General features: G+C 38.9%; 2 protein-coding genes across 3 annotated transcripts in view; one reads left to right on the forward strand and one right to left on the reverse strand.

Annotated features, from left to right (window-relative positions):
- The first annotated feature begins 2507 nt into the window (after positions 1-2507).
- LOC149778411 (uncharacterized) lies at positions 2508-58685 on the forward strand. 2 transcript variants are annotated; one of them, XM_089938475.1, is made up of 5 exons: positions 2508-2676; positions 32945-33129; positions 42553-42779; positions 54539-54642; positions 56008-58685. In XM_089938475.1, the coding sequence occupies exons 1-5, from the start codon at positions 2624-2626 to the stop codon at positions 56291-56293; spliced, it is 855 nt and encodes a 284-aa protein (XP_089794601.1). In that variant the 5' UTR covers positions 2508-2623; the 3' UTR covers positions 56294-58685. The 2 variants fall into 2 exon arrangements, with proteins under 2 accessions (XP_089794601.1, XP_089794602.1); XM_089938476.1 differs by having other exon boundaries at positions 2521-2687.
- A 7570-nt stretch (positions 58686-66255) lies between these two features.
- LOC149778412 (guanylate-binding protein 1-like) overlaps positions 66256-72089 on the reverse strand; it is a 17718-nt gene continuing 11884 nt past the window's right edge. Inside the window, exons 6-8 of the mRNA XM_089939229.1 lie at positions 72015-72089; positions 71652-71754; positions 66256-71135 (exon numbers count right to left, since the gene is read on the reverse strand). The exon at positions 72015-72089 is cut by the window's right edge and continues 138 nt beyond it. Of these exons, the coding sequence (XP_089795355.1) occupies positions 70816-71135; positions 71652-71754; positions 72015-72089 (498 nt within the window). The 3' untranslated portion in view covers positions 66256-70815. The remainder of the gene's footprint in view (positions 71136-71651; positions 71755-72014) is intronic.

Consider the following 72089-nt stretch of genomic DNA (forward strand, 5'->3'; position numbering starts at 1 on the left):
AAAAAGTTGTGATAATAAAATTGGTTAAATGTTTTGAAAATATCTTCAACCCTTTTGGGTGTTCATTAGGTCTTTTTTGGATGCCAGTCGACCCTTGTGTGATTGAAATTGAAAAAAAATGAGCATTTATTAGCTATCTTAATGAATTGATATCAGGCTTATGATTGCATACCACGTGGTTTACTATTACTTGAACTGAAGGCTTATGATTGCCTACCACATGATTTACCATTACTTGAACTGAAGGCTTATGATTGTCTACCACATGATTTACTATTACTTGAACTGAAGGCTTATGATTGCCTACCACATGATTTACTATTACTTGAACTGAAGGCTTATGATTGCCTACCACATGATTTATTATTGCTTGAACTGAAACCTTGTGGTATCTACAAGAAGACAGTTAATGCTTAATTAGACTTGGCACAATACAAATGCAATCGAGAGATTTCAAGAACGAGCACTCCGTTTCACTTATGGTGACTACAACAGTTCCTAAGACTAATTATTGGAAAAATATAAATTACCGTCGCTTAAAACTCGGAGTTATTATTAAAAAAATATTCCATATAACTTCAGATATGTAAACACTGCTTATATTCCCAGGCCAAAGATATCAAAATAGGGTAGGAATTCCTTCAGACATGAGGCGTCTAGACTGTGGAACTGTGCCAAATGAGGGTTGGAATATGGTCACATTAACTAGTTTAAAACTTATATTAATAGCTAGTGTAGTAGGCAAAAATGTTCATGAAAAGCTTGTAAATTCCAGATGGTGAAGGCACGTGGCAGAGGGTAGATATATGTATGTATGTATGTATGTATGTATGTATGTATGTGTGTGTGTGTGTGTGTGTGTGTGTGTGTGTGTGTGTGTACGTACGTACGTACATGTGTGTGTGTATGTATGTATGTATGGATGCATGCATGTATGCATGTATGTATGTATGTATGTATGTATGTATGTATGTATGCATGTATGTGTATGTGTGTGTGTATGTACGTATGTATGTATATATGTATGTATGTGTTTATATGTATGTATGTATGTATGTGTATGTATGTATGTATTTATGTACGTATGTATGTATATATGTATGTATGTGTGTGTGTATTTATGTCTGTATGTATGTATGTGTGTGTATGTATGTATGTATGTACGTATGTATGTATATATGTATGTATGTGTGTGTGTGTATGTATGTATGTATGTATGTGTGTGTGTGTGTGTATGTATGTATGTATGTATGTATGTATGTATGTATTCTTGATGTACTACGAGATATATAAATTTTTCATTCAAAGGTAACGAGGACTGTCGAATTTCATTCAATCATAACATTTATACGAGTGATATATCAAGCATACAGCGTATTTACTATACATACTATATTGTGGCGGCGGGGTTGGATAGACTTACCGTGAACGCATTCATTCATTGCTTGTTGCTATATTTCTTTATTGATAGATTAGTCTGATGTCTTAGCAACTCCACACAATGATATAGAAAGGTCGAAGGAGTGTAGAGAGGGCTTACGGACATTTTCATATTAAATAATACGTTTTAGACCTTATTATGGATTTTATAAAACATGAAGAAAGAAATAAAAATAAACAAAGCATTACAATATGTGTATACCTCCTTCACATACAAATTTACCGTACAAATCTTGACATTTACCGTACCTTATAAATTTACCGTACAAATCTTAACATGCTATTTGATCGTTGTATCATTGGTATTGTGAACACTGAATTAAAACTACATGGAACGTATATATCCAACCGTTACGATGTCTCAGGTTTTTGCAGGTTACATGGTGCAAGTTCAGTATTCATTTTTTCTCTCAGTCAACATCCCTGTAGAGACAGAGAGAGAGAGGGGGGGATTCCATGAAATTCTGCACCATGTTTAATTCATTTTGAAGACGGGGATTATATTTGTATCGCTATTATATTGTATCCAACGCTAATGTATCATCAGTGGAAATTTATGATAGATGTAAAGAATATATACTACTGGAGAAATATAGCCTAATGCTGAAACAATATTTATATATAAGTTTAAATAAGCCATGCTTATACATACATACATTATGCTGTCCCTGCTAGAATAACAAGAATAATACATTTTTAGTGGGCATGCATGAAAGTATGCTATTCAATAATTATATCACACTTTAGATCACTACCGGAACTTTGTCACGTGACTAATCACATCGAATCTTGGTATCGTTTACAACGTCGCATCTTTTAAAAAGAAAATTATTGTGTAAATAGTATATATTTATATATATATATATATATATATATATATATATATATATATATATATATATATATATATATATATATATATATGCTATCATAGTTTTGCAATGTAAATGGTACATTCCTCAATCAATATCTAAATCATTCGTTCGTAACTTCTCGCTAAAATAAATATGACGTCATTCAATTACGGTGTCCACAGCGACGCAGACGATGTGGTACAAGCGTCATCATAGTCCAATCAACGCGATTCCCATTTCTCATGGTGGGTAAATCTTTTCTGAATGATGAATGATGTAATGGTTATGCAGTGAAGTAGTCCCTCAAAAAGGTCAGTGATAAACAATCAATGAAGAAAGCAACAACAGAGGACACAGTGACCCAACTTGATGGACCAGTAAGGTAAGAAAAATGTGAGTGTGTGTCCCAAATCCTTCAAAGAAGCGACGTGATATCATGTCTTTCTGCTTGACTTTTATAATGTAAATTTATACTTGAGATGTATATTTTACTCTGCGTCACCATTGTTTGTTCTTGCAATGGTCGCATTTAGCTAGGGTTTATGAGGAGCAATTACAATACGCGAAAGAGGATCATATGTACAATTTCTTATGAACTTTTGGTGTCTTTTTCATAAATAATAAGACGGATATATGTACCGTGATGAGCTTGCTGTGTATAAATGCTAAATAAAGAGAGTGATGTATGTACCGTGATAAGCTTGCAGTGTATAAATGCCAAATAAAGAGACTGATGTATGTACCGTGATGAGCTTGCAGTGTATAAATGCTAAATAAAGAGACGGATATATGTACCGTGATGAGCTTGCTGTGTATAAATGCTAAATAAAGAGACGGATATATGTACCGTGATGAGCTTGCTGTGTATAAATGCTAAATAAAGAGACGGATATATGTACCGTGATGAGCTTGCAGTGTATAAATGCTAAATAAAGAGACGGATATATGTACCGTGATGAGCTTGCAGTGTATAAATGCTAAATAAAGAGACGGATATATGTACCGTGATGAGCTTGCTGTGTATAAATGCTAAATAAAGAGACTGATGTATGTACCATGATGAGCTTGCTGTGTATAAATGCTAAATAAAGAGACGGATATATGTACCGTGATGAGCTTGCTGTGTATAAATGCTAAATAAAGAGACTGATGTATGTACCGTGATGAGCTTGCTGTGTATAAATGCTAAATAAAGAGACGGATATATGTACCGTGATGAGCTTGCTGTGTATAAATGCTAAATAAAGATGCTGATATATGTACCGTGACGAGATTCCATGGTATAATGCTTGCAAAACATAAAGCATTGCGAACAGAAAACAAAATTCTCTCTCTCTCTCACACACACACACATACACCTTTTGTCACCAAAATATGATGTTACTCAATCGGTATTGCTTGTTTTAAAATATTATTCTGCCTGCAATTATCAAGCATTCTTTGATAGGAATCCAGTGGTAGCACTTTCCATTCTGTCTGGTGTATGTTTAGAGAGAGAGAGAGAGAGAAAGAGAGAGACAGACAGACAGACAGACAGACAGAGACAGACAGAGAGAGAGACAGAGAGAGACTATTTAGGTTTTAGGCCTTTATGGCTTTAACTAAGCAACAGACAAAAGAGAAAACCACTAAGTTTTGTAAAATTCACCAAACAATCATATACACTCATGTAGTAAATGCTTTACATTTTGGTTGTATTGAAGAATCTTCGGTTTTGTATTTATTTTGGAATACAGCATAAATGCAATTACTTTGTTTGTTGTACTGTATCTTTTATAATTAGGCATTATGTAGAAAAAGAAAACGAGTATATCATGAAAAGGTTACGGCATTTGTATGGAAAAGTATGAACTCGTTTTCTCCGATTAATACTGGCACTCCCACTGTCGTGCATTATTAATCCGAAAAAAACTAGTTCATATTTTCCCATACAAATGCAGTACCCTATAATTATTATATACTCCTTTAAGTCTCCGTTAACTTCCATTGTCAGAATCGTGCAGTATTCTATGATACCGAACACCTTGATATTGCACGAACGTTCACGAATTGTGTGCCTAAAAATACTATGTCATGGGTTCTAAAGCTTGATCAAACATTTCAAAATTGTACTGTAATTTCAACAACATTCTAAGTGCAATAACATTATTCTTACTGCACTCAAAATGAAATGTACGTGATATTCCATAGCGTCTTTTTGATAATTGTAATTGAAAGAGTTCAGTTTTTTTTTCTCAAATTATGATTCCATGCAATGAATGTCAGAACAGAAACACACATGCACCTGAGTCAATACACGTCCCTACCTTTTCAAATTACATGTACTTCAAGTGGAATTGACACAGACAGATCCAGTCCATATCAGCGGAATTGAGTACAATCGACCAAAAAAAAAAATTCATAAATTCATGTCAGAACAACTTGAAAAGTTGTTGCACTGCGCATTCAGCATTCATTCACAATATGCCTCTAAATTTCAGTTTTATGTAGGCCAAAACGAAAATTCTTTTTGAGAGTGATGTCCAACGCGCGACTAATCGCAAGGCGGAGTTATGTGCGCATTAATAGTGTTGCTGTGTTTTGATGAAACTGCGGTTGTGTAAGTAGTAATAGGGGACGATTCAGCCTTCAATGGGAATTAGCATTACAGACCCACCCACCCCCGGGACTGTTTAGCGTCAATGGAAATTTAACATGGAGAAAAACCCTGGGACTGTTTAGCGTCAAGGGAAATTAACATGGGAAATAGATTTTGGGACTGTTGAGCGTCAAGGGGAATTGAACATGGGAATATGGGACTGTATAGCGTCAAGGGAATTTAAACAGGGTGGGACTGTATAGCGTCAAGGGAAATTTAACATAATATCTTTAAAAAAAAAAAAATAAAAAATAAAAAAAAAAAAAAAGGGTAGGCAATTGAAAGTCAATCTCTTTTCGAAACCTATGAGTGGCCCTAAAAAGGGCCTTTGGTTTCATCATCATCTTCTTCTTTTATTTCCTCCACTTCTTAGCCATCCCCTTATTTTTTCCATCATTCCTTTCTTCTTCTTTTCTGTTTCCGGTATCCAGTCCGGGTGACCCATGGCTCGGAACTTCTGTTGGATTTTCATCCAGTTAGCGTTTAGTTTCTCTAGTTCTTCCTTTTTCTTTCTATTTTCTTCTTCTTTTCTTTCCTTTGACCACTTTTCTTTGATGTTCTTGACCTCTTCGGTCAGCACTTTCCTCATTACTTCTTCCGCTTTCTTAAGCTTGTCTAAGCCCCACTTCACAAAAGACCAATCTGTCCATTCTACAATGTCTTCTAAAAAACACCTTACACTAGTCACATAAACTATGGCTTCTTTCAACTTGCCCACTTTCACATACGGTGGGTTAATGAAACCTCTGATTCTCTTCTCGTCATCCTCTATCATTTCTTTCATAATATCGATTGCTAAGTGGAGGCTGGTTACTTGTCTTGAGACGAAGTCTTTTGTCACTGCATGCCTCCATTCCTGTTCAAGCCTTTCTGCTACATTCAATCCATCCACCATCCAATACCAACTTCCCATAAGATTTTTATACAAAGCTGAAGCTGCTAGCATCTTCTTGTTTGCTTATTCCGTGGAACGGGCTCCAATGGCAAACACTGTATGTTTTATAGTTAAAGCGCGGACGTGAAGGAAAACATCCCCTAAGACATAAAATTGATATTACCTAGATCATAAAATAACAACACGCGGACGTGAAGGAAAACGTCCCCTACTTTTCTCATTTCATATGATCTACTACCCACACAATCGTACGTGAGCGGTTACAAAACCCTAACTATACTCTCCACATACGCTAAGAAACAATAAACAAACCCATAATCTACTATTCACACAAACGTACGTGAGCGTTTACAAACACAAACACACAAACACATACCCTCAAACTAGGAAAAAAAGAGTCAGTGTTTATATTCACACTACTCTACATACACACATTGGCAAATCGATTGTTATTTCTTTTCTTGAGTATTTGGTAGCCCTGAAAAGGGTTGTTTGTTTTTTTGAACTCCATGACACCTGGTTAATGATGGCACCTTCCAGGCCTGGCACCACACACACATCTTCTTCCCCAGTCTCTTTTCACTCGTTTTGGGTGAAGAGCAGAGGCGGGATAAGTGGCTTCAGAATCCCAATTTTCTGTCTCTGGGATTCTGAAATTTCCTCTCTCCTCTTCTTTGTTTCTTCTCTCCTCCTCTTCTTTGTTTCTTCTCTCCTCCTCTTTCATCCTTCCCTCTTCTACTAGGGCCTCTGCAGCCAGCTCATTCACTATACGCCTGGCATATTCCAGGTGTACATGAAGTTCAAGCAGTTTTACTAGTCTGGTGTTCATTCTCTTGATCAATCAAAAAGGGTAGCTAGACTGCTGAATGAGTTTCAATTTATACTGAAAGCGCGGACGTGATGGAAAACATCCCCTAAAACAAAATTGATCTTACCTAGATCATGACCAAACAACGCGCGGACCTAAAAGAAACACTCACTCACTTTTTTATACTACCCATTACTAATTTAAAAATTTTCATTAATCACTTCAATATACTATCCACATACGCAAAGCAATCAAACCCCAAATCTACTCTCCCCACACGTCAAACAGCAAAAAAAAAAAAACATGATCTTAATCTACTATCCACACAAACGTACGTGAGCACTTACAAACAACTAACCCCCAGTAATAAAAATTACCACATCATGACCCCAAACAAACCAGCAACTGAAGCAACCACAGCCAAAACACCCAACCTACCAAGGTCAAACAAGGTCAAACAAGATCAAACAAGATTAAATAAACAAGATACATTCTTAATCAAATCCCACAAAGACTCACAACTCCACCCCGAAGAATCAGATAACACTAACACCAAAAACAAATCACTGTCAAACCCGACAATAGAAAAGTTACTCACAGAGATCAAAGCCGAACTTATCAACAACCACCACTACATCGTGGATAAAATAACACAGATAATAAGCATAATAAGCAAAATCGAATCAAATTTGAAGTTAACATAATAACCCTCAACACAAAAGAATCAATAAATGACCACCCCAATAATGGATTATACAACAAACCGGAACATTATAATATGGCAATGGAATGCTAGAGGCTTAATAAGTAATATCAGTGAACTCAAAGCCAAATTACAAAGCTTAGAACACAAACCAGATATTATATGCATTCAAGAAACAAAAATAACAAGTAGAACCAAACAAATACCCAAACTCCCAGGATATGCCCCAGGTCACTTCAAAAATCGAACCACGGGACAAGGAGGTGGGGGTTTAGCCATCTATATAGCAGATAACATCCCGAATGTAACAACAATAACCATAACACCAACCCCAGGTAGCAACGAAGCATTCGAAATTCAGTCCCTCATAATTCATACAGGCAAGGGTCAAATACAAATATTCAATATTTATGACCCAGGGGGAACATCAGGCACAGCTAACTTAATTACTTACAAACAAATAAATGATCACAAACGAGTAAATCAGATCGTCATCTGTGGAGATTTCAATGCCCATAACGAGCTATGGGGGGGCGGTGTGACGGACAAAAGAGGCAAATTGATTGAAGAATGGACCGCAGAATCTAACTTAGCCATTTTAAATGACGGTACAAAAACACGCCTTAACCCAGAAAACGGTCTCATGTCCGCCATCGACCTCACCATTTGCTCGCCATCAATAACCCAGGTGGCGGACTGGAGAGTGGATCAAACTGACCCCTTGGGCAGTGACCACTTTCCAGTAATAGTCACCCTGCAGATGACGGTCCAATACAACTCGCTAAAAAGAACCCCTAGATGGATATATTCAAAAGCAGATTGGACCTCATTTAATGAAACACTAAGCAAAATAGACACCAAAAACATAGAAAATGATAATATTAATAAATATTACGAAGACCTGATTGATACCATACTAAAGGCAGCCACCACTAACATACCCAAAACCAGTGGTAACCCACATAAACAAGGAGTCCCATGGTGGAATGATGAATGCAAACAAGCCATCAGTGATAAGAAAAAAGCCCTCAATAAATTCAAACGCACTAAAAACTCTATTGATTTCACTATATATAAACAAAAGGAGAAAAACCTTAAAAACATAATTAAACAGGCAAAGGAATCAACTTGGCATAATTACTGCACGAATATCAATATCACAACTAGTACCAAACAAGTCTGGGATAAGATTAGATCAATTAGAGGAAAGACAACTAACACCACTCCAAAAATAGCTGGAGCCATTACTAATAAAGAAAAGGCTGACCGACTAGCTCAGCATTTCTCAGATATGAGTAGCAACACCAACCACACCCCAGCATTTCAATTACATAGGGACAAAGTAGAAAGAACCCATAGTAATCTCTTTAAAGACCTCGGTCCCAAAGTCTCGAACCTAAATAAAGACATTACAACTTACGAATGGGACCTAGCATTGAAAACCAAAAACGAAACTAGCCCAGGGGAAGATCAAATAGGATACACAATATACAAAAATATCCCAAATAACATTAAACAAACAATTATTAAATTACTAAACCAAATATGGACCTCAGGCAAACTACCCGATAAATGGAAACACGCAATAGTAATTCCAATACCCAAGCAAGGAAAAGACCCTAACGATATTAGCTCCTACAGACCCATTTCCCTAACAAACAACATTTGTAAGATCATGGAAACCATAGTCACCAACCGACTCAAACACCACCTAGAGAGCAATAATTTAATCTCCGATAATCAATGCGGATTTAGAAACAAAAGATCCACCACGGATCAACTAATACGATTAGAAACCGCAATTAAATTGGCGTTTAACTCCAAACGCAAAGCTGATAGGAATTTAATTGCAGTATTTATTGACCTCGAAAAGGCATTCGACCTTGTATGGACCAAAGGCTTATTAGCCAAACTCAACCACTACGCCATCACAGGTCGAATGTTTAAATTCATTGAAAACTTCCTCGCTGACCGTAAAATATCAACCAGAGTCGGCGACACCTACTCTGAACCACACACACTTGAAAACGGTACACCACAAGGGAGCGTACTCAGCCCAACCCTTTTCAACATCATGATTAATGACTTGGACACCAACTTAACATCAAAACTAATTGAACTCTCACAATTTGCTGATGATAGTGGATTATGGAGAGCAGGAAACCCTTCCAACCACAAAGTAATCAGCGATATTCAAACAAGTTTAAACAAAATAGGGAAATGGGCTGATAAATGGGGTTTCAAAATATCCCATGAAAAAACCATAGCAGTATTATTCACCACCAAACGTAAATTACAAAATCAGTTTCCCAAACTCACCATCCAAAATCAAGAAATTAAATTCGTAAATGTAGCACGATTTTTAGGAATGCATTATGACTCCAAGCTAAACTGGGGACACCACATAAACGAACTAGTCAAAAGGTGTAATAAAGACCTTAACCTCCTTACAACCCTTAAAGGAACCACCTGGGGATCCAATCAAGAAACCTTACTAGCTTTATATAAATCGTTAATTAGATCTAAACTAGATTACGGATGCCAAATTTACAACTCGGCACCGCAAAATAACCTCAAAAAACTAGATAGCATACAAAGAAAGGCCCTAATTATTTGCACTGGTGCACTACCATCCACATCACTAGTGGAACTTCAAATCTTAACTGGAGAACTGCCGCTCCACCTTAGAAGACAAGAACTCACCCTCAGATATGCAGCCAGGCTAACAACACACCCCGACACACACCCCACCCGGCTAGCTATAAATAAATGCAACATACCTTTTAGAACTAAATTATCACAAAACATACCAGCAGGGAAATTAGTCCATCAATTAGTTGAACAACTTCCTATAGACAAACTCCAAGCAGAAATTGCAAATCACTATGACAAAGAACCATGGATAAATATCAACCCCACAGTTAACACCCTCATTACGAAATATGGCAATAAAAACGAACAGGAACTCAAACTAAACACAATCTGTACAGAAGAAATCAACTCAAAATATTGCAACTACATTAAGATTTACACTGATGGATCCAAAATTACAGAACCACCCAGAACAGCAGCAGCTTACGTAATCCCCGAACTTAACATTAAAGTAGGAAGAAGACTACCTAACCTCTGCTCTATATACACAGCTGAATTCTGGGCCATACTTGAAGCACTCAAATGGATCAAAGAGAACAAAATACCCCAAGCGGTAATAATAAGTGACTCGCTAAGCGTCATAAACTCAATACTTAATAACAACACCAAATCAAGAGAAAACTATCTTAGGCAAACCAATTTATTGTTAAAAATACTGAACAATAATAACTTACAAGTAGAATTTATGTGGATACCATCCCATATTAACATACCAGGTAACGATATGGCAGATATAACAGCTAAACAAAAACTAAACGAAACCACTCACATCAACCTAGATTATAGCATATGCGAACTCAATAGCATATCTAAAACCCTCATTGATAATAAATGGCAGGAATTATGGAACACAAGCACTCAAGGCAGGAAACTAAAAACCATCATTAAAGAAGTATGTAGAAATAGGAAACCACCCAAAACAAAAGGCAGTGAACAAAAATTCATAAATAGAATACTCACGGGCAAAACCAGGCTGGCTAACAGCTTCGGACAGTACATAGGACCACAACCACATAACCCTAACTGCTACCACTGCAGGGTCCCAGAAGACATAGAGCATATTTTTAACAACTGCCATACACTTGAAAAAGAAAGGGCTAAGTTTAAAGTTAAACAGCATAAAATTGGATCCCCTACAACATACCCAGAATTCTTGATGAACACAAACCCCAATATTAATCTAACATTCAAAAATATCATAAGTTTTATACACGAATCCAATCTACTCAAAAAAATCTAAGAAAGTAAATCAAAGACCAGTTAAAAATATAACAAATCACTGTTTGGGAATTATGACGGCCGGCTCGGTCTCGTGGGTTCACAGACTGACACAGCCGTTCATAGCCCGAATAATAAAAACCAGTTAAGGACGAATATTACAAAATCACTGTTTGGGAATTATGACGGCCTGCTAGGTCTCGTAGGTTCACAAACTGACACAGCCGTTCATACCCCGAATAATAAAAACCAATTAAGGCCACAAAAAATTAAAATAGGAAAATAGGAATTAATTAAAACAGGACTCCATAATAACATACAAACAACCATAAAAACAAGTTTTCATTCCAAACCAATAAGATAGGGAATCAAAATAAATAAGGAATTGATGAATAAAAAAAAAAAAGAAAACAAAAAAAAAAAACAAAAAAAAAAACAAAAAACAAAAAAAAAATACTCCTAACCGTCTCCTTGTCTCTTAAACAACATCTGGCTGAACTTTTAAATCAAGCTTCCACAGCTATTTCTACTAACATACTCAGCCAAATCCAGGCAATGTTGGCAGACGACACTGAAGAATTTGAAACTTCCACGCTGGCAGCGGCCCTGGAAGTATCATCATCCAGCGGCGATGAAGCTGATGAACCTGCACCACCTAAACAGAGTGGAAAAAAGGAAGGCTCTGTCTACCGGAATATCGGACTGGGAAAGGCAATTGATGATATCAAAAAAGCGGGCCACTTCGTCAATGCCACAAGACCGGGTGTCCTAATGTGACCTCATCGCTGCCGACCAATCGTGGCGGGAGTCACATACTGCTTGGTTTGACACCTGGGGCATTTCAATCCAACTAAGAAACACGAGTGTGTGGTGTGACTATTCCCACTCATGTCTATTAGCCTTTCAGTCAGGTTGTTAAGGACTAGTTAGTCCTACACCTGAGTGGCTAAATTAAAAAGTACTCTTTGAGTACATAAAAGCCTGGGGGATGAGGCTCCTTTTCCTTCCCCCAGGAGTAATTAAAAATCACGCAGTGCGTGAATAAAAAAGTGGTACATGTTCAAAAGAACGAAAACCACTATAATCCAACTAACTAACTAACTTACAAACACACAATCCTATACACAAACACATACACTCACACTATAAAAAAGAGTTAGTGTTTATATTCACACTACTCTACCTACACACATTGGCAAATGGATTGTTATTTCTTTTCTAGAGTTTGGGGTAGTCCTGAAAAGGGCTGATTTTTTTTTTTTTTTTTTTTTTTTTTTGTTTGCTATGGAATCTTTTAGTTTCTAAGAATGCGACGTCCTCTGAGGATAGACTTTCTGACGATAGGTCTGCTTCTTCGGAAAGAGAAGAAGAACTCTTTGGTGTCGATACGACAATCGACAAAGCCTCTGTCAGGTTCAGGTTCCTGCTGCTGCTGCTGCTGCTGTTGCTGCTGCTGTTGTTGTTGCTGTTGCTGCTGTCTCTGAAGTCTGTACTTCTCTGTCCATTCTTCTTTCTCCCTGTTCACTTCTTCTCTGAAGAGCTCTTCTATTAGGTCTTCAGTGACTTTTAACATTCTCACATTCTCTATCTCTTCAGCTTTTGGTATCAGACTGTGTCTGACCCTATGCAAATTCACGTAGGCTTCGTTTAGCTTAGCTAGTTTGGAGCACATCTTCGTAGGAGGATGAGTCGACAATGGATGGTTTGACTGGAAACTGCCCCGGTTCTTAAAGTCAAAGCGCGGACGTTAAGGAAAACATCCCTCTACGGTTTTCGATCCGCAACGTTCAATGAGTGTCATGAGAGGGATAGTAAGAAGTCAAAGAGTATGAATCAACATTCTTATAACCAAACAAAAGACAAAGGCACTTTTTTTTCAAAGCACAACATTTTTTATTCAAAATCACTTAACACTAACAAACAACTCTAACATTTTTAACAATAATCCAACAATATAACATCAAACATTTTTTCAAATCACAAACATTTTTTCAATTCACACTCTACTTTAAACAGGGCTGACAACGTTGTGAATGAAATTGTGATTTCCACTGTTGGAAGTCACTAGGCCATTGATGGACACTACGTTTCCTAGCTTGAGACAAAAGATAAGCATAATGGTCACAAAACCATCCATCTACTTTCACATCGTTTCTAGAAGAAGAACGAGGATCAAAATGAGTCACTAAATGTTTTAAGGAATAGCCCAGGATGCGATGATGCAGAAAATACACACAGTACTGTCCGCACACAAAGGAATCTGTGCCTTGTAATTTCACATTTTTGAATCGGGTGGTCTGAGCATTTCTTCTCATAAAGTCAATGATATCGTCTTCCAAAGGGGGCAATCCGTACGAATCAAAATATTCCACACATCCTTCTTGAGGAAAGTAGACGTCTACCCAGTGGGTTCCTGGGAGACGACTGTCGTCCGTGTTGATCACATAAGCTAGATGGTCTTGAGGTTTGCGATGAGGGAGTTCATCTTTAGCACAGACAACAGGATTCCAAGAAGCCGTATACGAACTGTGGTTCAAAAGGTAATAAAGTTCTCAGGTATCCATGTCTTTTTTTCTTCTTCACAGGTAATAATAAGTCACCAATTCGATCCTGACTTTTTGCTTGAAAATGTCTGACAAATAACCGTTTCCTCGCTTCTTCTCCCCACTCTGATTCAGGAGAGCTTCGATACGATGGATCTCTTGAGTGGTTAATGGTGGACAAGAATGTTCACGCAAGTCTTTATACCACTGATGCAACACGACCTCGTCCGAGATGAGACTCCAAGCTTCGTCCAGATACTCGTCCAATTTTTCTTCTTGACTCAACATCAGGCATTTATCGTGTTGAATTTGACTGGGATGATCGTTTTGACATCCATAGCAATTTTTCTTGATCAATTCCGTCATTTTTTCGACCAAGTGTTTGGCAAAACAGGAGACTAAATGGGCTTCTTGTTCTGGCCATCTTGACTTCATCATGACAACTTCTTCGTCTTTGTCTTGGGATTCTTCTTCTTCCACGATCTCCTTACATTCCATCTCCAAAGTTTCTCCACTTTGTAAAGAAGGATAACAGTCTTCCATGGCTTCTAATAATCTAGAATGACTTCTCTCAAACTATTGATTTCTATCGTATTATCGAATTCTGCATACAGGATGACGTTCAACGTTACATCAGGGTCTCGTTTTGCAAACTGAATTTCCACACGAATCTGGCCGGATTTTATAGGGTGGAAATGTCCCTCGTCGCTGCCTTGGTCTGGAGTGAAATCAAAAGCCCACAAAGCATAGCCTCCTGCATAATCGTCGTACGTAATCCCGTGACTGGTGTTGGTTCCTAACTGTCCGGTAGCTTCGTACAGGGACAAGTACGATCTCAAGTAATTCTTCTTGTCAAAGTCGGGTTCGAAAGGTCGGGTACACAAGGTCTTGCCATCGCGACTGACTTCGATCTTGGACACGTTGAAGTGTCGAAAGTAGAAAGGATTTTTAGCGATAGCTCCGTTGAAGGCTTCATTCTCGACCATACCAACGATTAAACGTTTGGGTAGCTGTCCTTGGAACAGATGATCTTCGATCATGGATCGTTGCCCCTTGGGAATAGTGAAAGTTTTCACTTCCACGCGTCGGATCGGATACTTGGCGGTCGTTCTGCTCAACGTCTGACTGATGTCGTTTCCCACTTTCGGTAACACTTCCACACGGCGTACGTAGAGTCTGGCTTCTTGGATTTTCGTTTTGTAACTATCGTCACTATCAGCCATTAAATGGAAAGCGGTACTGCTACGATTCAGTCTCAGGCGAACATCCACTCCGTTCAACAAATACTTTTCTTGCAACCACATGTCCAAATGCAAACGATCCATCAGTTCTAAACTCTGTCCGTCTTTGATTTTGTCTCTTCGTTCTAGAAATCCATCATTTTTTGGTTTAGTTTTATCGTTTGTATCAGTTTCGAATGTTTCAAATTCGCCCGCATGGTCAGCTTCCCATACCACACAGGCATTGAGATGAGTGTTCTTGGCGTCTATTCCGTACGTCAAGAGATTTTCCAGGTACGCTCGATAAGGGTAAGTATCCATGCTGCTACTGACTAGTTTGTTATTCAAGTACAAGTCCACTCCGCTAAACAAGGAATGCATGAAATTGTTGACGGGAGCTACTGGCTCAGTGTCTATAGTATTTCCATCCTTATCTTGAATTTTGACTTTCAGGTACAAGTAACTGCTATTCAGATCGATGTAATCTTCGGGTTGTCCTTTGATTTCAAACTCGATGGGAGCGGAATCCGTCAAAGAGGAGACGGGGTGAAATTCCATCCATTGGGATTCTTGCATGGTCATCATGGTGGGTGGCATGGCAAACAGATCCAGTTCCGTCTTGGAACAGGCGCAAGACTCTCGGTACATCATTTTTTTCTCTGTGTCTCAATAATCGAAAACGTCTAAGTCTCGAACGGTTCTTCTTTTCTTTGTCTTTCTAGCTTTAGACGTGTGAAGTCTGGTGAAAGGGTGTTTTCTTCGTCGTCTCTTTCTGCCTTGTCCTTTCTGAATGCCTGACTCGGTAGCGTGCAGGGCATTTATAGGTGTTTCTCGTCGACCCAAAAGGTCTTTGCCCGTTTGCAGTAAGACATTTTTGCCTGCCCTCATGAAGGCTTCTTTGGGATTTTGTTTGTCGATGATGACATTTTGGAGAAATTCTTTGCCTTGCGTCAGTGCCGCATCTTTCAAGGCGTGCAATCCGCGTGTCACCATCGTTTTCAAGACTGGGGCCACCGAACGAAAGGCCGATTTCAGCATATCTCCTAAACCGTGTCCTCGCTGTCGAGCAACCCCTCGGTACACTGGATACATGACTTAGGAGTCGTGAGAGAATCTTTTTCGAAAATGGAGTTTCACCGTGACTTTCCCTTTGGTGAATGGAATATTTTGTCCCAGATCTCCTTTTATAGCAATGTTGACCGTGTCCAAATACGACTTACTGACAGGCAAATAGTGAGGATGTACAAATTCGCGGTGGGGGCCCCGAGTGGCCGAGTGGTCTAAAGCGCTCTTCGTTACGGATCACTGCCATCTCACCTCTGTCTGCGGCGGTTCGAGTCTAAGATTCAGCCAATGTGGGCATGTGAGAAAGCTTGCCAGTAGCTTCTCGTGGGTCGGTGGTTCTTTCCGGGGTTTTCCGGGTTCTTCCTCCACCATTAATACTGGCCGCCATGTATAGCCCATCGTGCTGAAAAATGGCGTTAAACCCCACAACAACAACAACAACAACAACAAATTCGCGGTGAACGTGGTAAGTGTTTCCACCTTCCTCGTCACTGGTCGTGGTACTATCCACTTTGAAAGGAATGACACGCAGTAACGGCACGGAGGTGTGTCCCACCACGTTATATTCCACCACATCGGAGTACACAAAGATCAAATTCAGTCCTTGGTTCAGTTCTACAGGGAATCGAAAAAACTTGTAAAATTCCATATTGCTGTTGATCCTCGGTTTAAAATTTGGAGCCATTTTTGTGTCTCCACCTAAAATATCAAACAAGTCACGATTAAAACTGATGGACAACGTTTGGGTATCCTGAAATTTCATCAGTAAGCGACGAGCAACTTTATGGTACTCCAGGGTGACACTTTTTTTGATTCTGTTCAGGGCTTTACCAAAGCCTAACTCGAACCTGGAAGCAATGGTATCCACCAAATGTTGACCACTAAAATAAAACCCTGAAGGAAGTTTCAAGGTGTAGATACTGAAGGCTGGATTGCTGGCTGGTCTTGTGTCCCCTGAAAACACGATGTCATTCATGGCTTGTTGCAATTGTTCGTTCAGGATTTCGACCTCAAAAGTGTTTTGCTTTTCGGTGATGTTTTGGATTTGTGTAGGGTGAATCATTTCCACTAAAGCCACTTCCCAATGGGCTTCGTGATCTAACTGGATGGCCTGAGATAATTTGACCGTGTAACAGCACAACAGGTTGGAAAACACCTCCATGGAACTGTCGCTGGGTAAGGTCAAGTAAAATTGGTTTTGGTGACTCATAATTCCAGAGTTCTGTAGCTGTCCGAGGGGTTACTGGACGTGAGAGGCGTGTCTCCGCCCAAAATGGGGTTCTGGTTGTTGTTGTTGGAGTGGTGACTGGCACTGGCACTGGACACAAGGTTTCCGTGGTTCCCGTTCGAGGAGAATTTCAGGGAGGGATTGGGAAGCAGGTAACCGATGCAACTGCTCAATAAAATGGTCCACAATTGTTTGTCTCCTTGTTGCAAACTCAAATTGGCAATGGCTGCCCCGATGACACAATACACCACGAAGATTTGGCAGAAAAAGACGATTTGCGTTTTTGGCACACGTTCTCCGCACCACACCCAGAAAGGTTGTTTTTGTAAATCTTGCACAGAAGAACTAGGTGAAGGAGTGGTCGACGTAGCTGCGTCTATCTGAAAGGGCATGATGGTCACTTCTTTTTATAGTCGATGACTTGCGAAGCGTCGATCCAAGAATCAAAACTGGGTGGATATCCTTTCCAACGTACTTTGACTTCTTTGACACGTCGTTTGCCCACTTTACGGGTTCTGCGTTCGAGAATGCTTTCGATGTCGTACACGTCGTCTTCTTTTTTGGTGACACGTTGTAACTCGGGCAAATAAAACGTTCCTTTGAGCACTTCTCCGTTCATGTCTTCCAATTTATAGACGGCAGGATGACGGCCATGCACTCGTCCAGTGACACGAAACAATTCGGTCGTCCAGTTAGGTAAGTAACCTTTGTCGAAAGTGCGTTTGGTTTTGCCAATGCGCACCCAATCTCCTACGGCCAACACTCCACTTTTCTTGGGGACAGCCCTCGTCGGGGACGTACCAAATAGGCGCTCAAACACCAGCACTTCGTTGTCGGGAGTCACTTCTTGCGGGGCACGTCCAATGCTTCGATGGTAAGATTGGTTGTACGCTTGTACCAGGTGCGGTAAGATGTCGATGTACTTCAGAGTGTGGTGATGCGTAAAATATTTCCACATGCGTTCTTTCAAAGTGCGTTGAAAACGTTCCACGATGCTGGCTTTGGTTTCGGGATTCTCGGTGGTAAAAAAATGAATGTCACGTTTCTTTAATTCTTTTTGGAAAGCTTGGTTCAGAAATTCGGTGCCTTTGTCGGTTTGCCACCGAAGAGGGTGACGACCGCTTTGTTTCAACACCCGTTGCAGGGCTCGCACTAACACGCTGCTCGATTTGGAAGTCAAGGGCACGACCCAGGCAAATTTGGAAAAGACGTCGATGACACAAAACAAATATTTGTACCCGCGATTGTAGCTGGCCAAATGAGAGACATCGGCTAAATCGGCTTGCCATTGATGATCGATGCCTTCCACTCGGGTGCGACTTCTGGCAAACTTGCGTCGAATGGGTTTGTGTAAAGTGTAGGTAGCTTGTTCTTGTAACCATCGTTGCACTTGAGGTAAACGGAGACTTTTCAGTCGTGTTTTGGCAGCACGATACAATTTTTGAACTCCTGCGTAACCTGCAGGATGAGAGGGATCGTAGTAAATGCTGGCTAAGACTTTTTCCATATTTGTGTTTGTTTGTGTGTTAATAAGTCACCCACTCTTCGGTGATGCTACTTTGGGTGGGTCGAAAGGGTGGTTTAGAAACGGATTTACGTGTCCGATGGGCTACGGGAGTAGAAGTCGAAGGTATTGGTGGTGGAGGTGGCAATGGAATGGCTTTGGTCTTCTTTTCTTTTTTCACTTCTGGTTTCCCTTCTTTCTTTTTCACTTCTGTTGAAGGAGGAGTGGACATCATCTTTTTAACCCAAGCTTTCATTTCTTCTCGTTGGGGTGTGGAGGACGGGGTCAACAAGGATGCTGCAATCTTACTTGAAATGGGAGCTGCTGACGATGTTTGAAACACTTCTCGCATCTCTTCTTCCTCAGGGGTAGCATCTCTGGTGACCCTGGGGATGGTAGTAGTGGTGGTGGTGGTGGTGGTAGTGATGATGGTGCTGGACTTTTCATTAAGATCTTAAAATCTTTCAGAGTGGGTAGAGCTGTTTCGTCTAAAGCTTTCTGGTGAAAGAGTTGCAGTCGTTGCAAGAGTTGACCGTACTTTTGCGATTTTTCTGTTTCGGAAAAATCTTGGCGATCCATCAAGGACTGCAATTCGTGTTGTAACTGGGACATCACGCTCAAATTGGGATTGGGAGGTAAATGCGGGGTGCGTTGTTCTTGCCAACGATGGTATTCCATCCATCGTTTGTAAGGCACTAAAACCAGTTTTCGTCCTTCCATGGGGTTGTCAGGGGTCGATTCTGAGATCTTGGGACTTCCGAGGGCCTTTTCATCTTGCTCCCACCAGTCCTCCCAACATGGTTCCCAAGACTCCTTTCAGTAAGGGACCTAACAAGAGGGGTAAAATGCCTCCACGTTGGACCAACATCTTCTTCTTTTGACGAATGGGAATTTTCTTTTGAACCATTTGGCGATGAACGTGACGATGTTTGCCTAAGCATTGTTTCTGATGGTTGGACAAAGGGATCGTGCCTTTCAAGACGTTCAAACAACATTCTCACACGGTATCGATGACCTCTTTGGAGGCTGATTGAATGAGTTTTTTTCGTAGAGGTGGAGAAGCTTTGGATAGGACAGATAACATGTCCCCATGTTTGACTAAACGAGGAGGCAGTCCTTTTCTTTTCTTTCCTTGGGGCTGTTTAGAAGAGGGATGTTTTCTGGAGGGTGACATCTTTGAGCCTTCAGGAGCACCAAAAACACTGATACCCCGACTTGGTCACAGGCCTGTTTATACTGGAACGCGTCGCCACTGATTGTCTTTACGTCGTATCAGTTTAAGGACAGGCATGACACGTCGTGCAGGGGTACGCAACCGACTAAATCGAGCCAGTTCTTGCTTGGACAAATCCAGTAAACTTTGTAACATGCCCGATCTTTCTTGGACTTTGATTTTGGGAGAAGGTACTTTGTGAGCAGCAGCCACTGCCACTAAATTGGAGGGTCCTGCCACTGGGGAAGTTCTTTTTGGGGTCATCAACGGAGAAGTTCTTGGTGTGATCAACGTCTCCAAGTACTCTTCAGTTCTTGGTGTCATCAACAGAGAAGTGGATGAACGTGAGGCTGCCGGAGACGCAGTCACCGCCGTGGCAGGTCGTGGTTTGCAAGTGTAAGGTTGCGTCCTGGCCGAAGAAGTGCCTCTCTTGCGACTAGTTTTCTTCTGTGGACTTTTCTTTTTCTGGGGACTTTTTCTCTGTTTCTTTTTCTGGGGGGCTTCTTTTCTTTCTCCGGGGTGGTGTCTGGTAAGAGGAGGGTCCCGCCACTGGAGAAGTTCTCCTTGGGGACCTGGTCTTTTTCTTCTTCTTGGGGCTTCGTTTGACTTTTTTCTTGGGGAGAAGTTTGGGGGCATTAGGATCCCATCTTAAGAGAGAGCGAATGATGACCCCTCCTAGAGTACCGCTCCCTCCAGGTTTCAAAATGATTTGATTTTTGGTTTGAGTGTCGTTGCGGGTATCGGCCAGTTGGGTCAAAGCGACTTTGTTTCGATCAAAAAAGCGTTTGGTTTGATGAGGAATCTGAATGATTCCTTGGAGTAATTGACGTGCCGTCACCGTGAACCATCGTAAGACTTCTCTGAGATTAGCTTCTAAGACACGAGCTCGTATTTGTGGATTTTTTTCTCGACTGATGCCATACAAGGCACGAATCAATTTGACGCGAAGATGCGACTGAAGGGACGTCATGTTGACATTGTGTGAGACAGACGAAAAGGGTCTGAGGTTTTTATAGATTTTTTTGTGGAATGAGGTTAAGTCGAGGACGGAGACATGTACAGGACAGGTCCTCCGTCTTGGCACCAGTGGTGAAACAAGTGGGTACGAAATCGCAAATCATCGGGGGTCGTAGGTTTCAAATCGACGAGTAAATAGGCGTGTGGAGTTTGAGTGGCATCGTCGTACGCCTGAGTCAGCCAAGGCGTTCCTAATTGTTTGGCTAAGACTTGCACTTGCGATTTATCTCGAGGGCTTTTAATCAAGACCACGTAATGCGCATTGAGACTGATGGTGCGATGGGCTTTACTTTGTTGAAACAAATTTTGGGTGATGTAAACGACACTGGCATTACGGTGATGCCCTTTGCGCGTGAACCACAGTTTAATTTCTTCTTCGTCTTCTCCTAACATGTCGTCGAAAATGACCAAATGGGTTTGACGGGAGTCATAGACGATTCCGTCGTCTTCTTTAGGAATGCCTTCCACAAACACGATGGAATCGCCTTGACTTTCTCGCAAGAGGCTGTACGCCGATTGCCACTCTTTGTAACACCACACGATCCGCTGAGGTGGACGATCGATCAAATGATGTTTATGTTCGATCAATCGTTTGACGAATTCGGTTTTGCCTGAACCGCTAGGTCCAGCAATGAGCATGTTAAAGGGATGGCGAAGATACAAAGCCTCCCAACTGGCACGATCTAAGTGTTCGTCGATGACTTTGACAGTGGAGGAAGAGGGAGCAGAGACAGCAGAGGTAGCCATAGTGTCAGGAATGTCACTTGTGACACGAAAACAAACAAGACGAGAGTTTATATACTTTTTTTTCAGAACACGTTTATTGTATGTTTTAAACATGAATACGAAAGACAAAAATACATAAAAGCCAAAGGCTTAAGTACAACGATAAAAGGCACATGAAAATCATTAACGTGGAATAAAAACAAGTGTCTGTACAACATGTTTTGGGTAAAGTTCTGACCAGTTCTATAGGGGGTAAGGTCACAAAAGTGTCCTCCCGAAAGGGTCTTTCAGGCCTGTCCACGACAGTCCTGTCCTGGGTGACGGGTTCTTCTGGTACCGTCACTAACACAGGTTGAAAAGTGACTTTTTTCCTTGAACAACTCTCGTGCATACTGGGCCACTTCGTGGGTCCAAGCCTCAAAATCCCATTCTTTCCAGGCACGGACATCTGTCCAATGGGGATATAAGTCACAAGCTACACACACATCGTGATACACGTCTTGGGTAGCTAAAAGTTGACGAATCTTTTTTTCCCGTAGAGGTCCAGAAGTATCCAGATGAAAACGCAAGGCTTTGAGCAAAAGTAGTCTCTCGTGAACATTTAAAGGCACCACTTTCATGTTGAATGGGTGGTAAATACTGTTCGTAAAGAGTCCACAAGGAATCGGCTGGTAAACGAAATCCCAGAAAACAAGTCACTAAGACACACATCACTTGTCGACCCAAATTGAATGGATACAGTTCTTGTAATAATCGATGGTAATGATCCACGGTTTGAATATGGTCATTGAGTTCCTTCCACGGAATCTGTTGGATTACATGCGATAAAAGTCGTGGCATGGCAGCCTGTTTTTATAGTCTCTTTGTTTCGGAAACAATACACGTACTTTCTAGCCAGAGATCTTCGTTCTCCAGTGGGGAATTTAAATGTTGCATACTGTAACCGAAACGTCAGACTTTGTTTAGAAGTTTCCTCTTCCGCTAAGTAGATTCCACGTAAAATATGTCGGTAATCCTTTACCTGTCTTCCTCAATGTGTTGTACTAGGTGAATCTCGAAGTAACCAAAATGATCAACACGTGGATCATCGGGGGCCTGGAAGTATTGAACAAGGTCTGACCACTCAAACAATTTCTGACGAATCAGTTCTCTTATACCATTCAGGTACCAGTGGTTAAAGATCTGGTGACGTAACGGATGCAACTGTTCTTTACGTTTGACTTGTATTTTGACCAGCTCTCGGTAAATGCGTTCTCTCAACTCCACAGGCAAAGCACGAATGTTCTCGTGCAAAGTATCCATGAACAGATTATGGTAAGTTACTTCAATGTCTCGGTCCCACTAAGGGTAAGTAATGACAATTCGGTGACCATCGAGCATGTTCTACGTAGGCCGAATCTTGCGGTTCCCAGTGGTGAAGTGACACACCGCAACTGAAGCACTTGACTTTATCTCTTTCGCCCAAGTAGAAAAATCCGGCTCTGGCTAATTCTTCAGGGGTCGGGCCTCCTAGATACTTAGGTCATTTTCCTTTGAACGATTGAAGACGATTTTCAAAGTCGCAGTATTCCGACAAACGCACAGGAAACGTATATTCGCCTTTCACAGGTTCGTTTCGATGAGGGTTGAGTGACATGGGCAGGAGTTTGCTCAGAGCTGGATGACATCCGTAGGGGGGTAGACGTGAAGGTGAACATTCCCCTTTAAAACGAAACCCAGTAAAATGTCCAAGAGGACGAGTGGCATCGCTTTCGCATCCCTCAGGTTTGACACGCACAGCATCACTTTCCATGATAGGGGTAGTGAGAACAAAGTTCCCACGATGCTTTACGGCATCGCTAAGGTCACAACGTACAGCATCGTACCCATCGCAAGGCTCACAATCGCATTCCACTTCCGAAGCCCCACACTTGAATTGTGCCTGACTAAACTTGTTTTGTGTTTCTCTGAAAGTATTCATCTTGTTCGCTCGGTCTTGGTAGTCCCAGTGAACTATCGATCTTGACCATAGCCCCTTTTTATACTAGTCGCAATGCAGTCTCATGCTTGTACATCGTTCCTTTTTTATGTTTTTTATGTCTTGTTTTGGAAGGTACCGTCTCTAAGGTACCGTCATCATTGTACCGTAATGTCATGGGTGGAAATACCATAGAAAGGTAAGGGCAGTGCGGAGACCACCGAGTATGTTCCAGAATAGCTGAATCTTTGTAGATACATAGATCCATTCGTAATTTCAGTCCGCAAGCGAAACACTGTACTTCGTATCCCAATCCTGACTCAGGTCCCAAGTAGACAAATCCTGTTCTAGCTAAAACATGCGAAGAAGGTAATCCTTTCCTATCCGTAGGCCATTTCTGAAACGTGTCCAATCGACGGGCACAATCACAATAGGCAGGTAAGAAAACCGGAAAATGGTAGGGTTTGAACTTGGAGTTCTCATCGGGTTTCTCACTCGATTCTTGCTGTGGCGAAGTCATCCTTATGGTGGGTGGCTATCCGCTTACAACCAATGTTTTATACCAACATGTCTATACGGCAAAGTGAAATGATTGGGAAGTCGCACTCGCTTCTGGTACACGATTTGATAGACTTTTTTCCAAGGGTCGACTGACGATGTGGTGAGTGGGTAAGCGTACAATCTTGTTCGGTTGATAGGGGGTCACTTTAAAGCGTTCATCCTCTCCGGATTGCAAGGCTTCTTTCAATACCCCAAAGTTGACCACTCGACTGGTACGATAATTCAGAGTCAATCGTTTCACTTTACACGTCGTGTGCACTTCTCCTTGTGGGTCCCGGTATTCGTAGCCGTAATTTTTGGGACCGCCACTGACGAAACTTAGAATCTTGTCGTCGGGATGCTCGTCTGTCCAGGCTCCTAAACGGTCTCCTTCGATGTCAGGGTGCTGTTGACTCGGGTGATGGATGTAAATGCAACTGTCCGTGTCAAAGTACAGGACGCGTTCCCCTAACAGTTCTAAAGCTTCGTACAATTTTAAGCGAGCATGAGCTGTCACATAAGCCGCAATGATGACATTTCCAAAAGGGTCGTCTTGTACAAAGTCCAGATCTTCTTCGTAATTGACCAAGATCAAATCCTCGCGAACGACATCCACGTGTTTCATGTATTTGGTTTTGTCGTGAATCATGTGGAAGTAGCGGGAAGGTTCTGTCAAATATTCCGTCTTGGGTAAACACGGTCGTTGTGCCATTTTACCCCACAAGCAATTTAACAACACTTTGGCAAACGATCGCCTGCCTTCGTTTTTCTCGATGTGATCTAAAGAGATGCCTTCTTGTTCATAGTATTTCTCTTTGAATTTTATTTGGTCTTCGGGAGTGTGACACCAGGACGGATAGCCGCTGGCTTCTTGCTTCAGTTTCAAAAAGGCATCCACGTAGTCGGCGAAAATGCCTTTCTGAGTGGGGTCACCCTTGTGGTATTGTTGTGTCTTGGGAAAGTGACAAATTTCGTACACTTCTAACAGTTGGCATCCCATGTCCAGAGCTTTGAACAATTCTACGCTGACCCACGTCCCCGTCAAGGCTCGTTCTTCCTGGGTGTGCTGACAAGGCTGATCTTGGTTGCACGTTTCGGCACAAGTACGGCACAAAGGAAACATCAGTTTGCCTTGGCAATGGTGAGGTAACACGGGATGGTACAAGTCCGTGGGAGGCAAGACTTTGCACTTGATCAAGCCTTCGTATTGTCGAATGTTTTTTCAGGTCGATGTGTTCCGTCAACAATTGTGGGTGCCCTACAGGAAAGCGACAATATTTGCACACGTAAGGATCCAGCGAACACACGTCCAAGTATTTGATTTCTTCTCCTTTCTCTTCGTCGGCTTGGTACAGCAAACAGGTGGCATTGGTCCTTCCTCCGTACAAACTATCCCTCTGGTTCAGGGGGTCCATGAACTGGTAACTTTCCACGAGGCGTTTAAACTCGGGATCGGTTTTCAAACGGTGATCGTACTCGTGTTCCCACATTTCCACCACTTGGTATCCTTCCTGTTCTAACTTTAGGCGTCGCTGACAAGTGGCCTGGTACAAGTCTTCCATGGTTCGTTGTAAAAACTGATTTTTAGTGTCGCGGTCAGGGTAACAGACGGGACATCGGTGAAATAAGCAACCGTTAAACTCGTACACGATCTTTAGGTTTTCTAAGTCTCAGCCATCGACCGAATGCGTTCCGATGGTCTTTTCACCTCCTCCGTTGCGGGCATGCTGAATCCATTTGTCTTCCTTGTCGCACAAGTAATGTAACCAGCGTAGGGCTTTGACCGAGTATTGACGTTTGACATAGTTGGTCGTTTGAGGACTGATGACAGCCACGGTGTTTTCAGGCATGAATCGTTGCCGGTACACTAAGGAACACGCTTTGGCAATGGTGCAAGCTTCTTTCAAAGGATAGACCCCTCCGTGTTCCATGAACAGTTCTCGAAATTTTCCACAGCATCGCCTTAAAATGTCCACGTCAGAACGACAATACTTTAGCATTTCTTCCTGAAAGTCGAAAGGGTCCGAGGCGTGAGCCTGGTACCAAGCGTAGAAAGCTTCTCGTTGTTCGGTACGCATGTTGTCGGGGTCGTAATAGTGAGCCTCAGGTAAATGGGGTAGAACGGCGTGTTGATTGGCTTCCGTATTGAAAAAGTGTGGAAAGTACCCTTTAGCCATTTCTGTCATTCCAAACGTTTTAGGCATTCGGCTCAAAGGCATGGCCAAGTAACTCATCGAATCTTTAAACTGTACTTGTCCCACTTGCATGAAAATGATTTTGGCTCCGTTCAAAGGGACTTTAGGACGCTCGGTGCCATATTCCGTATAGTACCTAAAAAGAAACTGTCCATCGTATCCGGAAAAATTTTGAGCCATCACCGTGGCATGACGATGACAATCTCCGTAACGTTCGATGTCCTCTTGGCTCCACGTCTTGTCGATGGGGTCTAAGACCCATTGGGCGAAATCGGCTAGCGTGTTCGGTCCTCGAAAGCTTTTTTCACGCCCTCCAGGAATCTTGCTGCAATGAGGGCAATGACTGAAGATAGGTTCTTGAATGCACGTCTCGCACGCTCGATGAGCCACGCAGAAATTAGGAATGTGAATGCCAGTCTCTTGCATGCATTCGAAATCAAAAAAGATGAAATTGCCTTTCTTCTTGTGACCGTCCTCTTTCTTTAGTGGGGGTTGGTATTTTTGCACGTAGCACTGGTGTTTCAAGTCCACGATGTGATGACAAATGTGACATTTTTTTCTTTCCTTGACATACGTGTGCCTTGACATTATTGGCACGTAGGCCTTGTCCACAGGTAGGGCACAATCTCAGGAGTTGACAAGCACATTTCTGCTGTGAACATTGCGTCTTCAGATGTTGTTGGTAACAGGCAGGGCTGACAAACGTGCGCAGACAAGCAGGGCAATGTACTCTTTCTTGTTCTTCGCTCAGACAGGGTGGAGAGGCCAAACATCCTGGGCATTTCAATCCGCAATGTTTGTGTTGCTCTCGATTGCTATAACCATAGTCACATTTCTCACAGTAATAACCGTATCCCAGGAATGCAGTGATACTGGTAATGGTATCGAAATGTTCATCGTGATAATAGACATGAATGTATTTTCCGTCCTTAAAGTCTTGGCCTCGAAACAACAGAGGCCCACGCACTTCTTGAGGGTGCACTTTCAAGGTGTAGCGTGGAGCTAGGACATCTTGCAATTTTTGCATTTCAGGAATGCCACAGGGTGTGTCTTTGGATAGGTCAGCTTGTTGCAACAGGAGTTCTGCTTCGTTTCGTTGTTTGGCTCGGTCCGATTGTTGAATAGTTTTCCAGGCTCTTTTCCATTCTGTCGTGTCGTTCTTGTTGGCATAGGTTCGTCCCACCACGATGGCTCGGGCTAAACACATCTGGTCTTGAGAATTGTGAATTTGGACGAGACTCTTTTTGGTGCTGCGAAGGTCTTTCACCAGCAACACCTTATTGCGTTGTCCGGTCCCTTGAGGAGGAGAGACGTGGGTCATGTCCAGTGTGGCTTTTCCATCGGTGATGTCAAACTGGTCATTAGATTGTTGCACGTGTTGAATCTTGTCCATGACTTTGGAAGCAGTTAGTTCTGCGTGTCTGCGGGTCTGCTCAACTCGATCCAAACAGGGGATTTCAAACCATCGTGTTGTATGGAAAGTCTCAAGCGATCGTCTTCTTTGGGTTGACATTGTCGCTTGAGTGCGGTGAGCAAGGAATCCCACACCCCAGTGATGAACCCTTCTGCTTTCTCTAACGGTACTTCAGCCTTGAAATCTTTAAACTTCACTGTGTATTTGTAAGCCGTGGTTCTAAATTTTCTAGAGGAGCGCTTTTCCGTCTCTCGAATGGAATAGTACTTTTCAGGGTTGACTAAGGGTGTTGAACTTTGTTTAGAAAGTTCGGATTCTGGTTCACTCATGTCCTCTTCAAAATCACTGGCATGAATTTGTGCCAAGACTTCAGCCCTGGTACGAGGCGATAGATCACGTTTCTGCCTCTTACTTTCTTCTTCCTCTTTCTTCTCGAATGAATAGGATCGTTTCATCTTGAGTGAAAAACGTCAAATGACTCAAGTTTAAACACCATGGACTAATTTATAGTCATGGCAGACCAGCGTATATAAAAGGGTGTGTGTCTTGTCCTTTCACTATTCATTTCACTCTCAAGCCGAGCACAACGATGGAAGAGACTAGCCAAATCGAACGTTTCATCAGAGCTTTACGAGGGGTCATTAGAAAATTCTCTTCAGACCAGCCCAGGGACTACTCTCCTTCTTTTCAAGATAAAAGTCAAGATACTTGCTATATCTGTCAAAAGAAAGGGCATTGGTCTTCAGAGTGTACAGACCGTCAAAAAAGAAAAAAAAAACAGGGGCTAGAAAAGACAAAAGTCAAGATACCTGTCATTATTGTAAAGAAAAAGGACATCGGTCTCCAGATTGCCTAAAAAAGAAACAAGAGGAGTCAGAAGAAAAGAAGGATTCTTCAGAAGAAGAGAGGGATTCTTCAGAGGAAGAAAGCAGCCAGGTGAAGAAAAAGAAACAGGAGAAGAAAAGAAGAAGGGAAGAAAGTGAGGAGGAAGAAGAAGGAAAGACTGTGACGGTGAAGAAATTTAAAAAACAGAGAGACTAAACAATGAGAGAGAAGAAGTGTATGAACTTTTTAAAGTGCTCTGTTGTGAATTGGATTGTAACTATTGATAAAAGAATAAATTAATTATATAAGGTAAGTGTCTTTGGGTTTTGATTTTAAAATAAGAACGTACACTCACGCACTCATACACAGACACGTACTATAGGGGTAAAATGTTTTTGGTTTTTTTTTTAGTTATTGTCAAATTGAAAGTGTATCTCTTTTCGAGAGACGTGGGTGGCCCTGAAAAGGGCCTTTTTGGTGTAGGGGTGAGTTTAAGCAATCAACTTTAACTGCCTTAAGCCTTTGCCACGGCCAAGGCCTACTTCTGGACTGCGTACTGTTGATGATGATGATTTGGTTGAAATCACTAAGGGTGGTACGGTAGGCTTAGTCACAGGGTTAACGTGTTTAGCTCGGGAAGGTCGTATTCTCTTCGGTCGTGATAAGGAAGTCTGATACATTTGTTTCAGACTTCTTAACTCCGCTAAAATGTCCAACAGTACCATGACCGTTTGATTTTCACCCTCTTGTTTCTTTGCTGCTACTTCTTCTTGTTGTTGTTTTTTTCTTACCTCTTCTTCTTGCTGCTGTTGCTGTAGGAGAAAAGCTTGTTCCGCTTCCTTTTGTCGTTGTATAAATTTCTCCAATTCTTCTTTCTGTCTCTGTCTAAAATTCTCCACTTGCGGTAATGAAGAAGGTAACGAAGGTTCCGGAACAAATTCTTGCGAGGTAAGAAAATCCACAAAATCCCAATTTACCTCTTCTGAAAGTAAGTCCGGGTTCCCTTGGGCGGTCTCCACTGCTGGTGCACCCCAATGGATCGTTTTCTGAGTTTCCGTCATGTTGAATCACTGTCGCATAGATTGACTGCACACAGGCGCTAGCGAATCTATATAGACCACGTGACGTCACAGACTGCTCTCTTCGGATTGGATGCGGGCTGACTGAATTTTGTAACGCGTGTTTGGATTGGTCAACGAACTCAATCCGTTTCAATCCTACCTCTACCTATAAATAAGTGCAGTTCACTGCATTGATTCACCTGTTCTCGGTGCCTCAAGATGTGGACCGATGTGCAATCTTCTACGCTTGTGTCTTCAATGATGTTCCGGACGGACATACCCATGTATGTCCGATCCAAGTGGACAGTTGTCCACAGGACAGACACCAGTCTGTGGATACGTAGGATCTACGTAGAAAGACAAGGATGCCTCAAAAGAGTCCTGATTTACGGTCCTACAGTGAGACGCAGCCTAACGACAAGAAGAAGACCAATGTGGTGCCCTTTATGTTAATGGATACATTAACATAAACCCAAAGGCCCTTTTCAGAGCCACTCATAGGTCTCGAAAAGAGATTGACTTTCAATTGCCTACCCTTTTTTTGTGTTTTTTTATTTTTTTTTTTTAAAAAAGATCCCATGTTAAATTTCCCTTGACGCTATACAGTCCCACCCTGTTTAAATTCCCTTGACGCTATACAGTCCCATATTCCCATGTTCAATTCCCCTTGACGCTCAACAGTCCCAAAATCTATTTCCCATGTTAATTTCCCTTGACGCTAAACAGTCCCAGGGTTTATCTCCATGTTAAATTTCCATTGACGCTAAACAGTCCCGGGGGTGTGTGTGTCTGTAATGCTAATTCCCATTGACGCTGAATCGTCCCTTATTACTACTTGTGTATTTATTTTGGAATACAGCATACATTAAATTACTTTGTTTCTTGTAGTATATTTTTACATAATTAAGCCTATGGTTTCATAATACAATGGTCGTGCAGTATCCTTCCAAAAACAACTTGTTCATATTTCCCCCATACAAATGCAGTAACCTACAAATATTGAATGTGTTGATGTTCCTGTTGTCTCCAGCAAGCTAATACATAAATAAAGGGCCTGAAATGTGCCGATATGTTGACAGTCTTTATATAATATATAATCCAAAATGCCCTTAACTATGTTCACTATAATTCCAAATTTTTGCTTTAGTCCAGTAAATATTAATGAGCGTTTATAACTCCAGTGAATAATTTAAATAAATAAATCCGCCTAAACTAAAACTTGAACACAACAATAAGACTGACTCCACTTCAGATGTTGTGGTAAGAATAAATAACTTGTGACGTAAACAACTTTAATATAAAAAGTTAAGACACAATAATAGAGCTATGATATAGATCCGTTTCCTTTATAAAACATTCAGTGTTATCAAAACGTTTAGGGATTTCCAAGTGGGAAAACATCTCCTTGATTCAGATTCAAATAAACATGTTTACCTCCAATAATATTGATCTGAATTTTTAATCTATAATCGTAGGTAAATATCACGTATATTATGTTGTTCGCAAATTAATGTCACTAGTCAGGTAGACCATTAGCTTGATTATGGACAAAGGTCAACTATAAAATACAGATATACATGTCATAATCGTGGCAAAAATCCCATAAACTGGGGACAATATTTGTTATTCTAATTTCATCGTGCTATTTAAATAATAGTACTAATTCTGATTCATTTTGTTAGCAAAATAATTGGACAAGAAGCGATTCTTTCTAAATTTCTTCGTTCGATATCTTTACAAAATTAGTAACAACATCAGAGTGTAGTAAACGTCAAGGTTGGATCTGACATCTCTTGTTTTTATTCTTTTTATGGATAATATGGTTATTTACTGAAAGTGCAGAGCGATTGCAACTGTCAAAGACTCCGTAACGATCTTGTACACGTTGGGGCTATGGAGTAAATGTACATAAAACAAACGCTAGTGCCTTTTAGGAAAGAGGGAGCTTATTGTTTAATAATAAGCGTGGTATAATTGGGAAAATTTTGTGGATTGTAACAATTTTTTTTCATTGGACATGTTGTTACAAGCAACAATACAATTCTCAAAACCTGAGCGACACTTACAGAAAAGATGTTATGATTAATTATTGTTTTTTTATATCTTGAATTGACAAAACTCGTTTGATAGATGTGTTATCCTACTATGCATTAGTTTGATACATGTATGATCCTACTATGGACTAGTCTGATACATATATAATCCTACTATGGACTAGTCTGATACATATATAATCCTATGTTTGACTAGTTTGATACATGGATAATCCTTTATGGAGTATTTTGATAAATGTGTAATCCTTTATGGAGTAGTTTGATAAATGTGTAATCCTATATGGAGTAGTTTGATACATGTGTAATCCTTTATTCAGTAGTTTTATACTAGTGTAATCCTTTATGGAGAAGATTGATAAATGTATAATCCTTTATGGAGTAGTTTGATACACGTATAATCCTTTATGGAGTAGTTTGATACATGTACAATCCTTTATGGAGTAGTTTGATACACGTATAATCCTTTATGGAGTAGTTTGAAACATGCCTAATCCTTTATGGAGTAGTTTGATACATGCGTTATCCTTTATTGATTAGTTTGAAACATGCATAATCCTTTATGGAGTGGTTTGATACATGTATAATCCTTTATGGAGTAGTTTGACACTAGTGTAATCCTTTATGGAGTATTTTGATAGATGTATAATCCTGTATGGAGTAGTTTGATACATGTATAATCCTTTATGGAGTAGTTTGATACATGTATAATCCTTTATGGAGTAGTTTGGTACACGTATAATCCTTTATGCAGTAGTTTGATACATGTGTAATCCTTTATCGAATAGTTTGATACATGTGTAATCCTATTTTGTCATATATTGGTGTAGTATGTGGATTCCACAATGCACATGCTATTAACCGTATGCATCAAAATTTATTCAGTATGTACTGAATGTAAATATTACTACTTCGAATGTCACCGCGTTTGGTGAACTTATTTGTTTGCCACTTAAAATTAGACTTGTTGGTATATTCAAGTATTGATCTGTAATAGGTGACAGTAGTATCATATTTAGAACTTTTCTACAGTACGTTTCTGTGAGCATATTTCACGACATCAGTATTAGGGTTGCTTTGTTTAAACTGATGGCAAATTAAACCTTGAAAATGTTCAGAACGTCCCAGATTTCATTTCCAGTATCCTCTTCAAAAGCTTAAATTCACCCCTTTTCAGGCCTATCACAAAGTCTTCCAATTATGTCAAGGCTGGTTCCAGAACACTGTACGTCGAGAAATCTCAGCAAAAGAATATGCGTCGACTCCGGGAATTGAATGCTATGTACAAACAGCCCATCACCTCCGCAACCAGACGTTACAGTGATGGAGTCACTGGACACAGGAACCCCAACCAACACCTAAGTAAGGCTTTGTTTTTCAGAGTAACCTGTCATTAGTCCCACATTAGGCCCATGCAACATTCGCTTTTGATCAGGTAAAAAGAGTTTCTGCTGAGACGAACAGACTTTCACCTAATTCAAAGAATGTACGTTGAATGAGAGCTTGTTAATGATGCTTTTGATTGTTACCTATAACTAAACCTCATACTTTCTTACTTACTTTGTCTGAAAACTGCACAATCTTTACCGCTATGTTAATCGACATTATCTGTACCAGGCAATATCAAATGAACATGTCTATTATGTATTTAAGAAATGACTAGATGAATTTAGAACACGCCTACAGTGCATGCCCATTATTTTGGAACACGCCTACAGTGCATGCCCATTATGTTGGAACACGCCTACGTACAGTGCATGCCCATTATTTTGGAACACGCCTACAGTGCATGCCCATTATGTTCACGGTGCGATTTTATTTGCAATCTAACGATCAGCTAAAATTATGCGCAGAAGTGACAATCTATATTACCTGCGCAGATAACGTTATTATTCAACACATAAGCAAACTGTAGTAAGTGTATTTCAGTGACCTCAATTTTAGTGAATAATGTGGACTTCCCTTTCAGCCAGTCAACAATTTAGGAGACCTTTACCAAACCTGATTAAAAGATTACAATCAAGGGCGTGCTTCAAGGCTCTGGGCAAAGGTGCAATTATCTACTGTTAATTGTTCAAGCGAAAATGTGTCCTCTTTGCGTGTGAAATCGGGTACAGCAGAAGCGAAGGTGGAGACATCTAATCCGAAGTCTTGTTTCAGTATATAATCTATGTCTATTCATTGTAGTCCTCTTTATCCTACAATTTGCTTTTGTTAAACCTAACATATACATCGGTTCACTTTGGTTGCACTAAGCTCTACATTCCTTTCCCAAACCGATTTTAACTAATGTTACTGCAAGTGTGCTTCTAACAATGTAAACAATGATCTTACCGCAAAATTTCACGCATATCATCCAGTTTCACATGTTTCATTTTCAAGAAACAATTGTGTTGTGATCAAACAATGTATAATTTAGACTCAGTCACGTGGGTTTTTATCACTAGATTTGTCTTTCCAAAATGGTAAATATGCACTGGGTTTAGATGATGGTGTTGAGCTTTCCTTGGGTTCACAAAAATGTATATACGTTGACTAGAATTTAGGATGGTACTATTTAACTATTAGCGACACTTGAGCTGAGAGAGCTCGTCATCTGTACACTTTGCTTGCACCCATCGAATTAAATATGGGTAGCTAGATACAGCCGACTGTGCCACAAAGACCTATTTAATACTATACCGTTTGTCCGACGGTTTAGGTTCCTTTTCGGATTCTCTCCTTTTTTCTCTTGACTTCAGTGTTCTTTATTCAAAATAGTATTACCACTATTCATTTGAAGAGCGATAAAATCAACCCCTACCATTAGCTTTTATCTTCGAGGGCATGCAGTTTTCGTGTTTGACACAAACTATCTCGTGGAGACAAAAGTGTTAGGTTTAGAACACTCACTGGTTGAAAAGTCATAAGGCAGTAGAGGGTGTTATGACGATGTGACCAGAATTTTGTTTCACTGTCAATATGTATGTTTGTCATTGTGTGCATGTGTATGTATGTTTGTATGTGTCGTTGACATTTTGATTATGATGAAAAAAGAGCTTTATGTTTAGAAGGCAGCTGAACAAAGGTCGTCCGAAACTTTGAATGGTCAATCAGAACTAACCATTTTTTGTTCACAAGATTCAAACGACATCCATGAAGGAATATGAATAATATCAAGGTCACTGTATTGCTATAAAGTCACGGTTTTGGAGCATTTCTATCATGAAAAGATAACTCAAAATTAGAAACCAATTCTCTGCAGCATATATATATATATATATATATATATATATATATATATATATATATATATATATATATGCATACACAGGAGAATTGCAACTCGGCTGTTGTATGAGTTTTCTATTATGCCAAACGAGAAGCAGGACTAATTTATTACGACATGAGTATCAATAACAATGCATGAATTTAACTATCAATAACAATGCATGAATTAACAGTGCATGAATGTAACGTCTCATTAACAATGCATGAATTTAACACATCAATGACAATGCATGAATTTAACGTATTAATAACAGTGCATGAATTTAACGTATTTATATGTTCTATGTTGCATCCGTTAGTCTCGAGAGACGATGGAAGTGCGCACATTAGAGATGTCCCGGTTGGTGTTTGTGCAGCGTCTGATGTGGCTATGTAGCCCAACACTGGAGTGGTAGTCCTTGCTGCACTTGCTGCACTTGAAGGTTGCGTCTGGTATGGGTTGGGGCTGCTTCTTCTTCCTCTGCGATCGCTTTCATCAGCTAGCAAGCGTAGCTTGTCCTCACCGGCTTTCAGGCCAGTGATCAGAGCATGTGGCCAGCTGGACCTGTCTAGAGCGAGCTCTTCCCAGATGTTGACATCGATGTCAAAGGCTTTCATGTCGTGCTTGCAGAAATCCTTGAAGCGGAGATGTGGCGGTCCGATCGACCTTTTGCCAGAGGCAAGTTTCGAATAAAGAATGTCTTTGGGGATCCATCCGTATCGATCCGACGTACATGGCCCAGCCATCTGATGTGACGTTGGCGCAGGAGTGGGACAATGCTGGGAATTTTGGCACGTTCAAGCACGCATCTAAACCACTGATACATGATTTAATTAAAACATTTTCTTTGATAAATTATACCTGTTTTATCTGCAAAATTGAGAGACCTTTAAATTTATTGCAGCTTATTGCAGCATGTCATCCATGACTTTACATGGGAAATGCACATTTCTACGCCTTAGATAGTAGCATCAGCTTTAGCTGGGCGAATAGATTTGGATATTCGGGTTTCATTGGCACACATTTGGATCAACACGGGGTGACAGTTTGTGGAGCTTAAGAGGGCCGAGTTTACCGAACGCTGCTAAAGGGTCCAATAACAGAAAAGAACCGTCCGGTACACCAAAAATATAGATGAAATCGGCTGAAATATTTGTTATTTACAGACGCTCGACTAAAGCATGACTTAAACCTAGTAAGGCTATATATGGCGAATGCAAACATATCCTGAAGAAGGTGAAGTTGTGAATCAAGGTCCATTGTGTCAAATGCTGCAGACATGTCAAGGGAGTAAGGACTGTCATCTTTCCAATATCCAAAGTAGACATGAGGTCGTTAACTGTTTTTTGAAGAGCAGGTTTTGGTATTGTGGCAAGGACAAGACACAGACTGTAAATTGATGAAAAAGACTTTTTTGTTATTGTGGCAAGGACAAGACACAGACTGTAAATTGATGAAAAAGACTTTTTTGGACCAGATGCGATTCAGATTAGGACATAACTTTTTTCTCGGATTTTTAAGATGAATGTCAGGTTAGGAACAGGTCCGTGCTTTATGTTTTATTCGTTAGGGTCAAGCGTTTATTTCTCCAACAGCGTCTTTACAATGGTAGTTTTGAAAAATGACCGGAATTCTTCTGATGAGAGAGAAAGAGAGGTATAAATGATATCGATTATTAAAGACAATATTGAATCTGAGCACTCAAGCATTAGTGATATCTGAATCAGATCAAGTTTACACGATACTATTGTAGAGGAAATGTCAACCTTGTGCAAACACGCACGCTGTTGAACAATGCCATATTGCCATTGTTGATTCGATATGTTATCTTTCTCAGCGTATGCAGCATTGTTGTCGATGCATACAAGCTTTCCTTGGAATTCTAAGAATCTGTCGTACGGAAGAATACAAAGAGATGTGCCCTGAACCTGAAATTTGGTTGGCAATCTAGCATAATAAGATTAATATTGGTAATATTAAACGGTTCTTTGTCGCAACACAGACACGTCCATATCTAACGCAAGATCGGATAGATTTTCGAACTGAACCATTATTTATACATTATGATTTTATTTAATACCTTACACGAGACATCCGTCCTCATCTAATCATTACCAGATTTGCAATTACCGAAACTGCTTTAGCTTGTTCCATTGGTTATTGAGCGGCATCATTGATGATTTTACTAACTGTAACTGCTATTGATAATAATTTAACCGCGTTTGTTTGGTTGTCAAGTAACAAATCTTTGTAGTCGATCTAAAATCGATCAATACACCTGCGGTCTCAGATTTTGCAACCGATCCCAATTTGCGCTTTTGATGGAAGCAATGACTTTTATCGCATCATGGTGCAAGGCAAGACATTGGAGAAGTTTGGGGCTCCTGTGAACAATACACTGCCCACATCCCCAATACCATTTCCGTAAAATATTGTCTAAATGGGTTTTCGCCCGTGGACAACACGCACAGGTCTCATTGGTCCAACATCGACTGTCATTGTATTCAATCAGGTTGATCGCTGCATGGATCACATTCGGGCGCCGTCGGAGTTATTGATATCAGTTCACAAAGGGTCACATTTGGGGCAAACAAAAACAATATGTGTCCTTGCGATATAAAACATGATAAATATGAACTGAAACTGCCGTTTATGGCGGTGCAGGTACCTGACAATATCGGGCGCGACAGTGGTACCTGGGGTTTTCCTGATTCGGCAGCGCCAATGAGCAGCGAGTGAACCAAGTCTGGAACCATGTCACTATACTTGGTCGATCCTCCACCGACGCAGAAAAGTCAATGACGGTGAAATCATTTCTTCCTTTTGTCCTGCCATGTAATGTCAATTGTTGTATAATATCCCCGGAGCATATCCATGTGTACAGTAATGCGGGTTTGGGCCACGATGTGCAATTAATACTGCAGCAACGGATACGAGAAATTCAATGCGAGGCACCTATATTTCTTTCGAGGCCAGTGGATATTCATTCTTGGTGTTGTATAATAAAAATCAACTTCAAAGAAGCATCCGTGGTTGATGTTATGATTGTACTTATGTGCGTATTTGCGCATGTCAACGTATGCGTGTGAGTTCATTTAACGGCATATGCTTCGTCCTTACCTGTGCATATAGGTAATTGGCGTCCAGGTATAATATATGGCTGTTAGGAAAAGTTGGATCGTATCCGTTAAACTTGGGTTGTTTGAGCCAGCTCCGCGAGCACAAACACATTTGTATGCATATTTATTTTATATTGTAAGCTGTAAAAAACATGTTTACATAGCCAAAACTACCTTCTCAATGCTTTGTCCATAATTATCAGTTTTAAACAACGTGTTTACAAGAGTTCAAGCTCAGTCTTCTTTACAGTTAGACTTTTTTTCCAGCTAGAAATCTTGAAATTCTATTACGTTATATATTACGTCAAAATGTGTACAAATTGGGGGTTGATACACAAGTAATTAATTCTTGTTCTATATCATTCAATAATATTGGGCTTGCGATAGAACATTTAAAACTAATAGTAATTTGACTCGAGAAAGTATGAGTCTTTTAAATTTTCACTTCTAGAGAAATAAATTGCTTATTTTACTCAAATCGGTTTAACTTCGTCCAATTATATATTCTAAGACCTAGAGTCGTAACAACATCATGAAGGTAACCAAGATTTTGAGAAGGACAAGAGGATCAGACATTGCTTATACGTATAGTCGTTGATGGGAATACCTTCTCGATACAGCAATGAATAGAGGGTGTAAATCATTGGCAAGTGAGTTTCAATAAACTTGTCCCTGTCGTTTATATAACCGTATTGATAAAACATTTTGCTGGTATGACAACAACAAGATCCATCATCAGTGGTGTCTATCGACGAGTATTCCAAAAGAAATTGATCATTGGATCCCTCTCAATGTTTCTCAGTACGAGTTTGTATATGATGGAATCGCTAAATTACATCAACCCCGTTGAAACGTTGTGTATTTTTTTTCATGTTGGAAATAATATTTATTTGAGCATCCGCGAAGGTTTAGAAGCACTAAGTGAATTTAGCTTTGGTAAATTCGCAGCTGTTGTTTACATGAACTGAGAGAAGTTTCTCAACCGAGTCCTGACCACGGTATAACATTGGTGGTTCAGTTGTTCCATCACATCGGAAATCAGTATACAAGGAGGAATCGGTCTTGTTCGGCAACTTGTATTGTATTTGAGCTTTGATACATTTAAAGTCAACTTGTATTTTAACCTTCATACAATTGAAGCCTGCGTAAATGATACATGGTGCTTTCATATTCCTTTGCATCGCGGTAAATCTCAAACATTCAGGTTTTGGCATGATCGTACGCTATGATCACTGACTCTTCCACATTAAAAATAATGGTCGTCAATCAGCTGTTGGGTGCTAAATAAATGCTTGCAATGTCTGCATGGGAATTTCCTCCCCTCATACCTGCTGTACAGCTGCAACTTTTGAAGACATTCCTATATCGACACGAAATGATACCGCATCTTTGGACCTTTTAATAATAACAAATCAATGTCAATGCGTCTGCATAAATATGTGGATAATAGAATCGGCTGAATATGCTCCTATTTCAAGCAAACCCATTACCAGCGATGTCAGTGTTGATTCGTTCAAAATTTACCAATGTCAGTAACCTGTACATGAAATTCAATATTACCAAGCTTGAGATCATTCATGTATTGTTGGTATTTTAGAGGCCGATCTGTATTATCACACACTAGATGAGATGGCTATATTTGATTCATAGGTTGTCATTGTTCTCCCTCATAACGTTGAAATGCAACTCAAACCGCGTATGTTTTCTTCCGGGAAAGATGAAGATGAACTTCCAAGCATTTGGAAAGCTTCTATCCTGAACCTCTACTGGAGTACATGTTAATCTTCTAGATGATCTTTGCATGACCATTATAGACCTCATGAGTGATGGTCTCGGTGTCCTTGTGGTTAAAGATCAGGCAGGCACCACTATGACAACACGCCTATGTTGTTATAGATGGTGCAGAAATTCCTTCGGTTAAATGACCAGGCGTTGTAAATTCCAACCTGAAACGTAGCAAATACCCACTTGAATCCATACAGCAGCACCGTTTCATCTCCGTGATGCAGGGTTGATGTGCTCGACCGAAATATATTTGATATAGCATAATGGCGTCGTTACCGGGTTGTACCAAAGTGGGATGATTGTCATAGAAATCTTGAAGATCACTTGAGCGTTTGAGAAATGTTTAATTTTGGAATACTGAATGACTGAGGACCTCGCACAAATGCCTCTTCGGCAGTAGGGCGTGCTATACGAAGACGAGTTTGTTCATCAGTGACCATGCGTGCAATATCAGCCCACTTGACCCGTGGAAAAATCTTAATATGTAATTGTGCTGCTATTTCACAATGTTGTATCACGGTCTGATACTCCTCGTGAGTTCCAATACGTTATGTGGGCGTTTCTTGTCCCTCTCGTTATCTTTATTCCACAATCTGGTACGGACTGAGTTCATCTACAGTATGTGGCTCGTCTGTAAGTCCTAATAATATAAGTGTCTCGGCTTTTCTAATACTGCCTGAAATCCGTGTTCTATGTTCTCACGAGGATTGTTTAAGCTGATTCAGAGCGGCATGCCTAACAATAAGGGAAAGAGCATTGTCTAATTATACATTTTTTCAGAATTATTCTAGTTTTCCAGGATCAGAAAAAGCAATTTTTTCAATCATAGATATTATTTCATTGACTTAATTTTCTTTTCATCAACAACATCGTTGGGATTTGCTAAGACTACATGTTCCTCTCTTCGCAGGTGAACACGATAATAGTAGCCTACATATCTGCATGGTCGGCAAAGCTGATTGCTTCACTCTACTCTGATACCACATTTAAGACATACACGAGCTGTGGGGTCAACATGTTAAGCAAGCATATGCGATTGACAATATTCATAATGACATGTTCTGCAGCATATTTAATATTTTCAAAGCATACAATTTTGCATTGATTGCACCAACTCGAATAAGGCCAGACTTTGCATGTTTGTATTCAGCAAAATCTAAAGTCATGGAGTGATTGTATATATTAGCTATGGTTTCAGCTCCATTGGACATAGAAATCGATCCGGAGAATTTCCCCCACTGTCTATGCTGCTCCGCTTCTTCGATGTTGTACATCAGTTCCTATTGAAAGTCGAGTGTGGTTGCCAGTGTTATATTACTGTAAACAAAGCGTTTTGTCCAATTGATGTCCCCGTTGTTGTATTTACTTCCGTCTTTACTAGTCAATTCAGTATCGTCGTTACTGTGTTCGATCAACATCAGCAGCCTAAGCTTTTCGTGCATAATATCATACAAAGACTTTTCACGCTTCTTGTTATCTGCTTCGCAGAGTATACGTCGTTCTTGCTCCAACACAACCGCTAACTCGATTGATCTCTCAAGATTGTCTAGATATGTATTTGAAAAATCATACATCATTTGGGTCTTTTCGACAAATCCGTATGGCGCATTTAGTCGAAATAGTGATTTAATCTTTTCCTGCAACGGTACAATTCCACCAAATTATCGGGTAATTTAATTGCCTCATTATCTACGCTCATGACTCTTTTCGAAATATTGCACGTGTGAATCTATGAAGTTTTAGATGTTGTTGTATACCAGCCGTGATTGTTTAGCATACTATTCTTAGACAACAGGGAACAGTCTCCACTCAAGATATACTTGTAAACAGTGTTTATTTGAGAATTATAAGCACGCAGTTGTTTTAAGAATTTGCATAAATGTAATACATTTCCCAGATGTGTTCTAGTCGGTATTAGTTACGATGTGTTTGGATTTGCCTGCGCGCTCACAGCAGTGTACTAATTCACAGTAACATGTTACAGAGGCATCCCTAGCAAAAATCACAGACCCACGCGTATGCAAAATCGTCATTGCGGACAAGCCATAGGGAATATAGAAAGGATTCTGGATCTGGAACCATTGTCAGCCAACTAAGCTGAAATCGTTTTGATGATGCTATTAAAGCTGATTCTGTATAATTTCCTGTTTCTTGTAGCATATATTGTATCTTTTTACTGTTAAAGGTAACGGTTTTTAAAAACAGCTCTCTCGCAGAGAATCTGAGAGTCGATACATCTTAAATTCCCTGTTAACCCTAGAAACCATACCGAATCCGAGTTATGTGCCTCTCGGATATCCAGTTGATAAGTGGTTGTCATAGGCGTCAAAGCAGTCTAACACAATGGTGGTTAGTAGCAAAGTTTATGATACCATTCAAACGGAATTATATACAAGGCTTATATTAACTAAATTAGCTATATTTATGATAACGTTTACCTCGGTTATCATGTTACAACTTTGGTTAGTAAAACAACATCAACAACAACACACACTCCCACAAAAATATCAGCATGTCCGATTTTTACAGCAAGTCTTGTTTTCAAGTTGCTAAGTTTAATGCTGTTATTCTTTTATTATTTCCTTTCAATATTGGCTGTTAAATTATTATTATTTCCCCCATTTATTTCAGCAAGCTTTACTGAGAGAGAGAAATTTCTGCTACCACCGAGCAATTATCAAGACTGGAGAAAAGAACGACGCTTATCAAAGATTGAAGTAAAAAGACCCACGATCCATACCCTTTCAGATGATCACACTGGGACAGAAAGAAAGGTCTTGGATACAACGACAGATGATGTCCAACCAGTAGATAATCGACATCTTAGGCAAAAGTTAGAGACCAGTTCTAAGACAAGGGTAATCTAAAATTGAGTCGTGACGATTTGAAACATTAAGATATGTAATGAATTGGAAGGCAGCCTGTTAATATTATCATTATCCAACAAACAATATGCGAATCGTTGCTTCCAAACTGTGACTGAATTAATTTCATCTTCCGTTTGCGAATGATTTAATTTAGTGTCATTGATACGATCTTTTTCATAAGTTACACGTTGACATTTAAATATAGTCGTGTTTATGTTGTATCTAATTAGGTTTTTAATAATTGTTACTTTTATATTTCATTGATATATATCTCAGTAAGTCAAAAAGAGAATGCATGCATCAGCCTAATAAAACAAATATAAGCAGAAGGCTAAAATGAGCGCTAGGCATATACATTTTACGGTGAAACGTCTTAACACACAACTGGGCATATACATTTTAGAGTGAGACGTCTTAACATACAACTGGGCATATACATTTTAGAGTGAGACGTCTTAACATACAACTGGGCATATACATTTTAGAGTGAGATGTCTTAACACACAACAAAATGAAACTAGCACAATTGATTTATGAATTGCAATACCAGTTGCAATATCAGCTATCCACTCATTGCTGGGCCGCTTTTTTCTTTTATTGCATATAACCACACAAAAGAATTCATAAATATTGCTCTCCAACATTCTTTACTACTAGATTTTCAAAAAGAGGTGGTCCATGAACTGCGCCAGAGTTCTATAAAACATTACTTCTAAAAAAAGAATTATACTAAGGTGATATTCTAAATATAGCTATTATATGAAATGGGTCTGATAAATTGCTATAAATGTAGCACTTGAAAATTGCTAAAACGAGCGATGACGAAAAAATACTCGATATCATCATTATGCAGATTGTTCATTTAGGAAGCAGCTTCGTCGTCGATGATCAAAATCCTAGTCTTACGCCTTGAAAGAGCATGGCCAATACACACGCATGCTGTATAACCATTCAACACAAATGATTCTATCAGCATACTACAATATACTCACTAAATCTAACAGACAAATAATAGATACATTCCAAACAGTATAGACGGAATAATAGCGAAGACGGAGAGAAATATAAAGCTGTTGAGAATCAATCAAAGCTAACGAGGTGGCCGTGTACCGAGAGCAAAATGTGTAATAGGTTATCGTCTTATTGATTTAAGATAATGACTGTTCAATAAATTCATATTTCAGTAGTACTTATTTACTTACATAGTACGTACATCTTTTTCTCCTCCACTTCGCTGCATGTAGAACATTGGCAACATACTTCCTATAAAGCTTTCAGGATAAAACTGGGAAATTACACATAACAGGGGCTTTTCACATACATGCAATATTGTGCTACCAAAAAAAGCCATAATAGTTGATAAATTAATTCAAATGAATCGAGATAAATGCAGCACATACAAACCTAGTGACAAAGCGAATTAATAGTTGAGAAATTAAATCAGCACCTTTTATGGTGCACAGGCAGAATAAAACAATATTCGCTTAGACTATACATTACATTAATGACAACTGACTTTAATAGCTCAGTTGAATAATCGCTGAAATTTGTAAACCAACTGTTGATGGGTCGAGATTCAGGTTCTCCAGAATATTTCGCTTATTAACCTTGACATTACCTCAGTATATCAAAACCGCGTAAAACACAGAGCACGATAAGTTCCAAACCAAAATAAAACAATAAAACAATTAAAATTCCACGTAAGGTTTAAAATGTCAGAATAACATTAGACAGGGTTGGCCTTGAAAAAAATATTTATTAGGAGCCTCGCGACTCAATAGCAAACAAACGAATAAACAAATAACCAAACATAAGGCCAATGGAGCCACCATGTGTACGAATGAAGAAGCAGCATAGTTCAACCGGAACGCCTCTGGAAGGAGTTGATCTCGCGTATGACTTGCATAACAACCGGCTTGAAACTAGCGACAAAAAGTCAGAATTTTTGACAATATAATATCGTGTAGGATAAATATATGAAGTGTCATTCTTGGCAGTAACGTGTTTCCTTCATTTTTATTATAAGTCTTTACGAACTGAAAAGAACTTTTGCTAATATCTTTGGCTAAATCTCTTATCTTACTTTCATGAATATGAACAATTTATCAGCAGTATAGTAAAATTTCTCTCACGAAAGAATTTCTAGACGAAAATCACTCTACATGATCAATCGATTCCAAAGCATGCTGGAAAAACAAAAAAGGAAACTTTTTAATTTAATGTGATCTGAACATTATAATTAATTGAAACGACGAATAAGAAAAACATGAACAGCATCATCATGAAAAGATGTTCAAATTCTTGCAAGAGAAATTAACATGAGCACAGCTTTTAAAATGGTAACATTTCAAACATGCATTTACAATTCAAAGACACTGAACCACACTTGAAAAAAATCATAATTCTTAAAATATGTACTAGTTAAGAAGGATCTAATTATCAGACTTATGTAGAGACCAACACAGGATGGAGACAATGATGGAAACAGAAGTTTGCAACAGATAAGGACATATGAACATAATTAAAAGACGTTAAACAAATTATATAACTAAGCGGTTGCTCGACAATGTACATGTCAAATATGGAGACTAATGTCTCCGAAAATGTGCTGAGGTCAAATACCTTCGTTAAAGTAGAAAAAAAACATGTTACTTTGATTCTATTATGGAATGGAAAAATATAAGTTGGCATAAAAGATTGATCAGAAATGTATGTCAGCACGAGTAAACAAACAACATGAGATGAAATATATATATAAGAAGTGCTTGAATTGTTGTCAGTTCTTAAGAAACATTATCAGAACACAAAAGAAAGAGTCAATATGTATAATGCCAAAAGTGGATCAATTGTAAAATGTAGAAATTATCACCATCATTCGAAAGTCCCGCATGTCGTTACTGGTCACTTTCAAAGTTTTGTGATACTGTACACTTCTTGTAGGAGACAATGGTCATAGAATTGTGATGTTACAAAAGAACCAGGTAGTCCGGGCAAAGGAATCCAGCCTAGCATACATTATATGATGTACCTGTCTGTAAACCATTTCAATTCACAAATGTGACAGACATATAATTTACAATGGTACTGATTAGATGCGTGAGTTTTAAAACTGTTTTCTTTTTTTAGGAGGAGATCAATCTACGAGTAACTGAAAAGCATAAAACACGATATCACATAAACCTTTAATTCAACAAATACGTGTTACGTTTGTCAGGGTGAAATATATAGAACCGGAGATGCGTGAGACTGTGACGTCAGAATGCTTGGCCAAACTCACTTAAAACAAATACAGTAGTTCCGTTGTTCCGTCTACACAGATTTTAATATCAGATGCCCCAAATACACCCAACTATTTACTCATAATTTGTCAGGTTATGACAGTGATCTCTTCCTCAAGACGCTTGTGAAAAATCACCGAATGATGAGGAAAATGAGAAATCCAGCAATGAAGAAAATTAAATTTGATTCTGGAAGGATTGCATAGTACATAGGTCAACACATGGTCAAAAGAAATACTAACTAAAAGAACGATCAAATTTATAGACAGATTAGGTTCTCAGAACAATCATTACAATGACTGGCTAAAAGTTTAAATTCACTGAAACTATAAAACATTTTATAGACATGCAGCCAACATCATTGAGGAAAGATGTTTACCTATATTAATATATTGATGCATTTAAACGATTAAACAAAACTATTATAACGATGAAACAAAACTGTTATAGCAATAAAGAAAAGTTTTACTCAGAGAACAAAACATGTCTGATAACGATTACATGTATATGCACAATGTGACGCTGCTTCTAATTGAGAATACTCGGTAACTTTAATGACTACTACGTCTAACAAAGACACTCTGATGCTGTGTGACATTTTCGAGGAGCTCAGGGGTGGAATATAAAATTTACCTACCTGACCTAGCGCACTATTATATTGCACGCGGTTAAATGCCAGCTAAAGAAATTTAGATGAAGTATTATTCACTTGATGGCCGCAATCGCTTAACCGGCTTGAAGCAGCTGTTCCGTTTTTTAGTGCCGTTTTCTTGATATTTGTGCTTGTTGCATGTCTTCATCTACGTTATTGTGTTCATTACGTATTGGCTGTTAAATTCGTATGTGTTTTTTCATCTCCTTGTTTTGGAAATGAGAACAATTAGACTTTTTCTTAGCTGTCTTGCTCCACTGTTTTGAAACAAACCGCCATCACGTGATACTCGCCAGTCAACTCGTTTATGCTACGATGGACCAACATTAATTGCTTTAAATTATCACTCCTTGGCTCTCCAAACTACATTCTGCTCTAGACTAAACGAACTGGGTCTACATTCATCATTACCTAAAAGTAGTAGAAGCGAAAAAAGAAACGTTGTTTCAAAGCTGGCCAGTGTAGAACAAGAAGAATAATTCCAGTTATCTCCCTTATTTCGGAACAACAATTTTAAAAAAAATTCGACCGTTAATTTAGATAACCTAATTCAAATCCCTATTAATTCGTCAACCTTTGTGTCAACTATCCAAGAGATACCTCTGCGTATTGCATTATTCAATGCCCAGTCAGTAGGACCACCGGAAAAGCGCACAGAAATAGTTAATTTTATCAACGACCAGAATATTGACGTCTTCATCCTGGCAGAAACATGGCTAAAAACATCAGGCGATGAGCCCAAGTGTGTGCATCTAACACCCACTGGTTACTCCATCAACTAGTTTCCCCGTAATTCTCGCGGAGGTGGAATTGTTGTCATCACAAAGAACTCCTTCATCAAACGTCTTAACCACACCACAACATTCAATTTCGACCACACATCTTTTGAATTAGTCCAAACCACACTCACACAGGAGCAAAGGTCAGTCCATTTTTTCTGCCTATTCCGCCCTCCTCTTAGTAGAAAAAACAAGCTGGCAGACTCTTTCTTTTTGGAGCAGTTTCCGAATCTCCTGGACTATGGAAATTCGATAGGCGGCAACCTGATTATTCTTGGAGATTTCAAACTTTCACTTTGACTGTCCCGGAAACCCAAATACATCAGAACTCATAGATTCCATTAATATTTTCAACCTCAAACAGTCAGTTAACCAACCCACCCATAAACATGGTCACATGTTAGACTGGATTCTTCATAGACCTGATGATAACATTCTACGGTCCTCCCTGGTATCCCATGACCTTGCATCTGATCATCTCTGCATTATATGCCAACTTGACGTACCAGTACCTAACCATCCACCTTTATCTGCTACTAAGAGAAACCTCCGTATGATAAATAGAACCAAACTAATGCACGACATCGAAGCTAACCTAACAACTTGCTTACCTCCTACAACAGAACAACTCGATAACTGTCTCCGTTCATTGCTTGACAAACATGCCCCAGCTACCAAGTGAAGAGTATCAATTCAAAAGTGTTCTCCATGGTATAGCAGTGTTATGGACCAGCTTTGCACTGCTAAAAGATACTGCCGTAAAGCTGAGAGGCTCTGGCCTTCCACCAGACTATTCATAAGCAAATCTATGGAGCCGCTAAGAAGATTGTCACAAATATAGTCCATGGAGCGCGAAATCAGCTCACTACACTACTAAGATCATGGAAAATTCCAGCTGCAAAGAGCTCTTCGAGATTACTAACAAGCTAATGTCAAGGAACAAATCTACACTACTTCCAACTACCTTCTCTCCAGTCGACCTTCCGGACATGTTTGCAAATTTCTTCCGTGACAAAGTACAAACCATTAGAGATAAGCTTGACACCACAATTTCAATTGACTCGTCGTCACCATACAGTTGGGATACAGAATTTGAGCGGCAACCATTAGCAGCATTTGAACCTGTCTCTATGGATTTCGTATGTACAATCGTGATGAAGAGTGCACCAAAGTCATGTGAACTTGATCCAATTCCAACATCACTGCTGCTTCAGTGCTTAGATCCAGTATTGCCTTAACTAACTGATGTTATTAATACCTCTCTCTCTCTTCTGGGGAATTCCCATCATTTTTCAAAACTGCCATTGTAAAGCCTCTGCTGAAGGAACCAACACTAGACCATGACGATTTAAAGAACTACCGCCCAGATTCTAATCTCCCATTCATTTCAAAAATCTTAGAAAAGGTTGTTCTATCCCAGCTTGTATCTCATCTAAATTCAAATAGTTTTCTTAGCAATGTACAATCTGCATATTGCCCTTGCCACAGTACTGAAACTACTCTTCTAAAAGTAGTTAATGACATTCTCTCTGCGATGGATAGCGGAAAGATTACAGTCCTCACCCTCCTTGATTTGTCTGCAGCATTTGACACAATAGACCATGATATATTACTTCACCATCTCCAGCATGTATTTGGCATTCATGATACAGCCTTACTGTGGTTCAAGTCCTACTTGGTCAACAGGACACAAATTGTATCTGGAAATGGAATACACTCCAGCCCAGTTGATCTATGTTGTGGTGTTCCACAGGGGTCTGTTCTTGGACCTGTTCTCTTCATTCTGTACAATCAGTCGCTCTTAAGTGTCATACATCATCATCCAGTATCTCACCAATTGTACGCTGATGACACCCAAATATACAAATCTAGCCACCCAACTGAAGTTGATGATACCATCCAAGGTGTAGAGAGGTGCACATTTCATGAACCCTTTCAAACTGTCTACATAGTCTAATAACATACTGTTTGAATTCTACATGTATATTCATGCTGTTTGGCTGCACCATTACTGTTTGTAGTAGTATGACCACTTTAACTTTTCGTCCTTGCATCATCATAACTGGTCATGTTTTAGAGTGGACAGAGGATCGGTATGGAATCATTATCTAGGGCAGTATATGAATACGACGGTTTTATTTTGAATCAGAGTTTATGGTCAACTTCAAGTGTACGGTTGAATCTCTCAAAATTTGTACTTGAATATGGTCTCGTGCGTGTTGTTCAAGTTTGGTCAATGCGAAGATATAGGCGCATCTCTTGAAAGGATTGAGACTCATAATGTTCCCTCGATTAAAGTGTACTGACAGTGTGCTCCGAATCTACATATACTGTTGTTCACAAATCCTTACACAACGGGTTACAGCCACTTGATCGGGTTGCTGCCTTGCTCGCTTAAATTAAAGTGATGAGCGTACATAAGTACATGTGCCACTGGTTTATAACTGCACCGCAGCCTGATAATTATTTCTGGCGGAAGGAAACAGTGCCTCATCCCCCTGGCTTTTATGCCCTCAAAGAGTGCTGATAATTTTAGCCGACAGCTGGCGAAACATAATGTTTCATGCTAGCTGAGTGGTAGGCTGACACGAGCGGGAATAGACCCAGCAGGCATTTATGTCTAATGTGTATTTTATTTTCTATTTGACTTGTTTTGTTGAGTGGGAATGGAACCTACACTCACTCAATTAAAGATTTGGAACATTTATTTTGGTATCCGGACGTGACAAGGAAGGGAAGGCGCGGGAAGGTCGTCGTCTATTGTCCTTGGTGGTGTCCACTGCATCCAGGTTGGTGTTTAAGGCGAATTCTGAATTTTGATTTATTATTGAGGCCAAAGAGAAACTGATGCTATCCTGTGTTGTTATTGATGTTAGTAGAAGAATATGTGAGAGAGATATAATATAGAGAAAACAATTCTTCTCCCCTAAATTTGAATATTATTATTTGGTGGGGGTTTCACTAGATTGTTTGGGATAGGCGGGCGACTTTGCTGATCACTCAGGTCTCTATGGACTGGAAAAAGTCGCCCGTCATAATCTGTTACCTAAGTTTGATATGGGTTTTGAAGGGAGGGAGGATGCAGGTTTTTTTGTTTAGTTTTGTTCTTTTTCTTTTTTGGTTGAATGAATGAATAATATTATTTGGGTGGGGGATCGTTTATGGGGGGCACTGTAAATTTATGGGGTTAGGTGGGCGACTTTGCTGATCACTCAGGTCTCTCTGGACGAGTCAAAGCCGCCCGTCCTAGTTGGTTTGCCTAAGTTTGTTATGGGTTGGGGTTGGGGGTATAGTATTATTTTTATAAGACAGGCTTCTTTGCCGAATAATCGGGTCTCCTGTGACAATTCAAAGTCGCCAGCCTTGTACGGTTATTTAATTAAGTTATTGATTATTGACTATATCTTATTTTTGAGTCCTGTTATTTCTAGAAATCTTAATATATTTTGAGTAGTTAGGTGCTTATTTGGCTTAGATGTATATAGGAAGTCTGGATACTTATAAGGTGATCTAATTTCCTTTTGAGCTTTCTGGAAGTTGTTCCTTGCTCTCCTGAATTTGGTGCAATCATTGAATATATGGCTGAGGTCTTCTACAATTGTGACAGTTTATGTTTACTGGTTTTGGACTAATATATTTACCAAAACTTTCTGCTAGTCTGGTTTTTCCTGTTATTATTCGGTTAATGATTGTTTTCTTCAACACTGTAGCCCTTGGGTGGTTTAATGGATCGGTCTACTGTATTTAGAATTGAATTCAGTTTCCTACCTTTTTGGGTAGAATTCCAATGTTACTGCCACTTTTGGTTTATATAGGTTTTAACAAAGCATTGTGCTCCTGTGGTATTATATTTTAGTGTGGCTGAACTGGGGTCTCCTGATTTTATTTTTGCGACCTTTCCAGGTATTCCTATATGCGATGATATCCACATAAACTCGATTATTTGGTTTTTGAGGATAATTCTTTGAGCATATAGAAAGCCCTGTCAAGGAAAGGCTCTCTTGTCCTAGTGTGGCGGTTTTTGATTGAGGTGATTATACTTAGGGAATCGCTTATAATGACAGTTTTTAGGATGTTATTGTCTGCGATCAATCTGAGTGCTTCGTTGATTGCCCAGAATTCTGCGGTGAAGACTGAGCAGTGATCTGGTAATCTGGTTCCTATTTGGATGTTGTATTCTGGGATAACTATTGCAACTGCTGTTCTTCGTGGTTCAGCTGAATAGACTTTAGTGAATCCCTCGTATGTCGTTTGAATGTCATTTGTTATTGTTTAAAGTTTATTTTCCTGATCAATGATCAAACTTGTTGCTGTATTCGGTGGTTTTAGTGTTTATGCTTGGATTAGTTTGCATCCAAGGGGTTTGATCAGGTGGCTCGGTGTATTCTTCCTGTTGCTCAAGGATATGTAGTTTTTCCCTTAGCTCGAGGACTAGTATGCCGCCTGGTTTATTCGGTACTAGTTTGTGACTAAAAGTGATATTACATTTGTTTATGGCGATTTTGGTGGGGTGTGTATTTGGGTGGTTATTTAGCCGAATTGAGTACCTGAGTATCATTTCTTGCCTTCTCAGGTACAGGGGAATTTCCCAGTGAGAACTTGGAGCTCGTCTAGTGAAGTGGACGGAAGTGCTTCGGTGCACACGATTAGTGCTTTCCGTTGGACGGTGTCACGTTTTCGTAGGAGTGTTTGTTTTGCTGAGTTGTAGACTTGACAACCATAGTCCAATTTGGATCTTGTTAGGGATTTATAGATCGTGAGTAAGGTTTCCTGATTAGATCCCCATGTAGTTCCTTTTAGATTTCTTAATAAATTTAGGTCGTTGCTGCAGCTTTAAATTAGTTGGTCTATGTGATGGTTCCATGTTTGGTGGTTGTCAAAATAATATTCCTAGGAACCTTGATACCATAACATATTTGATTAGATGGTCCTGAATATAAAGATTTGGGTATTCTAAATTATAGTTGCGTTTTGGGGGAAAAATGATGGCTACCGTTTTTTTTTTTCGTGCGAGATTTTGAATCCCCATTTATCTGCCCATTTCCCCGTGTTCTCTAAACTTTGTTGGATTTCTTTTATAACTGGTTTGCTGGCGGGATTACCTGCCCTCCAGATGCCGCTATCGACGGTAAATTATGATAGGTTAAATCTGGTATTGCGTGTGTTTGTGTTTTGTTGTTGTTTCTTCAATTTTAACGTAGCTTTTACACTTGTTCAGTCACATAGTTACGATGTCTACAGTGTGCAGTTCATAGTGATGTCTAGCACTCAAGTACCATGCCACAGACATATAGCATGATGTCGACCAATCCTAAAACTAACCTCTTAATGCTGAGCGCCTAGCGAGACACCTGTTAGTGCCATTTTTATAAGTCTTTGGTATGATTCGGCTGGGGTTCGAACCCACGACCTCCCGCATCCGAGCGGACGCTCTAACTATAAGACCTCCGGAGCTGTCGATCTGGTATTGGACTGACCTCTGTTCATTTAGTAAATGAATCGCAGATGATAATATATTCCACCCAATCGTTAGTTCCAGGATATGGTTCTGGCTAAACTCTAAAAGCACTACATATTCTGCTATAAGTAGATTCTACGATTAACCATTTTTCAATTCAATATAATTTATTTTAATTTAGTATCGTTGAATTTGTTCTCACAATTTATTGATTTTTGTGAAAGCAACTGTATCTTCAGTATCGTAGTAAAGATTCATCAACTACTCTTCTTTGTCGTCCTCCGCAAATTCCACTTTGGTGAATCTCTAAAGCTTGTACAGATATCGAACGGATACTATAAGCTTGACAAATGGTCTACTGACGTGACCATCAAGACGACAACAAATAACCCTTATTTTTCAAAACTTGTCAATATTATTTCTATATTTTCTATTTTGGCGTTCTATAGGTTGATTCAAGCATGGCAATGTTAGACAGCGAGTCACCTTGTGATGTTTTGAATGCAGCTTTATTGCATGTAACAACAACTTCTATATCTGATCTATATTAACCTGGTAAATATGACGAAATCTTTAAATACTTGAATGTAAATCTGTTGATTTATTTGCATTTAATACGTACGTCTTGATGCTGTACAGTTTTAAACAACCTTCAGAATGCTGCGTATCTATCTTTTCTCATCATCTAATGCAATCTGTAAATCAGCATAGTTCCTTCCCGAAGGGTTGATCTGCATCACGTTTGATGCTGGAAATAGGCAAGTTAACATTTTAATTGTTTGGAATGTTCCTTGTATCACAACTTACCGTCATAACACTTCGTTTCCATCCAAACCTGTAAACATGAACACGTTGCGTCATAATATTAGAAATTGTTACTTTAATGTTAAACTCGTTGAATATTTATATCACCCCCCTGAAGTATGTTGAGCTTATAATAATATATGTTTCATTTTATGTTGTTCAATGAATTTCATTTATTTTCGGTTATTTCAAATGGCTGCAATTGATTCATATTATCAACTCCGTTTAAGGTGAAAGTCATATCGCAAATATCAATCTGATATGATAGTGTCACAGTGGTAAAAGTTCTTGCACAATTCTTGACCACCGAAATGAAATTCCAGTAGTATAGAAACTGGTTCAGCAATGATGTTTTGTGTATTTAGGCAGTAAGGGGATTGGTCAAGCTGTAAGTAGATAATTAATAAGGGAGCTGGAATTATTCAGTCAGTCAGTTGTGTTTGATATCTTTTATTTAGGTACAGCCCACGCTCCAAAGGCATTGCTACGTTAACATACACTAGAGACCCAGTTCTCGCATAAACCAACTACTATTTCATCATTGGCCTTTAAAACCATTCAACAGTTTATAAATAAGCTTCCCACCTTTTTGCACACTTGTTATGTACAACAGAACTAAATCAGTGCATTAATGGAGTAATGATACAAACATGAACGAAACGAAACAACGTTTTAAAGACTAGTACATGTCAGTTCAGTCCATCTGCTGCCTCTGTATACGTATTATATTGAATGCCTACCAATCTGTATTGTATTTATTTATGCGTGTTTGAATTCAGAAATTGGGCACAACAAACCCAGTAGATACAGGTAAGGCACTGGACAGAGATACCGTACAGTCTCTTCAAGATATCCTCAGAGACGCTCAGCTGCATTCCGAAAGGTAAGTCAAAACACCCATGAATACTCACATACAAACTCATCCCCCCCCATATATGATTGCACTATGACATGTGAATTACACTTTATATTATTCTTAGAGCGACTAATTTACAAGCATAGGGCACGAGAGAGAGAGAGAGACAGAGACAGAGATAGAAAGAGAGATACGTCATAAAATCATATTACATTTTAATCATATTACATTTTAGAGATTTGGCAATATTTACAGATCTGACATACTCAGTTGTAGGTCGACTGCAGCCTAAAGTGTACCGTCAACTGTTGAATGAAATACAAGGCATATTGTCCCTTGTGTAAATCGTCACTGCTACAGTTGCATATTGGTATGTGCCGCTACAGAATATACTGGAATCCATTCCATAAGCTACCTTTGATGAACAAAGTACATTTTGACAAACGATGCACAAATTATTAAAGTTTTTTGGCAGTAAATATAATTAGATTTCAGTGACAAAGATGCCTGGGATGATATTTAACAAAATAGTAATACAGATTATCAAAATAGTAATACAGATTATCAAAATAGTAATACAGATTATCAAAATAGTAATACAGATTATCAAAATAGTAATACAGTTTAACAAAACAGTAAGACAATAGGCGTCATCATTCGTTACAGTACTAGTACAGTTGTCGATAAATATCGAATCTATAAGTTAATATTTCCATTTCCTTTTTTTACTTCAAACCTGTGAAGACAACATAGGTTAAAAATATTTTCTAATCCAGTTCGATCCACGCAAAGAGAGGTGGTTTTAGCTATTATTTATTAAATTTAAATTATAACTTCTTTTAGGGTAATGTTTACCTAAATGTTCATAAAAATTGAACCAATCTACTACTGAATTAGTTAAAATAATCGTGTGCGTCTAAATCGACTTAAACTGCAGGGCGAATTGGTTTGGAAAGAAACAGCAACACTATTAAAAATAAAAGTAACTGAGGTGCATTACTCATTCAAATATGTTCGACACTATCTATTATATATGCAACATTAATAGGTCATTATTGGCCTCTTTAGATGATGACTATAACATAGGGACAGTTTCATTGCAATCTTTGAAAAGCTGCTCGACTGGCAGTTACAATACTGTGTGATGCATGGACATACGTAAGAGCTCCCTTTTCAGCATATATTACTGGAAAACTCTGTAAGCCTTGATTTATTTATTTATTTATTTATTTATTTATTACATCAGTCTGGTATATGAATCGTAACTATTCCTTACCCTGTTAACGTTGTTAACTTGACAACTTTTTATACATGACCCAAAGACAGTAAATCCAAATATATTTTCCTCCAAACTTTGCAAACTGACGGTATTTGGTTTTTACATATTTCCAGAAGATCATCAAAAGATCTTAGCGTAGATGCCCAGTATAGCAGAGCCCAGAAGAAACGTTTACAGCATCTGGAAGAGTTCTTAAAAAACCTAGAGTCTGAGAGGAGGGAGGATGAATTCGACCCCATGAAGGTTCTTGAATGCCGTTACCTCCGATTGTCCCACTACAATGTAGAACAGCTGGAGCGGATGGTACGCGAGAGTGGCCGAGATCCTGGAATTCATTGTCATTCTGACCTTAGTAAAGTAAACATCTTTGAGAAGCCAAGTACCAGTGAACGCATGTGAAAACGACATATTTAAATAGTAAACATTGATTATTTTATTCGTTGATAAATGTACACTTGATAATGTGAACTCGCTATTTGGGTTCCATGAAGTTAGTGCCTTTATATTTTCTCTATTTATATTGTACACCGATATAAGCATCATCTTTCTCACACGGAGAAAATTAACACCCTTCATTCTCCTCCCTAATCCCACAAAATTTTGAATAGTGATTGAATCCTCATGTTTAATTGGCAAAACTGCTCAATTTCGTAAATGCATTTAAGTGATGTTTCACTATCATAGGACTAGCAAAGAAAACCATTTGAACGTACGTATTGATTTTTAAGCATCTATGTGGTTTTTACTCGCTGAGGCATCAGTGGACACAGCTCTCCTACAACCTTGGAATTTTGGCTTTCCCATAAATAAGCATTCACATGTACATGCCCTCTTTTTGGTTGTTTGAATGTAACTGAATTTGTTGTGTGAAAAACGTCACGTACCAGTCAATAATTCCATATTTCGTAATTAATTAGCCTGAACTGAAATATTGTTTGTCAATAGATATCAATATCCCGCCATCTGTTTAAATATTTAGTATGATTAAAGGTATATAGCCTGCCATCTCATATGTTTGAGAATCTAGCTTTGTTTTGGATCTGACGGAAATATACCTGTTGATAACCAGTACATGTGATCACTGGTACTGTATCTTCTTAATACGCACGTGACTTCATTTAATCCAAATCCTTTTTATCCTAAAATTGTTATTTTGCATTTTCTGCTCTTTGTGCTTCTGGTCAGTATTTAATGTAATATTTCTGAAAGCACATGACGATAGCCGTTAGAGAACGACGATATATGTAATAAAACGTGACTACAGTATATGTAATTAAACTTGACGATCAATGTAATGAAAACGCCAAGTCCAATAAACATGATACAAGTTTTCGCTTCGATTACATTTAGAGTCACGTTTTATTGACTTTGATACTCTTATTACATTTTATAGTACAATAACTCGCGTCAGAAGTGCCGTCCTTACGCATTATAAACAGCAATATTAGAAGTCATCGACCTCATGTATACGGAAATAAACACAACTGCAAACTGATTGTAATCTCAAATCGTTATAATCGTCTCTTTCTCTCTGCTAGAGAGAAAATACATACACAGTCATAGTTAAAATGCTTAAAGAGGACTGGAAATTAATATTACAACTCTATGGTCGTCAACAAAGTAACAGAAAAAAATGAGAACCTACAAGTTCTGTAAAATTCAACAAGTAATATTTTTCCCTAAAATTCAAAATAAAAAATGTAAGAAGTGCTTACTGTTTTGCGAATTAAATCCCAATAAGCCTAGAATATCTAAAACAAGTCAAAATGATTAAAATTCTGAATAAACTTTTGTGGTTTTCCAAGATAAAATCGAGCGCAGGAAGTGTTGATATGCCTATGATGGCCTGTATCGTAGTGATGTGCCAACAGTCATTTGTTGAATCACAATCCAAGAATATATCCTGATTTGCATGTCACTTTAATTTCAAGTCTATATTTCCAAGAATAATATTCTTTGAACACTTTGCTTTATTAGAGAAGAATAACTAGAATTCAATGATTTGAATAAATTATTTTCAGTCCAAATATAATACGGACACAACACTAATAACGCTTAATCCGATCAGATCTTACAGCACGAATGGATAATTCATAGATAAACAAGATTATATAGCCTTCTACTTGACCTCAGGTCACAACCTCTAAGTAAAACTATTACCAAATGGAATATTTCATTCTAGAAAGTTCTCCGTTACTAAAATTATAATATTAAACGTGGTAAACATAGGGTAGCCAGGCATTTCATTGGGAATGTCCAGTGTTCCGGACTCAGATTCAGATAAACATAATGTTTACAAAATCAAAAATAATGATTCAGGTCAGGTAGAAAGATGAAAGATCCACGTAGGATTGAACATGATAGGTGACATATTTTCGCTTTTTTTTGTTTGTTTTGTTTTTGCTGAACGTTTGGGGAAGAAACAATAATAAGCAATATTTATCGTTTGAATACTTGATCTTTGGAGTACCAATCATATATGTGTGGTGAGTGTGCCCCTAAATACCCTCTCGCACTGAGGTTTAATTGTTGCACTCTTGAGCGAGATTATTTGCATACATATAATTATATTTTTAATGTCATCAGCAAGCTCCAATATTAATATAGTCATCAGCAAACACCGATAGTTCTATGGTCATCAGCAAAGCACCGATATGCCTATAGTCATCACCAAACACCAATGTTCCTATAATCGTCAGCAAACACCAATATTCCATCAGTAAACATTAGTATTCCTGTCGTTAAACATTAGTAATCTCTTACGCACAAAATCTGATACCACAACTACGCTTTGATGAAATGTACAATAAACGTTAAATTTCCGACGTTCTGTCTCTTTTTATCTTTTTAAAATAAATAATGGCACGAAGCCACATTATGATAAATTCAGTTGTTCTGTTTTACAGTTATATAATTATTTCATAAGTTACTGTTCATGCGTTTAAAAGTTTGGAGGGTTATAAGTATACTCAAAGCTGTTTGTGTTAAAACGTAACATACAATATAATACAACTGTCCACTTGTCGATGTTAAACATCAAAATCTTTATCCGCATGTTAAAGTCATTGTCTCTGCATCTGGTATGACGAGCAGAGTTGAACCATCCATCATCCTCTAGTCACAAGAGAATAGAACCACAGGGCTAAGTTATGAGCAATTTCAGCCGCCTTGCTATTCATTCCTAAATACTCCTCCAAGCCTCCTCATTACAGCTGCTAGACCATATACCAGCTTGACCACATACATCAGGGCTGTACATCTGAGAGAGTGATTTTGATGTTTGTTTGGGCACAGCTACGATGGAACAGAAGTTCTCCAGCAATGACGTGTTTTATAATATTGTTTTGGCATACTCAAGAATAGTTGGTTTCAGGCTGCATTTACTTGGACACCTGATGGGATATGCTTTTTCTACCTAAACGAAGTATAAATGGCACAGCAATAACCAACTCCCAGATGGAGGCAATCAAACTGGGATAGAAATTACAGACTAGACAATTTGACAAAGTGTGGGTATATGTATTGGCTACATCTTTGCCAATAATCTTTGCATGTACTTCGGTTGACTTCGGCGTTGTGTTTTCTTAGAGCAGCTAGGGCATTGGTAATAGATGCCGAAAAGATCAAAGGCATCGCCGCCATTCTAACTCAATGTACTTGGCGGCCTTGCATCAGCATATAACTTTTCAATTCAGCTCATCAGGATTGTGCATCTTTCTAATGTCCAGTTTTTGCGATCCTGTTCGCCAATCACATATCCTAGCAGGGCGCGGCGGTCTCAGCCCAACGTTTCTTCCAATCTGCGTACCAAATGAGCCCACTACTCCATTTTTGCAGATCAGATTTCGCATGCTCGTCTTGTTCAACAGATACCCGGCTTCTCACCGGGATCGCACGCAGCATTCTTTATTAAATCGCCCACTAGAGCTGAATGATGTCATGCGTGCTATCTACGGAATTTATCAGTTCGTGTTTATGTCCTGTTTGTGGCCCTTCCTCATTTATGCCGTAACTCTGTTACGAAAAGAGGCTGTGCCTGCACCTGCTTGCCTAAATAGCGCTAGGTATCTCGGTTAAGAGCCAAGACATACTCCTTGCAAACCAAGAAAGCAGATTATATTTTGACACTAATGTTCAGTTGGGAAACCTCAAAGCATGCTATGACTTCTCTGCATATGTCGATGGCAATACCAGGATGATGCCATTTTCTAAACCGGTCTTCTACGTCTGCCTAGCACATTTCCAACGTCATGTTTTCTGTCTTTTCTTTTTTGTTTTGTTTTTTGTTTGCTGTTGTTGTTGTTGTAAGAAGTTTGTTTATGAACATTCAGCGACCCTGGATGGTATTTTTGTACTTCCAAGAAATATGTTGGAAGTCTTCACTTTTCCAAGGGGAGAATGAAAATTGCAGCTACAGTGAATATATATGTGAAATTCGCGTGTCGCGCTCACAGCGACTTTGTCTGCCAGTTATGATATCCCTTCTACATTGTGCCTTCTTTAATCACAATTATTAGTACATCTGGCTTTAGAAATTCCAACAGTAAAGGCAACACATTTCTTTAATAGATCACTGGTTGCTTCGTCATTCAACCCTCAGATCGAAAGATAAATGCCCCGCAGATTGTGATAAGAGTAAAAGCGACTTTAATCAACAATATCATGATAAATCGAAGTAGTGTCAGTGCACAAGCAAATTCGACATAGAAAGTTTAATGTTGAAAGAACTGGATAAACCCGATAAAATCAAAAGGAAAATTATACCTGATAAAACAGCCGGTGACCCGATCACGAAGTATTATGTACAGTACCACAATGGCTGCACCCCACCTCGAGACTGGTACTGAAAAAGTTCACGAACATAGGCTCAGAATGGTGGCTCTAATATGTGACAAGACAAAGCTCTACATTTTGAAGTACTGGCCGTTTCGAGGCAAGGGACATAAGCCCTTTCCCAAGTGAATCCCGAACAGAGCTGATATAAACGTAGAAAACAAAACCACGACGCCATATTTGTAGAATGGATGATTATTTCCGCCCTATATTCTGCCGATGATCAATCTATTGTAACAACAATTACAAAAAGTCTTTGACAAGTTTCCTATGAAGGTCTCTGACATTTCTGAGTCTAAAACCCTTGATCCTATCATCGGAGCCATCATCACTGGATGGAAATAAGCCATTTTATGTCCGATAACGCTCTAGATAAAGAGCCACGTTACAATCTGTTGAGGCATTTTCAAAGCCACAACGGACCTCGTCACAGATCCAGGAAAGAATAAGTTTTATATTAAGTATATGTTTTAAGCATGTGCCGGTTTTTACGACTCAGTGGCCATCAACCAAGTAAGATATATTTTGTTGTTATTGTTGTTGTTGTAGGGTTTAACGCAGTTTTTCAGCACAAGATAGGCTATACATGGCGGCCAGTATGACTGGTGAAAGGAAGAACCCCGGAAACAACCGTGAAGAACCACCTACCCACGTGAAGCTACTGGCAAGCTTTCTCACGTACCCACGTTAGCGTATGACTCGAACCCACGCAGAGGTGAAATGGCAGTGATCCGGAACGATGAGCGCTCTATACCACTTGGCCACAAGTTTTGTAAAACTTAACAAATATTGTATTTATCAAAGTTATATATAAAAAACATGTGAGCGGAATTTACAGTATTATGAAGTGAGTCCCAGATAAGCCTGACAAATGAAAATTTCCGAATAAATTTTAAAACCGGAAATGTGCTGGTCCGCCAAAATCCTGATATAGCACTAATACGGCAGAAAGGTGGACATTTAAAATTTCAATTTCTCACGCCCAGTCAGCTGTGCCGACAGCGTAAATACATGAGCAACTCAAGGTAAGGTATATAATAATTTAATCAATATTAAGAAAAATGAAACTAATCAAGCAATTCCTGGATATGAATCTTTGAATTACTCTCCACACAAATGAATACATTATTTGTCCCTGTTTCAGATGACTTCTTTGTTCCATCATATGGGTGTTAACGTACTAATGTGAGAGCCTCCTTTCAGTGAGCAGTCATTTGTACTCATCTGTATTCGTTGTTCTCCTTCCCTCCTGATCTCTTCCAGTGCCGCTCTTTGTACTGTTCTCCTTCTCCTGCACTCTTCCTGTGCTAGTCCTTCTACTACTCCCTTCCATACCCCTATCTAAGTACACACATAAATCACGTCTGCAGACTAACAACAGTAAGACAAGAAAAGACTCCAAAATAAGAATGACCTGATTGCTCAGTTCTCTCCGTATATACACATACAAGTGCGATTATACTTCACAACATACCGATCAAACTATTCCATTTTGTTTGAAATGCCTGTTCATGTGTTCTAACCCAACCAATGGAAATTACATAACTCTTCTACAACCGTTCAATCCCCACCAACCAATGAGAAATTAGCCCAATGTCGTCATCAAGTCTTATTATTAGTAATTGTTAACACAGACATATGCATCTATGTATATATTCTATGTTATTTTTTTCACTGAATATTCCTTAAATTAGACCCAAGTCACGTAGGGAAAAAACTAATGTTAATCAGTATGGTTTACAGTTATGACTAAATAAATATAGTCATGTTCCCAGATTTACAAAACAAATTTAGACATGCATAACACGGAAAAGTGGGAAGAACTGGACCCTACCTACAATGATACCAAGCTCTTGTAACGGCCTCATTTGCATACATCTATACCATTCCGTACACCATGAAATAATATATGAACTTTTTCCATGGGCCAGCTACAATTTATATACAGTTATCTGTTTTTGCCTTGCAGACTATTCTATTTGGCTAATGATTTCCCTCAGGAATGCTACAAAATCATCCGTCGATATGACACGCTCAGAAAGTAAAGAATAATGTTGCCTGCAAGACAATGGAAGATAATAATGACCTTTAACTTAAGACAGGAGTGCTACTCTTGTCAAATTTCTTTGAAGCCTTCAGGGTCACCTATGTGAAGACGTATGACATCGATATTCCCCATAATTTGAGCAACCCCCGGATGAGCTTGGCGCTCTGCTAAACGCCACAGACGCAGAACTGGAATTGTTGACCGAGATTGATAGGGATCACTTTGTCCAGAGAGGGACTCGGGGTTGTAATTCGATGCTGAGTAAACGATGTCCTAAGGCCAATAGCCCATGTGCCAGGACTGCGACCTCTCCAAACAACCACCTGGATCATCTGAAAATAATCACTATGGCTGGTCTATGATGCAAACAGACGGCCACAGATGGGCTGATCGAAACTCTGTCAATGTGTTAGAAGTGTTAGGGCGAGTACATTAGACATGAACGGACCAATAAGTGCGATCAGGGAGAGGTGGTGGGCTCTTTACAAACAGCGTAAAATGTGCATTACGGGGCGGGTTCGTCAACATTGTCCGAGCCATCCTCAGGGTAGACCCTGAGGTTGCTAGCAATGACATCGGCCTAGACAATCAAGGCCGTGGGTGGCGCCATTGTGGCAACCGCTCTCAAGACGTGCTGTGGACAAGGTGACTATGGCCATGTGTGACGCCATTGTTATGAACTTAGCATGTGTTCCGGCCTGCGTTGCTCTCCCTCTTAGTACTGTTTACAAGGGTAGAATAAATAATTCTTGATACTCGGGTACGTGCAATAATCCGCCCTCGACAAAGGTGTACCGTGTTCTGGGAATTCAGCATGCGCGATCAGCAAAACCATTTCTACGATGTCCGCAATCATGTACTGAAACACCTGGTAAACCTGTTAGTCAAGGACTCCAGCCGCTTCTTCCTCCATGCGTTAGCCTACCTCGATATCGTTGGTTCTATCTCAAATGTGGCAGACGATTGCAACTACTCCATGGCGGACAAAAGAGCGCTCGTCAACAATGGTATGAGTCTGCAACCTTATCCACATCCACCACTAGGAGACCTGCCTCGAACGTTGTCATGGTGTAGGCTAAAAGCTATCTGGACGGTCACCCAAATGTGTTAGAAATAAGTAAGCTTCTACATAGACTCCCCGATAGAAAACGGTTAGCCGGACAAGAACGAAAACATTTCATACCTCGTCCTGCTGACTCACATCTTTAGATTCTGCCGAGACGTGCTCAAGGAAATATTTGGGGACAAGCACTCCGTAGCGCTAACTAAAAAGCACCAATGACGACACAATATTTCGCACGAATGACGCCTAAATAAGCAGGGTAATACTATCAAAGATAGCCCTGTCGTTGCTAACCTTGAGTCCCGCACTGGAGGTGGATGCAAACATGCTTAACCTTGCGCGAAGAGGAAAGAATATCGTCAATTTCCTGAGTTTCCTGTGTGGCATCCAAAAACCTTGGATACGTGGCTGCAGAACCAGAAGAACGTCATCGGACAATACTCAGCCTGGAGCATCTAAATATGATTAAAACAGTCCGTTGTCGACATGTATTTCAAAACATGCCTCCGCCCAGACCATGTAAGTGCATTTAAACAGGCCATGCTGTCGTAGTTTATTAGAAGGGCTATGAGAGGCTAAGGTTCGAATCCTATGCCTCACGCAAAGGCATAGATGTCCCTTTCCAACTTATTCTATTGAGGTTCGCCAGGCCAATGCAACAATTCGCATGCATTTAAATGTAAGACGAGCTGAAGCGTCAGCCGCTGTGAAGCCGGCAACGAGGCCGACATACTTCGTCTTGACAGGAACCCATTAATTCGAAGTAGTGAAGGCTCTTAATAGCTATTTGATACCCACTGCTGTTGCTGACTCGTAGATTAGTTTGAACTAAGTTGGATGTGGCCATACGCACCAAGCCAGTATGCATCTTTACCCGCTTGCATAAAGATGAAGTGGGTTTTAGTTCAAGAAAGATAATTAGTATTGTATATTATCTCACTCTTCTGAGTTAATCTGCACAATTGGTATAAATGTCGGCGAGTCTATCGGTAATGATTTCAATTACAGCTTCATCGTTGGTGTCATCACGGTGCGGCAAAGCATTGGCATCTACTTCAACCTCATTACTGTCCAGCGAGCACGCTAATGTTCGCTAAGGTGCTTGCACAAGGCTCTGCGGTCACGGACGAGCAATTAAAGTTCAACCTCAAACTGCTCATCGAGTAGCGATGAGACTGTATCCACGATCCTTAAGACTTTTGACTAACTGGGATGTCATAGGAAGATGAAGCCCGGGCGCTCATCAATGAAGGACCAATACAAGAAGTACCACTGTGCCACCTGAGTCATTGTCTCTGATGTCCACCATATCCGTTGAGTCTCTCGCGGATGGTCTCCATTGTCTCTTCTTGGGATGTGGACTAGTGTCCCTGGTCGGGGCGTACGGCAGTCACCAATTTACCACGAAGGCCAAAAAGCATGATGAAATCTGGCGGAGGTTAAACTCAACATCATCTAGGACCACGTGTCTGCACGACCGCTCCATCTACGTGGGAGATTTCCTGCTCATATTCGACGCGCACGATAAGTACGTGTTCGTCAGGAGCGAGATCTGGGCAGGTAAGCAGATTAGATCATAGCAACGTGAGTGCGTTTGGACAGTCTTCTTGAGCTGTGACTATTTGATACGGATCTATTCTTATGTTTGTCCTAGTGTTTTGATTTGTATTTGTTTGCTTGACACGATTTGAAGTAATGGTATAAAAGTGACATTTTGGAAATAGAAAAGATCAGATCGTTGGGAAGGCTTGACTTATCGCATTTTCCTCAGTCGTGTACAATACGTTACTTTGTTATATGTTTGTCTGTGCTTTGAAAGAAACATAGTCAGACCAGTGGAGATGGATGGATGGATGAATGGGTGGGTTGGTGGGTGGGTGGGTGGGTTGGTCGGTCGGTGGATAGATGGTTAGATGGACGGACGGACGGACGGACGGACGGATGGATGGATAGATAGATAGATAGATAGATAGATAGATAGATAGATAGATAGATAGATAGCGTACGTATGTATAGTTTCTTTTCTACCCACATCTCATTTTTATTCGATATATATGTTATTCGTACAACTTATAATACTTATATAGTTAACAATGAAATGGCCAACTTTAAACCTATATTCAATAAATGCTGTGTTATACCTAGCTCTTCTGCTGGTTGCTAGCAAACTTGAACACTACTGTCTCCTTTCGGTTGTCACATACAGTAAACACAATTGTAATCAACCTCTGACATTTTCTATCTCTCCACAAATTTGCTGAAAGTAAGATACACTTTCCAATCCTGAATACAATGTAATTTGCAATCTCTGTTTTGTAACCAAAGAGATGCAACCAGAATAAATATATATCTTAATAATGCCTTAACACTCTTAAAATAGAATTCTCTTGGAGTTCGCGCTCCTTGAATATTGTATCTAATGTAGATTCTTAGGAATGTTAGAGATCTTTGTGTTGTCCATACAAAGTCGATTTCCTGGACTTATTATTATATCTCGTATTTTAAAACTGCATCATTCCTTATACCTCATTCCTGGGATATTACTAAACTAGAATACTTTGGTAAACCTTTGCAATTATTTTTATTACGAGAGAAAGAGGCAATATGATTTGAATTAAACACATAATTACCATCTAACGATACACACATAAAATACTAACATACAATCATGCAAGCAACGGCATGCTATAATAATAATAATAATAATAATAATAGTAATAAAGATAATATAACAGATGTTATTGGATAGAGAAACAATGTTTTGTGATGGGAGGGGATTTAAAAATCAACACCTTCCCCAACAAACCTAAGTAAAACATCAAATAAAACATGGAAATATATGTGGCATGTTTGGAATTTACATAAGAAACAATAGGACTGCAAATGGCATATAAGACTCTTCCCACATGTCTTATTAAGCAAAATGGTCATCTTGACCATGACTTTAATTGTGAAATCTCCCTGCATTTTATTATTCAGTAAGGACAATTGCAAATCCATGATAAGTACAACACTGGGTAGTATTGTGTAGATATTGTTTCCCTTTGTTGGATAACAGTGACCTTGACCTCTTATGAACATAGGCGTGAAATTAACCGAACATCGCTTTTGCTACCATCAAAAACAATATATATATATATATATATATATATATATATATATATATATATATATATATATATATATATATATAACTCCTGGTACATGATTGTAGTTTGTAATTATAGATGCAAAGTGTAGTAATTTCCCATTAGGTTTAGCTAGATGTTACCTAACTGGCTAAGGTCTGTTTCAGAAACTTACATAGGATCTATAAATATATCTTTACGCGTGTGTTGACAATTACTAACAATAATATTAATAATAACACTTGTTGACGACTTTGTGTTAGTTTCTCATTTGTTGGTGGGGTTTTGACTGTTCTAGAAGTATTAGGTAATTTCCCATTGGTTGGGTTAGGTCACATGAATAGGCAATTTCGAAATAAATTAAGATCTCTCACGTGTGGTATGTTGCGATATATATTCATAATAGAAGGTTTATATAAAGTGCGAATTGGGCAATTAGATCCATTCCTAATTCGGAGTCATTCTTATTTCTTGTGTTCATGTTGCAGCATACGTGTTTTATGTTGTACTGAGATATTATTTGACATGAAAAAATATTTGTTTTGACTGGTCACTAGAAATAGAAAGTGCCCATTTTTGGACTAAGAAATTATTCTGGAACTTTTGCAAATTATTCATTTTGACAAAGTCACGATTCTTACCGGACCATTACATTTCCGGTCTTGAAATTTATACGCAACTTTTCATTTTGGCTTTCATAGGACTTTATCAGCATTATTTTGGATTCACTTCATAATAGTGTAAGTTCCTCTCACATTTTGATTTATATCTTTGATGATTAAACTATTTGCTAAGATTTACAACAACTCTTGGTTTTGCTTCTTTCTGTTATATAGTTTATGGCCATTGAGTTGTAACACTTTAACATTTGATGAAAGTATATTCAACAGAACTTAAGTTATCACGCAGATCCCACCATACCTTCTCATGATCATCTCGACCTTTGACTTTCGCAAACTCATATAAATATATCTTATATGGGAAACCCATCTGCAAATGTTAGCTTAATGTCATGGAAAACCAAGCTTTTACACGAAAATTATTTCCTATGGACTATCACAATGAACTTGAGATTTAATCTTTTGACACTTAATCAATATGTGTTTTTCTTGTATTAAAGCGGAAATCACTTGCAAAGTTTGGTAAAAAGATGGCAAGCATTACTCAACACGTTAGATGACAAACACTTTAGTTTGGTCCGTAAAAATAACTTTAATATCTGACCGTTTGTCCATCAAATCAATACACATTATTGATCTCCAATAAAGAAACCAACCTGCAAATATTAATGAAGGTAAGCTGAAACCAGTTTACTTTTCTTCGTTAAGTTAAAATCGTATTATTTGGTAGATTGGCCCCATATTTCCTATTGGACAATCCAGTTGCAAATGTATGGATGTTATGTGAAGCCACGCTAATGTCATAACACGAAATTAACGGACGGACAGAGAAACATAATGATAATAGCAGACACTACATATTAGGGAAAGGTATAAGAAAAACATTGTACCAAGAGACACAAAACAAGCAAATATGTGCAAAACCTAATACACAGAACCACATGATTGTTGATATCATTTACTTTGATATGAACCATATATAGTAGCTTGAGTAACAAAAGAAGCAATATGTTGAAAATAACAAGTACCGTCCATACCTTGAATTAGATATATGGATGTCTATTGAATTTTTTCTATCTCTTGGAAAATTGTTTATACCCTTATGAAATTATCATCAGTATTCAGATTCTTGCAAACCTCTAATGAAATTATTGAATAACAATCAAGAATATACAACATTTATATACCTTTCTCTTTTCAGGAATCACATACACTCTTTATTTATATGTATACAAAAGTGGTGATATGTCCATTTAAAGTCATTTGACATATTACGACTCTATGGTCTAAAACAAGTAATAGAAAAGAGCGAAAAACCAGCAAGTTTTGTAGAATTCAACAAATAATTTATTTCCCTAGATACAAAATGTAAATTTAATAAGAATTTACAGTATTGCGAATTAAATCCCAAATAGTATGTACATGTCTATCACCAGTCGAAATGAATAAAGTTCTACTTAAATTCAAGTGGTGTTCGAAATATGATCCAGCAATGAAGGTGTTGATGTGCCTGTAGTCTTGATTGTTCTAATGTAACAGTGGCTTATGGTGTGATGATGTGCTAACAGTCGCCAAATGAATCACAATAATATAATCCAAGATGCCCTTGTCTGAATTCACTATAATTCCAGATTAATGTTTCTATCCAAAAATATTGTTGTGCACTTTGTATTTCAAGAGACAAATAAGTTGAACAAATAATTCCATCAAAATCAAATACTAAACACAGCAATACAAATGATTCTGCTTCTGATGTTATTGCAAGACTGAATAATTTTTTCAAGTAATCAAGGTAATATAAAAAAAACACTGACACAAAATTAGATCCAGTATGTAGATCCAATGATCATTTCTAGAACATTCTAAGTAGTAAAAAATATGTTACTAAAATTATAATAATGCACATGGGAAACATCAGGTACAACAGATTTAATCATGAGAGAATTCCCATATCCTTGACCCAGGCCCAAAATAAACATGTTACCTTTATTGATAATGATTCTAATATTTAACGAACACTCCTAAAAAATAATAACTATTTATTATTTGTTTACAAAAAAAACATCATCAATGTCCTTTGTCAGGTGCACAGTAAACTTGATTTGGACAAGGTCAAATTCAACATGCAATTATACATAACCTATAATTATGAAGGAAAAAACTGACAAATACAAATTAAATATACATAACAGAGCAAACTTTATATTGCAGCACTTGCGTTTGAACAATATGAAACAAGGTTTAAAAAAATTTGAGCTTTTTACTGAATTCATAGATACCTCCCCTTTTATAATTTATATATGGGAAGATGCATTTTATGTGATAAATCATCGTCTCAACTAAATAAATCCCGGTTCACTAGAGTCATAACATGCCCTAGCATGTCACCATAGAATCTGCAATTTGTATCATAATAAAATTGTGATGTATATGTGGTCTTCAATAACATTATTTAAAGATTACCTTTCAGATTTATTGAAATACTACTTGTATGAATTAGCAAAACTAGTAAATCGTATGGTCCCATTTCTTGACAGAGAATTAGCAAAACTAGTAAATCGTACGGTCCCATTTCTTGACAGAGAATTAGCAAAACTAGTAAATTGTATAGTATCGGTCCCATTTCTTGACAGAGAAGTGGCAAAACTAGTGAATAGTATAGCATCGGTCCCATTTCTTGACAGAGAATTAGCAAAACTAGCAAATCGTACGGTCCCATTTCTTGGCAGAGAATAAGCAAAACTAGTAAATCGTACGGTCCCATTTCTTGACAGAGAATTAGCAAAACTAGTAAATTGTATAGTATCGGTCCCATTTCTTGACAGAGAAGTAGCAAACTAGTAAATAGTATAGCATCGGTCCCATTTCTTGACAGAGAAGTAGCAAACTAGTAAATTGTATAGCAAAATATTTACATTGGAAATGTTGACAGATATATTGTGGCCCTTTGCCAACTTTTATTTATAAAATTTACTAGCATTTGTTAAAACATAAATATAATAGTCTCGATTGAAAATATTCTATTATAAACGTAACATGTCTAGCAAACACTTTTGTCATTTGTTCCGCTTGGAAGAATTGAGGACCAACACGATTTGCAACGACTACATTGTGTAGTACTAACCAAGGTCCTATATTAGCGCGTGCGCTAAAACCTAATCAGATATAGACATTTTAATGGATATTTAACGCGTTCCATAATTTTCTATCATTACTGCAGACAGACAGTTTTACTGAATACAGCAACTTATTTTCTTTCTGGCTTTCACATTCATCTGTTGTCGAAGATTCTCAATATCCTGCCTTAACCTGGCAGCTTCTATGTTAAATCCCTCCTTAAGCAGCCGTTCTTGTTCTTTAAGTCGTTCATTTAGAACTGTATTTTGATGGTCCATTAAATGTTTAAGCTCCTGTTGTTGTTTTTTCTCTAGCTGTTTTATATTCTCTTCTCTCTGGAGTTTCTCATCCTCGAATCTTTGTCTCTGGATTTTGGCAAAGCGTTCTGCATCCTCCCTCTGTTTATCTGCTGCGATGGCCTTCTGTCTTTCAACTGTATTAATTTATACAAACAATCATATTAAGTGAAAAGCAGGTTAGTGGGTTTTTTTTAAATTTGTCAATGGGAAGCGATTTGTTTTTATTTTAGATGTTATTTATTTGTAAACATTTTTCTCAGATGGATACTGAAAGTTATTGTTTTATCACCTCTTCATGTTGCCGAGATTAAATTACAAACTTTTAAATTTAATTGTCCACAAAATATGTATGTCATTCAACAAACATGTGACATTAGCCAATATTGCTGAAATAATATATTTGCTCTCCTAAAATTTGCTTTGAAATTTATGTACCAGACATGTAACTTGTTCAGACTGGAATTATAATCATTTGATACAGACTTTAACATAGTATGCTTCATTCAAACTGAACTGATCGTGAAATTAAGCTGGCAATTTTACTTTGATTCTGTGTCGTGAGTGCTCAGTTAACCGTAACTAACGAATTTTATCTTAAATAATAAAAAGAATGTGCATTAAAAAAATGAATTGAGATTTGAAATATTTACTCTCTGCCTCCTTTTCTCTTTTTGTGACTTGTTGGTCTACTTGAAGAATGGTTTGTCCTTCAACCCACTTCCTTTCTAGATACACTAGAAGCGTCTCTTGTTTCTGTAGATAAGAAAACAGAAAGAAAACCTGGTGAAATCTAATTTTTGAATCATCTACGTATTACACATACGTCTAAATTGCAATGGTTTTATAGATCCAAATCATCTATGATTAAATAAATTATGAGATTATGTACATAGCATTGTTTTGCTAGCAAAACAATTTTGTTGCAACACTTCATTTGATCGGAAACTGTCCAATAGCATATATGCATGAGTGTATATTTATAAAGTATGTTAAACAGTCGAAATGTGCAGTACCTTGCAACCAAGACCGTTCAGTTTCTCATATTCATCTTTAATCTTCATTATGTCTTGTTGGTAAATGCTATATCC

This window comes from Sinohyriopsis cumingii, chromosome 17, assembly GCF_028554795.1.
Source record: "Sinohyriopsis cumingii isolate HCF-2022 chromosome 17, ASM2855479v2, whole genome shotgun sequence".
Lineage (NCBI taxonomy): Eukaryota > Metazoa > Mollusca > Bivalvia > Unionida > Unionidae > Sinohyriopsis > Sinohyriopsis cumingii.

Excerpts from the sequence above, each read along its gene's own strand:
- LOC149778411 (XM_089938475.1), top strand. The coding sequence starts at position 2,624 with ATGAAGAAAGCAACAACAGAGGACACAGTGACCCAACTTGATGGACCA. Across the intron at positions 42,780-54,538 it reads AGACCAGTTCTAAGACAAGG|AAATTGGGCACAACAAACCC; the intron begins GTAATCTAAAAT and ends GTTTGAATTCAG. Across the intron at positions 54,643-56,007 it reads GCTCAGCTGCATTCCGAAAG|AAGATCATCAAAAGATCTTA; the intron begins GTAAGTCAAAAC and ends ACATATTTCCAG.